This window comes from Mytilus edulis, chromosome 1 (genome assembly GCF_963676685.1).
Source record: "Mytilus edulis chromosome 1, xbMytEdul2.2, whole genome shotgun sequence".
In the NCBI taxonomy this organism is placed as follows: domain Eukaryota; kingdom Metazoa; phylum Mollusca; class Bivalvia; order Mytilida; family Mytilidae; genus Mytilus; species Mytilus edulis.
The window spans coordinates 38,458,776-38,530,864 of record NC_092344.1 but is presented as its reverse complement, the minus strand read 5'-3'; the positions used below and the strand labels follow the sequence as shown (position 1 = coordinate 38,530,864).

The 72,089-nt window shown below is 33.5% G+C and overlaps 3 protein-coding genes and 1 long non-coding RNA gene across 4 annotated transcripts in view; 1 reads left to right on the top strand and 3 right to left on the bottom strand.

Moving 5' to 3' along the window:
• Nucleotides 1–12,348, top strand: part of LOC139482285 (cysteinyl leukotriene receptor 2-like) — a 17,382-nt gene extending 5,034 nt beyond the window's left edge. Inside the window, exon 2 of the mRNA XM_071266085.1 lies at nucleotides 11,089–12,348. Coding sequence (XP_071122186.1) covers nucleotides 11,095–12,231 — 1,137 coding nt within the window. The 5' untranslated portion in view covers nucleotides 11,089–11,094 and the 3' untranslated portion in view covers nucleotides 12,232–12,348. The remainder of the gene's footprint in view (nucleotides 1–11,088) is intronic.
• A 25,878-nt stretch (nucleotides 12,349–38,226) lies between these two features.
• Nucleotides 38,227–41,239, bottom strand: LOC139482276 (uncharacterized). Its single transcript, XM_071266075.1, has 3 exons — nucleotides 41,100–41,239; nucleotides 40,495–40,518; nucleotides 38,227–39,033 (listed from the first exon to the last, which is right to left on the bottom strand). The coding sequence occupies exons 1-3, from the start codon at nucleotides 41,161–41,163 to the stop codon at nucleotides 38,306–38,308; spliced, it is 816 nt and encodes a 271-aa protein (XP_071122176.1). The 5' UTR covers nucleotides 41,164–41,239; the 3' UTR covers nucleotides 38,227–38,305.
• An 8,957-nt stretch (nucleotides 41,240–50,196) lies between these two features.
• On the bottom strand, nucleotides 50,197–53,694 carry LOC139519428 (uncharacterized). The gene is made up of 3 exons (XR_011663588.1): nucleotides 53,582–53,694; nucleotides 52,263–52,466; nucleotides 50,197–50,527 (listed from the first exon to the last, which is right to left on the bottom strand). It is a non-coding gene; the product is annotated as an uncharacterized lncRNA (long non-coding RNA).
• A 6,893-nt stretch (nucleotides 53,695–60,587) lies between these two features.
• On the bottom strand, nucleotides 60,588–64,663 carry LOC139482271 (uncharacterized). The gene is made up of 3 exons (XM_071266064.1): nucleotides 64,530–64,663; nucleotides 62,971–62,997; nucleotides 60,588–61,372 (listed from the first exon to the last, which is right to left on the bottom strand). Exons 1-3 carry the CDS (start codon nucleotides 64,600–64,602, stop codon nucleotides 60,693–60,695), a joined length of 780 nt encoding a protein of 259 aa, XP_071122165.1. The 5' UTR covers nucleotides 64,603–64,663; the 3' UTR covers nucleotides 60,588–60,692.
• Nucleotides 64,664–72,089: the final 7,426 nt, after the last annotated feature.

The following is a 72,089-nucleotide window of genomic DNA, read 5'->3' as shown; positions in this document are numbered from 1 at the left end:
TGATGTGGTACAAAAATGTTTGAGTAGACGACTTCCAGTTTATCAGTACACCAATGTGAAAACATACATGTATGTTGTGTTTGACATACTTTCAAAATCAAACTAAACAAATGATGTTATATTAAATCGAGGCGCATTAACTGTAGTTTACTGCGTTCATTTTGGTGGGTTTGAATATGGCATGGTATTGGTTGCAAAAATCGATATTTTTCATTTAAATGCAATATTTTATGTTTAATTAGTATATTTCTTTATTTAAATGCAATAATTTTTCATTTGAAAGGTATATTTTTTCATTTAGATGCAATATTTTTTATTCAAATGGTATAATTTTTCATTCAAATGGTATAATTTTTCATTCAAATGGTATAATTTTTCATTCAAATTGTATACTTTTCATTCAAATGCAATATTTTTTATTTAATATATAAAAAATCATTTGCATGCAATATCTTTTATTCAATTGGTATAATAGTTTTTTTATTTATATGCAATAATTGCATTATGGGAAATTCTTTGACGTTTTAAGGTCAAATTTGCAACAACGTTTGTGATTGGTCGATAATTGTTTGGATTTCTCCACTTTCTTTCTAAACATGGGTGACCAATAATTAAAAGAACGCTTCAGAATATCGCCCCTCTAACTAAATCTGGCGTTCGCGCGAGTCCTGCACTGGCTGTTTTATTCAATTCTTGTGGTCCTAACTTGTATTTCTATTGCAAAATTTCGGTGGCCACAACGTTCGGGCCACTTTTCAAAAACTTCCATTGTATATGTTAATTTACATACAAGTATACCTTTTTGTTTTTAAATACATTAGACTGAAAATGGGTTTACACTAGTCATTTTGTGGGGCCCTTTATAGCTTTCTGTTTGGTTTGAGTCAAGGCTCCGTGTTGAAGACCGTACTTTGACCTACTTAGTATAATGGTTTACATTTACAAATTATGACTTGGATGAAGAGTTGTCTCACCGGCACTCATACCACATCTTCTTATATCTATATACAACGTAAACTAGACGTTTCTCAGACTGTTTTCTATTCTTTTTTTTTAAATCCTTTGTCGCGCGTTGTGTACTGTTTGATAGCTCAATCTGGAAGAACAAAATTTATTTCAGTTCTAGTTGTTATTAGCTTTGAGCTTTCAGCCAGTATTGCAAATACTCTTTTGTCGGTGCTTTGTGTCTTTTGTCTTAAAATTAGTTTTTTTTGTGTGTGTCTCGTTCCGATCTTTCGAGTTAATCTAATTGCAACTGATTGTACAGGTTGTTATTTTACTGTACTGTTACACCACTGTCCCAGATTCGAGATGGATTGAGTGCTCACACACATGTTGTTGTACTGTTACACCGCTGTCCCAGATTAGTCAGGAGCCTGTAATTCAGTGGTTGTCGTTTGTTGCTTTGTTATACATATTTGTGTTCGTTCATTATTTTGTACATTAATTCAGCTGTTAGTTTTCTCGATTGAATTGTTTCACATTTGTGATTTCGGGGCCTTTTATATAGCTGACTATGCGATGTAGGCTTAGCTTATAGTCGAAGGTCGTACGGTGACTTATAACTGTTTGTTTTCTGTGTCATTTGGTCTCTTGTGGAGAGTTGTCTCATTGTAATCATACAACATCTTCGTTTCTATATCAACCCTGCCATATTCTTTATTTACCTGTCCCAGGTCAGGAGCCTGTAGTTTAGTGGTTGTCGTTGGTTCATGTCTCGACTCATATTTGATAGTTTGTAAATTGTTTTGTTATGTATAATTAGGCTGTTAGTTTCTTCGTTTGAATTGTTTACATTTTCATGTTGGGCCTTTTATAGACGACTTTACAGTATCAGGTTTTTGTCATTGTTGAAGGCCTTACGATTGTCTATAATTGCTTACACCCACTTCATTTTTGAACTCTGGTGGATAGTTGCCTTATTTGCAATCACATTCCATCTTTTCGTTTTTATATTATATACCTGACTTATAAACTCGTGTTTTTGATGAACAAGCATGATTTATTTGTCACTCGGTGTTAAAATTAGCAACATACAAACAATCAATTTAAACTTGTGTTAAATAAGAGCCATTTTATATTTATTTATTTGTTCGGGTGGGGGACAGAAGGATTTCATATATGAATATGGTTGCCTGGTAAGAGCTGAAAAATAGGCATGAGAAGCGACAGATTGAAATGAATAATAATGCTCTCCCTTCCCTTCCCCATCCTTCATTTATAAATTTAAACTGACTACCACGGAATAGCCCAATAGTGTTGAAAGTAGCGTTAAACACTAATCAATCAAAATCCCTTCCCTAAAATATCAAATAATTGTCCCTTTACAGTTATTGTCCGTGTAGTTCTTATATTTATCCAGCTTATCGTCCTACTGTCATACCATAAAAACGTTTATAAAACAGCTCACATTCTAATATATCTGCATTCATAAATTTATTCATTTCATTTATACTAAACAACGCCATGTTTGTTATGTGCCTCTGTCGTCTTAATAACCTATCAAAAAGAAGAGGTGAAAGAGAGCCAGCCCAGAAGATCTTCCAAATGAAAAAAAAAAAAAAAACAGAAATAGACTTCTTATAGCTCACTTCCGAAGACAGAATAAGTTGATTGATTTTCGGTTGTCAATATGTCACGCATGTTTAGGACAAATACAATAGAGATCAAAGGATAAAGAATATAGTGAAATGGTAAAAACTAAAAGATATAGAATTATAGAACCGATCTTTGATCTGAAACCCTTCCCTTACACACACACCATAACCATTACATGTACTGCCAATACTCGTATATATACATCTCTATACAAATATCTAAATTTGAACGTCCCCCACTCCTAAGACACCGAGGTTTTTTATCCGCCCCTGTTATACATGTATGTGTTTTATTATATAAATTGTGTACGGGTCTAGATAATAGCTAAACGTACAATCATATAATTTGTTGGATACCTATTTATATTATATACTGTATCACAAAATAAACTTGTATACCCCCCCCCCTCCCCCCTCCTTTCCCAATGCAGTATTGAAAAGTAAATCATTTAAAAGTCCTGAAGATAAAATATGTTTTGAAATATGCCCCGCATACTTATTTAAGCAATGACATATAGTAATTATTGAACTACTGTGGGGCTTGAAAAAAAAATCTATTTAAGGGATTCGGAGATGAGAACAGTAAAAATAGCTCAGCAACGAATTCTAAATGTAAAATGATGTACGGCATAATACATGAGAACACATATTATAGATAGAATTAAATATGAAGTTCACGCCCCATACAGTGAAGTCCTATGACTTCTTTTTTTTTGTCAAAGGACTTTTGTTGTAACATGGGTTAGAACTGGTTCCAATTTATCCTGAATTGTCTTTATTAAATAACTAGTTCCGGAGTATAACATCTTATGTTTCTACTTGTCACGGGGTCTCTAGTTCTGCTGTTGTAATTAGGTGATTTTTTTTTTTCTTCATGTAGCAAAAAGAGGTGGCTTAGTTCAAATAATTATAACGTCCTGGAAGGCTTTTTATTCTTTTTTCATGTTTGCCCTCCTACAACGTCTCTCAGGATCAAGAAAAGTTAAAAATAATATACTTGTAGCACAAAAATAGGTCATGATAATATGTATCTGGGCTTAGAGGGGGAAAGGGTTATGTATATATTTTTTTATTTCAATGTGTAGACTGTAGGGGAGTTTTTACAGAAAGGGTTTTTATTGGAGATGTTTTTGCAATGCACGCAGGCATCTGTTTCTATCCATGAACAAGTTGTGTGTCAAATTAGTTATTATTACTTGTGACTCGCATTTTTTGCTCGACCTGGCCATTATTGGCATTAATTGCCAGTGCACGAACTCCCACTAGAACGGAAGAAAATCCAAAAATAATACCGACCAATCAAAAACGTTGTTGCAAATTTGACCTCAAGGCGGCAAAGAATTTCCCATGATGCAATTATAGTATATAAATAAAAAAAAATATTATTCCAATTGAATAAAAAATATTGCATTCAAATGACATTTTATACCAATTGTATAAAAAATATTGCATTTGAATGAAAATTATACCAATTGAATGAAAAATTATACCATTTGAATGAAAAATTATACCATTTGAATGAAAAATTATACCATTTGAATAAAAAATATTGCATCTAAATGAAAAAATATACCATTTAAATGAAGAAATATACCAATTAAATATAAAATATTGCATTTAAATGAAAAATATAGAATTTTTGCAACCAATACAATGCCATATTTGAAAGCGCTTCCTGCTATGCCACATACACTAAAAAGATCTATTTTGTATTCATCACGAGTTTCATTATAAAATAAAATTTAATAGACATTTTGCACATGCAGATTTTATCATTTAAGTTGACTTTAATATATTTTTAGATAGAGGAATCTATAATATTTTTCAGTGCAATTTTCTTCAGCTAAGTATAATTATCTTGAAAACGGTTAAAAGTAATGATTCAATTACATGCTATCTAGTGTGAATATTTACTTTGAAGTTACCATATGCTAGAATATACATAAAGTACTGATCTATCAGTTAAACATATTAACATTCAACATTTAGAAGTAATTCCGAAACCTTAAATTAAGGAACGACCATTTATATAAAAGAGGGATGGGTATGTTTTTTCCTTAAATAAATTTGATGAAGCAAAACAAAATCGTGTTCAAGCAGATGACAAACAAAACATTTTGAATACAGAATTTCTCCATACCTCATAGTGCTAAGTTTTTTTTAAATTAGATTTTTATCGTCGACTTAAAAAACTGAAAAATAAAATGTTTTGCGCTAAAAAAAAAATATCTGACTCGGACAAAAACATCCCCCTTAATAAGTTAAATGGTTGTTCCCTTCCATATTTATGTAAAGATTCAAAATATTTGCAAAATAGTTATAACGTTGAGCTCATAGCGAAAGAGGCAGGTAATACATGTAGCAAATAGGATTTTCAAAACTAATGATTGAAGAGAAAACGACAAAATTTTGATAAAAACGAGATAGAAAAACATAATTCAGTGCACTTTATGTTAAATTTTGTAATTTTCACGATTTCTCATTACTGATTTTCAAACTATTGATTGAAGAGAAAACGACAAAATTTTGATAAAGACGAGAGAGAAAAACATAATTCAGTGCACTTTATATTAAATTTTGTTATTTTTCTCTATTTCTTCTTACTCTCGTTGCAAATTGTTAGGTTATTTATGTATTGTTGCTATTTTCCAATGAAATTAGGCAGTAACCATTTGATTTTCTGAAAGGGGGTGGCTATGGATATTTTGGAGAAAAAAAGTTTTTTTTCCAGTTTTTGAAGAAAAAAATAATTTGTTTATGACCCTGAGAAAAAAATAGTTTTTTTTCACCCCAGCCGCCACTATATGTTATGCTAAAATTGAAAGAAAAGAATTGTTTTCAACTTGTCGCCAAAAAAAAATAGATTGTTTTCGCTGAAGGCGAAAAACAAAGTTTGTCCGGAAAAAATACATACCCCCCCCCCCCCCCTCTCTAGAAAATCAAATGGTTAATAGTTGCTGCCTTAGGTCAAAAGAGTTCGTTGACATTTTAATTCCAGGATATCTCATAATGACTCGTCTCTTTTTTTTCTAATTTGAAATCTGTTTTTGATGCTGTATACTTACTAGGTATGTAAATGTGTGTGCTGATAATCACTAAATTACATCAATCCGGTACAAATTAGTCTAGTAAATGACAAAAAATGTAACATTATACAAACTAAACATGCATATAAATGTGTTATGTTTCTTTAAACTTCATATTTAGGTTAACTGCATTTTTATCACAAATCCAGTAAATCAAGTCGTATTATGTAACACGTTGGCGACAGAAGTTTCCATAACTCAATATTTTATAATATGTGCAAATCTTCCCGGTATTTGTTATTTGTTCATCCATTGTTGTTATTGGCTTTCGGTGTACCTGATGCAGGTTAGTTCAGGGGAGCGATACGGACGTTTAAGGTTTTTATATTTTATGTCATTTTGTTTAACTATAATGTATAAACTATCTACGACGACTCCAACGTTAAATTTTTTGTAATCGTCTTTGTTAGGTTTATAATTTTGTTTGTTTGAAATTTAGTCAGCTGTGATGTACGGTTGCGCACATTTGGCTGCAAGGCCCAGCTTTTGTCACGTTGGCCATTTTGTTAGTTTGGGTTGCAATACCTAGTTTAACACACTACTGAGTAGTAGCAAGTAAGGCTTATGATAGTTGTTTTCCATTCGTTCCAGTTGTTGGTATAGTTGATTTTTAAATACTTTTCTTTTTTTGTATTTGCCTTGAAGTTCAATTTTCATCGACGTTGCCATTGAGCCATATGAGAAATAGAAGTCAAGACGTGGTTTGGTTGACAATGAGACACCTACCCACCATATTTGTTAGACAATTTCAACGGTCAACGGACGATAACCGCAATTATAGTTAGACCTACCGGTCAATGTCAAATTCCTTTCCTTTTCCCAATCATTGTTTTGTTTGTATAGTTCCAGTGATTGTTGCTCAGATTCAAAGCGCAAATATTACATGCATAATCAGCTAAAAATAAAAATCTTAAATTTTAAAAAATTTCATCCTGGGCAAAGATCGTGTCCACTTTTATTGCATGCAACTTGAGAGGTACATGTTACTTCTGTAAAGCGTAAAGGTATTTTGAACTGGATCGATTGTGTACAGGAAAATTATTCAACATTGTGGATTATATCTATATATGTTTCAACAGCAGTATCGGCATTGCTTAAATATCTTGGTATTGATAAAACCTGTTGTTAATAGTTTTGCGTAATTACGTTTTTTTAGTATCTAGTAAATATATGTTATAATCGGCAATTTGTACATTTTTTTCCTTTGATCCTACTGCCTAAATTGAATATTGGTTATGCCCGTGTCACACTGTCCCGATTTTTATATACGATGGACAACCGAATGCGAAAATTGTAAGTTCGTACGAATTTGGTCCCGATCTCGTTAAAATACAAAAAAGTGACCGAAGCAGTTACGATGAATAACGAAGTCTATACGATTGTGCCGAAATTATATACGATAACAAAAGATGGACATACGAAGGTTAACCGAAGACGGGTATCTAAGCTTCATATCTCAGCCGAAGCCTACACAATGGATCATGAAGGCTGCACGATGGATTACGAACGCTACACGATGGATAACGATGATGGCGCGATGGCCATACGATGTCTAAAATACGTCGTGTACAGCTTACGATGCATTTAAATTATATGCTGAAAATAAATAGGATAAATAAAGGTAAAGTACATATATGTACATAAACTAGTATACAAACGATCTAAAAATGCGTCCTACCTGTTTTGAACTTTTTTATGATACGAACAGAAATTGGACAACATATTTTTTCTGTACAAGTCTGCCATGCATGGCGGTAAATCTATCTTTTTGTCTAATTCTTATTAAAGTCATATGAAACGAGTGAGTGGTGAAAAATAATGTTTTTCCAATTCTTGAACCAATGCATGTATATATCACAAACTAAGTCCTCTGTGCACGATTTTATCATTATTTACGCAAATATATCGTATAATCGTCAATTTTTTTTTCTCTCTGTCTGTTATGATTTAACAAATATGGCTGCTCATTAAATGCCGTGTTTTGAAGCCGAAGTTTACCGATTGTCACCTTATAGTAAATAAATAACAAAAAGCATGGGTATTGAGCACGTGTTTAACATGTAAAATCAGATAATTGTTTATTTTAATGACAGATTCATGCGTATTGCGATCACCGGATTTTTACGAGGAGGGTTACGCTCAGGTCACTATGCATACGGAAAATATGTCGGCGAATTGCTTCCTGGAAGCAAGCAATTAAAAATAAGTAAACTTCTTCTAAATGTGGACAAATTAAAGAATTTTCCTCAGAAAAAAGTATATGTACAAAAGTTTTATAATGAAAACTATCCATTTAGTTATAAAAAACAGATGCATATTTTTTTTTAATTTGAGGTTTCATATGACTTTAAACATAGTTTATTATCCCCTCGCCTACTACATATAAGTTGCGTGTAGATAAAATTGTTATGGCCACTCTAAAACCAAAATGCTCGTTAAGAATATCTTAAGTGCTATTGACTTTAAAGTTCAAAGGTCAAGGTCACAGTGGCAGTTGTAATACAAGGCAATATCACCCTTTTGGGCACTCTAAAACCAATATGCTTCAAAAGATTTTAACCACATTTGGTATATTGTTCCTCCTTGTAATGATCTGACATTTTTTACGTTCAAGGCCAAAGGTCAAGGTCATGCAGATGGACTTGTTTTTCTCCTTGAAATAGCATAATACACAAGAAATTGGTTGCTCAATTTTTTTACCTGCTGGTTCTAAAGATATTATTAAAGGTATTATCAGTTACTGAATGTTTTGATTGATTTCTAAAAAAAAATAATTTATGTATCAAATATGCATATTCAATACTATTTTCTGCATGTGTCATATACAAATATAGTGTCCATATTTGTCCCCAATATGTTAACATACGAGGGGATGCCACGCTCGGCATTGCCTTGTTTGAACTGTAAAATGTGTGCACTAGTCTGAATAATCACCCATAAATAAGCCCATGTTTACTGATCTATCTTCAAGGTAAGGTAATGGGTTTGTTGATCCCTTTTATTCAGAAAGAGCTCTTTCCAGGAGAATATCATAATAATATAGACAAAAGGAAGGCTGTGGGGAAAGCAACAGATGCGACAAAATATGACATATAGAAAACAAAATGGTTATGGAGTAAACATGCGTGTGAAAACAACTCAGACGATACATAAAAATCAGAATAATGAAGAAAAAGTTGGTTTCCCTATATACGTGTACCTGCAGTGTTGGTGTACGAGACGCGTTTATGATTTTCATTATGTTACTTGATATGAAAAATTGACAAAATATAATATTTTACTTGTAACAGTAAATCCTGAGCCTGTAATAGCTGCTCTTTTTGTTCAATTTGAATTAATAAAAACAACGCTGTCGCCTTTCTTGTACATAGAATCATATGATATGAGCTCCATGTTTTGTGAACGTCTTTCTTAACTGGCGTATTAGACTGACCAGTGCATATCGCGCATGGCACTTTAAATGTATTTTAGCGCGAAAATTAACTTACATTTAGCTAAATCTATTGCCGTCGTAGTTCCATCTTGTTGCCTTCGTACTTTTATTCGATGGCAACACGACGGGATTACGAGGTCTTCACGAAGTCGTGTTGCCATCGGAAAACCTTCGGGTAGCTTCGTGATTCATTCGTGTATGCATCGTAATGTCAAAACTGCCCGATGGAAACGATGGAAACACGAATGCAATACGATGGTCAAAGATGCATTCATGGTGCCATTACGATGGTGAGGATGGTGATACGAACTCAATACGAACCCTCAACACCGGACGCACCTTCGGGGATTTTTTAACATGTTAAAAAATTTAGAACCCTTCCCGAAGTTCTCCTCGAAGGCTAGAAAAAGTGGCCGTTGGTTCTACGATGGTTAAAGATGGCACTGCGAATAGCCCGATCTGGATACGATCAGTCCCGATTTTGAAAATTTCCATAATCGTGTTGCCATCGGCGTAAAAATCGGGACAGTGTGACGCGGGCATTAAGATCGTGAACAGGACTTAATACACCAACATTTTTGACAATGACAGCACGTATCTTTGTAGCAATGTCACGTATTTATTTCAATTCGCGTCAATTTATTAATGAAATGCACGCGACTTCATTATACATCACAACGTGTTTGTACGCGTAAAAGTACCTTTACTAATTGATTCATTTTATGTCATTTCCTCAACACAAAACTTATTGTTTAAATTAATTAACGAGTTTCTTAACTCCTATCAAACAATTTCTTGTTACTTTTTGTGAGAAAAGAAATAAACTTTTTGGAGTATAAAAAATCCTTCGATGTTTGAGATTAATCAGATGTTTTTAGTGGTCCTTTTGATTTGGTTGCCAGTTTTGACTTTTCACTCTTCATACAACACTTCAATACAATCTAATAAATTAAACGTTTTCCTATCTAATGAAATGGTGGTTTGATAAATCACATTGCTATTTTATTTGCTGCAACTCATAAAAACCACCTTTCTCTTATGAGAAAGATAAAAGAGACGCGAAATATACCAAAATTATATTCAAACAAAAAGTAGAAAATAAACTGACAAATCCATGGCTAAAATAGAAAAAAGATCAACTGGAAAACAATTATAGTTAGTACACATAATAGAAATCTAAAAACTGAGCAACACGAACTCTACCAAAATCTAGGGGTGATTTCAATTACTCCGACTGTGTAAGCAGATTCTGCTACACATGTGTCACCCGTCGTGCTTCTCTTGTTAGTACAAACACGGTATTAGTCTTATTTGGTAGGTCACATTCGGGAAAAGGGAATAGAAATAATCTAGATATACTTACTGTAGGTGTGAGGAGGTGATAACATTTAGGTACGGTTCGGAAATAAAGTTTATCGACAGATTGTAGGCATTCTTATGGGCACCAATTGTGCCCTTTTAATAGCATACTTCTTTCTTTACTGTTACTATCACAATGTATGGCCAAGTGCAGTAAATAACCGTCTCGATTCGACTGTATTGATCAATTCAACAACTCTTACCGGTATCTTAATGATATATGTTCGTTGAATAATCACCTAAAAAAAGATTTTTGTAAAAATAAATTTAATATTAAAATAACTGTCCTTTTCTCATTTTAGATATTTCAGTATTTCACCATTAACGTTAACTCTACACAAATATTTACGAGAGTGAAAATGATTTTTCATTCCGTACTGTTTTTTTTATTTTTTATTTTTTAAGTGATGTTCCTTTAGCACCGTCTGACAAATCATATGCAGACACTGAATTATAAGCCGTTGAGTTGGGACACTTTTAAAAAGACTAAGGTGAGGTTCAAATTTGTTGTGCTCAACATGTTTATGAGCACAACAAATATGAAACTAAAATCATTTTCATTTTGTTATTTTTCTGATTTGTTAAATGATTTACTAGTATTCATTTTTTGCAGAAAACCATGAAGGCTGTTACATGCACAACGGAATCCTTATACGAACGCTTACTTATGATGCTAAAAAACGAGACAAACATAACAGAATGTTTACAACTCAATACGTTCCCAAGAGAAGATACCAACAACATTTACACAATGGGAAGAACTTTTTTCGCTTATTTCACTCCAATTATAATAATTATAGGAATAGTAGGTAATCTTTTATCATTACGTGTGTTTTTATCGCAAAATCTGCGGTCGCTATCGGCAAGCACATATTTGGCAGCATTATCCGTATCTGATCTTGTTATTATTATATTTTATGTGTCCGTGGAATGGATAAGAAGAGGATTAACATATCTGTTTCCAACAACAAACGTTAAAATTCTTGACATTGAGGGACTTTGTCAATTCCAGCTTTACATATCCTACGCTTCCAGATTTGTATCAGCATGGCTTGTAGTGTCTTTCACTATAGAAAGATATGTTTCCATTTGCCATCCGTTAGTACGGAGAAACATTTGTACGAATAGAAGCACGCGGAAAGTGATTTCTGGAGTTATTCTAGTTTCATGCACAACTGTGTTATATAAACCTGCATTGAGTGGGATTTACAAGGGAGCAACTGGCACGCTTTATTGCACAAGATTGCCACAATATGGTTTATTATCTTTCTCGTGCGATTCTATTTATGCAGTGTTTATCACCTTTGTTCCTTTTGTTGTGATCACTGTTCTCAATGTGCTGATCATTCGAAACCTTCTGAAACAAAGAAAAAACGAAATATGCAGACAAATCGTAACTGAAGTGAGTGTTATCCGACTAGAATTCACTGTAATTCACCTTGCATTATCAATATGCTTCATACTTTTAAATATTCCATACTTTATATTATGGTTTCGTAACTTTCTTTTATCTAAATATTTGTTCAATTCTGTCGACAGTTCTTCAGTTGTAAATTTAAAATACTGGCAAGGAGTGCTATATTTCGTAAGAACTATATTTTATATGAATTACTGCATCAACATACTTCTATATTTAACCGTTGGAGCGTACTTCCGACACGAAGTAAGAGTCTTACTAACATTTGCACGTTTCCGTCGAAAATCTTTTGTGTTTCCGATTACAGTTCAAACAGACTCGGACCAAACAAGGCTCTAACATTTGCATACTATATTACCTTATTAAATAATTAAACTTAAATGTGTTGAACTTCTAAATAAACTCTTTTTATGTTCATTGATGATGATGCAATTGAACATAAGTAGACATGTATGATTACAGTCTTGTCTTAATACGTCACTGTGTGTAGTGTGCTGTTGTAAAAGGAAGATGTCCGTTGTTATTCTAAGGTTTACATGATAAATATAATATTTTATTTATTTTTGCTTTTCTATGTGCAGAGTACTTTGTTTCGTGTGTATGTTCCAGACCATATGAGTATTTGGACCGTACGCGTACGGTCCGGACCGTATACGTATACTCATACGATCCGACCATACGCGTACGGTCCAGTACGATCTGACAATACATGTTATTTGATCATATGGGTTAAATTGAAACAATCTTTATTTTCAGTTTTACAAATTGTTATTGACAATTTGTTACAATTAGATAGATAAAATGAACAAACGAACAATTGAAATTAGGTGTTTGTTTAATTGTATATATGAATCCTATTTTGGTACTCTCGCCCAAGGTGACACAATTCAAGTAACGTAATATTTTTAGCATTTTCATGTATGCAGTTCATGCATGTTCTTTTGCATTTGGTTTTTTTTTTTGGTAAAGTTGCTAAATATTTTAAAACAATTGAACTCCCACTTTATGTTTACTTCCGATATCTTCAATTTCAGCGTTCATAATACAATTAATGAACTACTGATCGACATGCTTAATACAAGAGATTAGCATATTTAATTAGCGTGAATTAAAAACAAGTTAGAATATAAAGTTTTAGTTTCAAATACAATTGAACTTTTTTATATTAATTTGATAGTTAAGTTATGTTGATCTGCTATATGCATTTGTATCTAATAAACTTGACCAACTTTTTAATAATAGTCAGACCGTATGAGTATTTTGAAAAAGTACGCATACGGTCCAGACCGTACGCGTACGGTCCAAATACTCATACGGTCTGGAACATGTATACTGTATTCCTGTCAAGTAGAGTTGTCATTTGATCGATATTGGTAAAAGTCTTTTAACATTGTCATATGAGTGGGAGGTTCGACTAGCCTTAAAACATGCAGGTTCAACGCATATTTTTTCTTTAAATGTCATGTAACAAGTTGGGAATATGGCAGGTGTTATCAAATAATTCATTTCTATGTGTGTGGGTTTTTTTTTTTATTGTTATTTGTTGTTGCACTTCAGTATTTCTCATGTTCCGTTGTTTTCTCCTCATATAGTTGATGTGTTTTCTCTAGGTTTCAGATTCATTTTGTTACCCGGATACTTTTGTCTTTCGATCGATTTATGGCTTTTGAACAGCGGTATACTATTGTTGTATTTATTTAAATTACCATATTCTAAGCCTATTCGATATGATTTCACACGAGCAAAAATAGTTTTCTCATTTCGAAATATTTTGAGAGATGTATGACTTTCTTGGATTATCCGGCATATTGCAAATGCCGTATAGTAACAAGACACTGGAAGTCCATGAAGTGAATGCGTGTGTGTGTTGATGGGAAATGACAAGGGTTACCCTATTATTTTTTATTTAAACAGAATAATCGATTTCATTGAGGGTCTGTCATTAACAATTAAGGCATCAGTAATCTCAAATTTAGCACTGTAAATCATTGATACCTATTTAAGTAAAACTATATTGTACCTGTTTTATTGCAATATCCTATCTTAAACACTTATTTGCTCCTAACACATAAGCATCACCCGCAATGTATAGAAGAATAACGAATAATATCAACACTTTACAAGATTCTTTTGTAGTTGTGTTACATATTTGAGTTTCCTTCATTTTTAGGACATTAATTATGCCGTTATTCTTCTCGTTTGAATTGTTTTACATTTGTGATTTTGGAGTCTATACGATAGGGACTTTGCTCATTGTTGAAGGCCGTATGGTGACCTTTAGGTAACTTTAATTTCTGTGTCTTTTTTGTCTCTTTGGCAATCATACCACAACTTCTTTGTTTAAATTATGAATAACATCAGGATTTAGTCGGCTGCTGCTATGTGTCCGTTTCTCGACTGATGTGGGATAAATTCTCGATCTTATGTCTAATTACACTGGAATATTTAGTCGTCTAATTTAAAAAAAAATACTTTTTTTTATAATATGAAATACTCTAAACAGTCGGAATATTTATATGGCGTGAATGCATCCATTACAATGGCCCTTTAACTTATCGTTGTGCCCATCCGCACTTGCGTTTAGATTCATGAAATCTCCTCATAGTGTTTTTGTCTTGGTTGACACATTTCAAAAGGGTTTTCGAATAATGGACATCGGCGATGAACTATTTCTTTTGTAGTAACATTAAAAATTATCTGAACACAACCTTTCCGCAAAAAGTGCACATCATGCTGGGTGCCAATATCTCGGCTGAACTACCGATTGAAGGTGAATAAGACGGTAACGACTTCTCTCACTGTGTGATAGCAGCATTAGAGGTTACGCTGGCTTTAGATGATTGAATAAGGTTATTTGGAGCGTTGTGGCTGTTCCGTCTTTTTCCGGTTGGTGTACTACTACCTTGTATGCATATGAACCCGACTGGTACTGGTAGAGCGAACATCGTCTATTTGACTGACCTTACCGACGGCCCGGAGTCTTCTCAGTGGTAGCTTACTTTGTACACTATCTCCGATTAGCCAAAAATAATCCGCCAATAGAGGACGCTCTTCTAGAAGAAGTTATGGTAGCGTCCAATTGCTTCTGTTGACAATATTTGTTCCTCTAAACCTGCCTATCTTTAAATTTGAAGTCATCGTCACGTATCTTAGATCCTGTTTTCCCGTCTGTTTGATTATGAATATGTGTTGGTGATTTTTCTCACAAAAATCTTGCACACTATGCACTTAAATCCATACAGACTGTGGAATTCCATCAAGTGCTTCTCGATCAGTCATTAAAGGTAACCTTTCTTTCAACACAACAACTACAAACGAGCATATGCTTTACCTTCATTCATTTAGTTGAATTCATTTCTGCTTGTATCTAACTTCAAAACTTAACTGAATTGACATTCTTGTTAACGTTTAGTTTGTAGTCATACTTCAGTCAGTAGCCTTGAAATTACCTTCATCACGTTTTTGATTATGAGTGATTTTAAAGAAGGATAACGCGAGGGCGGAATTAGGAGAATACAAGCTAAATGTGCATTTATGCTTTCGTCCTTCGATCAACCAAAGAATTCACAAGTTGACACACTCTGTGTATGTTCGACTTAAGTCCGTATTCAGAGACAAAGAGGGCACGCTGTGAATTGTCTGAGGTCTGCCCGTCAAAAATATTATTTATGCGACCAAAGCTGCAAACAATATTTTTTTTTATGTGAATCCTGTTACTACGAATGTCTTATCAACGAACAAATGAGCTCGCGAGTAATCCCACGTACAAGAACGTAACCTTCGATAAAGCCCAGATATAAGCAAACGACAAGACGTCATAGCCTAATTGAAAATTTCAATGAACCACAAATCTGAGGAATTCCGTTGATTGCATAGGAAACATAAACTTCACTAAACTCATCTGCATGTTCTACAAAGAAATTATTCGTAAGAAGAACCGTAATTTTATTTGCAGCCATAAGAGGGACTACAGAAATACTGTGACATTAACCATATGTTAAAGGACAATTTTAGAAAATCAACAATTTATTCTTTCTCGTTTAATTCGGTATTTAGTAACATAAAAAGGAACGAAGAAAATTTCCCGTCTGCATACTGGTACCTAAACTTCATAAAAATCCGTATCAATAAAGATAAATAGATCATTCGATGGTCCAATTGAAACGTTGAAATATATAAAATTAAAAGTGTTTTGTTCCTCTTGTATATTCTTAACAACTATAAACACAGTGTTGCTAATTTTTTTTACATAATAATAAACTCATCATAGATACTAGGATTACATACATTTTAATACTATATTTTAACAAAACAATATACCAATTTACCATTTATAATGCATGTAGATGAATGTATTTTCTAAATATTTCACCATTTAGTTGGTTTTCATGAGACATCATATACCTATATTGATATCAGGGGGTTAAATATGTTTCAAAGTACCCTCTTATCAAGTGACAGTTTAAATTATCGCCCATAATCCTGGTCGACCTTCAAACAGATCCTAAATATTTTATCGATTGTAAATATGTTTTCGTCCTGGTAAAACATCGACTAATCCAGCAAGAGGTGCCATTTTTAGTAGGACACGACTCGTTATTATCAAAAGAAACTATAGATATAAGTCACAGATGTCGACGGATATGTTTCAATTGTCGAATAAAGTTAAATAACAATCATCATTAAGACATCTAGTTAAAAATGGGCAGATAACCCTGCCTACCAACCACCAAGGCTGACATCGTTAAAAATAGAACATAGGGGTGAAAAGCAAGTTTTGTTTAATATATTTTTAATCGTTATATATAGAGAAAATCTAAAAGGAAACAATTATGTTCATAATTACACCTTATGTAAGAATCCGGGGTTTTGATTGGTTAATAGCCAGTGTATTTTTCACCAATTTGCTGTTATCAAATGAATATCGTTCATTTTTAACGCCGCCGGGGTATTTGCTAAAAGGATATGCCTTTTTTACCCTCTCTGCCGTGGTATTTGCCAAAAAATACTCTATCCGACTGGACGCTTGTAACGTCACGATCATCAATGCGTTTTAGTACATTAGCATTCGGTGTAATTAAACAGATATATCATGTTATTGAGGGGTATTTGCGAAAAATACCAGTCTTGAGAATGAATTTCCCTCGCCTTACGGCTCGTGAAATTTAACATTCTCTCGACTGGTATTTTTCGCAAATACCCCTCCTTAACATGATATATCTGTTCAGAATTATTAGCTTTATCAATTGTCCATATATATGTCAAAACTGTCAGACAAATTGTTATTGCCTATTAGTCAGGTTCACAGAAAAAAAGGTATCCCTTGTTATTTTACTTTTTTCGTAATCTTCATGCTGGAAACTTGTGCTTGTTAGTATGAAATCTTTTAAATTAGACATAATAATTAGATACAATTAATATCTGATTCAGTAGCTTATTCAAGCGTGTGAATGACTTGTTTTGTTAACTTTATACAAGTGTGTATTCTTTTTGCAAATAATAAATACCTAGCCAAAATTCCTTTTTCAAGTTACCAAAACCTTCTTTGTACTCCTTCCAGTTCTTATAAAAGTCAAGGTTGCCATTATATCTTTTCTGGAATACCTACAACATATATCACATGTCAATACTTTTGGCATTTTACTTTGAAATGAGTACAAAAAGGGACACATTTTAATATATGCAGCCTCCTCCATTATTAACTTCTATTTCATGTGAATTTTCAATAAGAAATAAGATAAAACAAATGTTTTCGAAATAACTTTTTGATTCCAACTGTGCATGTAAATCCCTTGTTTTTTTGGCAATCAAGAAATACATTCGGATGAAAAAAGCGAATTATTTATCAGCTTTCAATATGTTAAAAATATCACTATATTTTATAGTTATACAAACCAATTAGTACAAGTATATGAAAAAGTACGGAGAACGATACATTTATAGTTTATCTTACTAAAATTGCAGTGAGTCAACACGACTACACCTAAATAATTTGAACTTCGTTTTCAAAATATAATTTACGAGTCAAATAAGAATTCAGTTCCATGAAAAAAATGCAAGTCTTTATGATAAAGATTCGAAAGATTAAACAAGAATACAACAAATCACATTAAAACTTCTAGTCTTAAATCAGAAATCGTAAATGTTGATATTTATGATAAAAACAACTTAATGTCACCATGAATGTAACAAAAACTGTTACCATAACATGTAAAATGTCTCAAATCTGATTATGAAAAGACACTTTTAACTCAGCATTTTTTATCTTATCCAACTAATAGTGCGGTGACGGAATAGTAAAAAGGCGATTATTAAGGTAGCACAATACAAAGATTTTTCATCCCCAATCAGACATAATTATTACATAATTATTTGTTATGTAATTAGTTGCTATATTGTGATGTCCATACTTGAATGAATTTAGCTTCTTTGTTATTTATAGCATCCCAAAATATTTTATAGATTCTTGCACAACACAGTTTGACCTCCAAAACTGTGTCTCAGATTTTTCCTATTGTATTTCATTCTCTCATAAATCTTCAATGAAGTTTGCAACATCAATTCATAAGAGATCACTAAATTCAATTGGGTATAAAATTTGTTCTATTGATGTTTTTGGAAATCTGAGACAGTTTTAGAGGTCAAGCTGTGTTTTACAAGAATCTATAAAATATTTTGGGATGCTATGAAAAACAAAGACACTAAATTCATTCAAGTGTGGACATCACAATTTAGCAACTAATTACATAACAATTGATTATGTAATAATTATATCATAATGAAATTATCACAATTTGAAAGATTAATCTTTCTTCTTTCTTTTGGTACCTCATTTATAAAATATAAAGAAGGATGAAATGAATTACATCAGTTTAAAGTTGTCTGATTGGGAGTGAACAAATCTTTGTATTGTGCTACCTTAACAGAGTTTAATTTCACTTTAGGGTATACGGCTAAAAATTGGTATACATCTAGAGAAATGATTTTACTTTAATTTAAGACTGGTCGTCAAAAAGTCGTACGATACAGATTTATTTGATTTTGTTTTGTTAGCAAAAATGACATGAAATGGGGACTCGACGAGGCATGCATGTATTTCGGCCATTTTATTTTTTTAATCGTTGCCAAATATATGTATTTCGTATAGGATTTAAATAGCACATATAATATGTTATTCCTTAAGCAATAACACTAACATCATAAGTCTTTTGTTAAAAAAAAATATGAAATACAAAGCTATAAAACTTTGGACATTTTGCCGCTTCATCGGATTTCAATACTTTGCAAGAACGCACTTATCTTTAAATTATGAACTAATTTATACAACGTGAAAATTCAGCAAATACTCTTTTCAGTGACATAAATTTTGATCATAACAAACTTCAAAAAAGATTTAAAATAGCATTCAAAATATTCACTATTAAAACACAATCTTATATAATTTTCCGGAAAGTCGTGTCAGGTACCGTACCGGCTGATCTAATATAATTATTAACCTTATTGATTTTGAACTTCGGGCGCACCATATGTTCAATTAAAATATATAGCAATCATCCCTTGATATAACTTGTATTTGTTCAAAGTTTTTGGTTTCTTAGATATTTTTTTTGTTGTTTGATTTATTTTGAGGTTGTGTTGATTATGTTTTATTTATTTATGAGGAAAATAAATTATTTAGTTGAAAGTTATTTAGGACATTTTTTTTTTAATCGTTGCCAAATATATGTATTTCGTAAAGAATTTAAATAGAACATATAATATGTTATTCCTTAAGCAATAAAACTAACATCATAAGTCTTTTGTTAAAAAAAATATGAAGATACAAAGCTATAAAACTTTGAAGATTTTTTTTAGAAATTGAGGTCTGGCCTAATCCCAAAAGATGGCACAACAGGGAAGTCCGTTGAAACTTGGCCCTAATACTGCAAAGCGGCTCAAACCAAGTTTAATCTTAGAAAAATGTGTAATTTGCCAGAAAAGTAGTAATGAAACAGTTGTTTTATTTACTCATAACAGTAAATCGCTGTTTTTTGCTGCAGCTGGTAAGCGTAAATGGATGATATTTACTTGAAATTGATTAGTGATTATGATTCATTCGGTGATATACCGAATGACAGTTTGGAAATGGTTTATCGTAAAAGTTGCTACAAGTCTTATACAAGTGAATGCAACATAACGGTGTTTACTAAGAGACAAGATGACGAAGAAGCGTACTGTTCAATACAGGACAGTCCAGTCACGAGTATCTTAACTCGATCTATGTCTTCTCCTACCAATTGGAGAGTGCTTGTATATTTTGTAATAAGAAAAGCTACAAGCAAGACAAAAAACTTTTGTAAATTGAATCAGATGAAAGGGTTAGTAGTATAACAAACGCTATTAACCATAACGGTGATTCAAACTTGCTACATAAAATTAGTCAAGACAATTTTAAAGAACAAGCTTTTTACCTTTACCAGTGCATAACAAAATGTCTAACGTATTTTAAAAAAAAGATATTGAGGTCGTTCTTAACTCAACTTCAGAAGGTGAATCCATAAATGCAGCTACTTTTTCCAAATTAATCTCTAGCATAAATGATGATTTATTAAGGAATACAAAGGCATTTCTATTATCCACTTTAATTGAGAAGTTTGTTTCATACCTACCAGAAAATATGCCTACAAGCTTTACAACAAGGAAACTGCAGCAATATTTGGAAAACCTTTACGGTGATTCTGTTGTCATTCAATCACAACAAGGTCAGGGCAAGTCCAACATGATAATGAGTAGCAATATAACACTAGGGGACGCAATCAAGGCAGCCAGTAATTTGAAAGCTGAGTTAAAATGGTCAAATGAAAAACAAACGAGACGTATGTATAGCGAACAAACGGATGACCAACTACTTTATTCAGTAGCAAGTATAATTCAGAGAGGCATTGACAAAGTAAGAATTTTTAAAGAACACTACCCAACTTCAATGGAGGTATCATTCGAAAATTCGTTACAGTCAATGCCCGTTTCTTTGGTCAAACTACTAGTATTTAGTTGGATTACGGACGAAAAGGCGTTTAGCACTTGCACTGTTCCTTCTAATATCAAAACAGAAAGTGTGAGGAAAAGTTTGGCTTTAACGGAATGTATTGCTGCAACTATATATAGCTAGTCGCAGTATCCTTACACCTTTTCATCTTGGTCTTGCAGTTTAAATTTACCACGAGTTTGGGTCGAAGCGCCTTATTGAAATTCTGAACGCGCATGGGTTTTGCGTTACATATAGTGAATTGCGGAGATACCTTACCAGTGTTGCAAACCATGAGATTAGTCGTATCAGTGGCGATAGATACATCCCAGGAGGTATTCGTCCCATTTCAGAAGGAGGTCGATTGATTTAAGAGGGTTCTGATAATATTGTATGGACATAAACGCCGAGACAATAGATGGAAAAACACCTTCCATTCTCTTGCTAAGACTGTATTTCAAACTAAATCAGCTGGCGTTTATGGCTATGGTTCTGAACGAAAAAACTAGAAAAAGAGAGATCTTTGGTTATAGATGATAAAACAGCATCATTGACCGATACCATTTCTTACCTTAAACCAAAATGTAGTTCAGAACCTCCACGACGGTCGGGTGCTTTCGATAAACTTCAATTATGGGATTATAATAAGAATAATGATGTTGATCAGATATGGCTTTTCTCCATACTTTTGTCAAGGCATGTTATAGAGTTCCCAATGGAAATAAAAGTGAATGAACTAAAGATTTCGTTTTGGACAGGGTACAATTGTCTTTTGTCTAAAAAGGGCGCCGATGTTACAGTTGTAGCATATCCTGAAATTCTAGATTCTAAACCGAATGATATGGCCGCAGTGTATACTTTGACATGTCTAATGATGCTGGACAGGATTACGCTATTCAAACATTTGACCAGCAACTCTGTGCAATCGCAAAACAAGTCAAATGGCCGAAGCCTGACATTTTTAATCGCCATATTCTTAGGCTTGGTGGTTTCTGCAGTTTGTCGTGTTTCTTTGCCTCTATCGGGAAACTTTGTGCCGATGGCGGTCTTCGCGATTTGTTGGTAGATTCTGGTGTGTATGCTGGACATACAGCCGAACTTATTTTGAATAGTAAAGAGTTTAACAGGACTTTCAGAGGGTTCACGCTTGTGTTTGAAGCCTTACAAGTTCTTTTTATCTCAGTATTTATACAATGGGTACCTTTGATTACTTCGATCAGATACCATCTGCGTTCTGGAATGTGTTGTTAGAGTTCCATTCAAGTATATGTGATCAAACGGACCAAGCCTCAGACACTAAAACTAGACTGGGAAAGTTGTTTAAAGACCATGTACAGCTTCTTATCGGTATGTTCAAAGAATGGGGACACGATACAACTCCTACTTTCGAATATTGGGACATGTTCCTCCTTGCCGTTCAAATTGTGTTGTCAAATGTACGAGCAGAACGAGAAGGTAATTGGTCTGCACATGTAATGTCTTCATCCAAAATGCTACATCCTATTTTTACATTACCAATCGTGCAAATTACTCTAGATGGATACCTGTATATATTCTTGATACTCGAACTACCAGCAGAGATCGAATAAGCTTTTAAACTAGGAGAGTTTTCTATCAGACAAAAGCAAGGCACGTACAGTCAATGGTATTTGGAGTGATATGAGCACTGAAAAAAGCATCATAAAAGATTCAAAGGGTTCAGGTGGTATCGTTGGAATCACTAATCAGAAATCTGCTCTGATAAGGTGGACTCTGACTTGTCATTTATTAGCGTCCTTTAGTAATGTAATGAATGACAGAGCAGGTATTACATGCAAAAGTGACGATTCGCATGAGAAAATCAAACAAACAGCTTTGAAGCGAGATGAAGAACAAGTACAAGCAAAACTTACCCATTTTAACCAAACAATGACTGATCCCTTTGATATATAGATGCCCACCCTCCTTGTCTCATTAATATATCTACAGGCATGCATGCTACTGAAGTTCAGGGTTCTTTGCTTTCTGCAGTAGATGAAGGAGAAATTATGTACAAAAAAATTGTTTAGAGTGCGCTTTCTTTATACCAATCTGGAAGCTTCTATAGTCCTATTACAAAGTCCAAATTGAAAATATTTGAACATATAAACGCTAAGACAACCATTAAGTGTAAATCTGGCGAAATTATAACCGGCCATATCAATCCAGAAATTGTTTTCAGAAATGCTCTGGTTTTGGCTAACAGCAGAGACGATGTTACTATTGAAAGTATTCTCTCACTTCCTTTCACTTGGGCCTATCCCGGTTTCTTTGTTCCATGAAGATGGAACAATGAGAAAATCTTGTAAATCAGATCTAGTAAAACAGTTTGAAAATGAAGTCTCGCCGGTTCTTTCTTTGCCAAATTTTGATTCTTCGTTGACAACTTACATTAGAGACCAGTAGGTATGGCTATAGTTCAATGCATGGATGCAAAGAAACATAAAGCACACACATTAGCCGATGTTTTTGGTCGGTATGATTTAAAACACTCCATTAAGTCAGCTGAAAGAGAGCGTCGTACCAAAGTCACTGCTCATGCAAAGGTGTTGCAAGTAATTGAAGGAAGAAATGTCCCCGACTGGAAGAAATATCTTTCTGTTAAAGAAAACAAGCAGGCTCTCATTAAATTTTTTGATGACTTCCTGGTCAAGTTCATTAAAAGCAATCCTCTATTAGTGCTCCCTGGACATACTTATTATATGGCAGGTTCCTTTGAAGATACAGAAATTTCTTAAGTTATTTCTGACCAGGAAGTCGTTGAATGTCATGAATTGTTCAGTACTCAGGAAGAGGCAGACACCCGCATGAACCTTCAGGTTTTACATGCAGACAAAAGATTGAAAGAGATGGGAAAGAAAGGCAGGATCATTATATAATCATCTGATACAGATGTCATTGTTCTCTGTATTAATTTGTTCAAGCCGTGTGTTTGTGTCGACCAAAACCTTGCATGTACCGACTTATGTTCCTGTCAAGGATCAGAATCATGCAAGAACTTTCATACACATGCCCTTACAGAAGAGGTTTGAGAACTAAATTTTATTTGTTTATAAGGCTTTTGGTGCGATTTGCAAATTGAATATGCATTTCTGATATTGTATCACTAAGACCTTCATTAAAAATCTAAAGTTTTCACACAGTTAAATGCAGTTCAAGTAATCCAAAATACTTTTTACAATTGTGTATACGTTCTGCGCTGACTTGTATTCCTTTTAATGCATCGTATAACATACAAAAAGTTTTTTTAAAGCCACATATCAGTATGTGTTTAGAGAGTTTATTGTCAATTTGGCGTGTACCAACCCTACCCTTAGTGTACAAAACTTTTTTGTTTAACTGATATTGGTTAATAAAAGATATTTATTTTAAAGCAGGCATGTTTTTTTCGTATTTTATACTCATTTATTATGGTTTGGATGCTTGTAAATCACCCCCCTTTTAAAAAAAAATGTTTCAATTTATCGAAACAGTTTTATTTATGATGATTTTTATCTTTTTTGGATGGAAAATTGAATGAAAAAACAGAATCCATGCTGTTTTGCTAAAAAAATATGCGATAAGGTATTTTAGTTGTTATCTAATATTCATTGCAATTATGTATGGAAAATGGTGGTTGACCTTTGATCTCGATTTCTAAAAAAATGCACCATATTTAGTTTTGACGACCAAATTAATTTTAAAGTATATATATGATACAGCCGTGTACCATTTTTGAGGATTAGATTTTTAAAATGTTCACTCTGGTCACCGTACTATAAGACACCATATACATGTACATATGTAGGACTCGGAGGTGCAATGGGGACGCTGAAGTGCGATGGTCACGCTGAAGTGCGATGGTCCACGCCAAAGTACGATAGTCCTTTCGCTAAAGTGCGATGGTTTTGTGTATGACGTTTGAAAAATATAACGTTTTCAAAATACAACATGGATTCGCAGGCAGGCGAATAGGGTTTTGTAGATGAAGGTTTCATGCTAACAAAGAAAAGTAAGAAAATAAGAAAGAAACAAACAATTCAAGTCCCGAACAGTTTTAAGCATTACATGTTGAGGTTGAAAAAATATGTTAAAACATTTTAGGCAGCAAAGCGGCTGAAAGATGAACTTTGTCACCAAATGGGCTAACTAGTATTTTGACTGATTAGGCTGCACACTTTTTGTACGATAAATACAGTATACTAATTTAAATATTAATCTTAATTTATCTTACGGTAAGCGTCACATGATTTTATGTGGGCAATTTAAAAAATTTAAAAAATATGATAGTATTAGCAATGTTTCAATGATTTTGCTATATCAAGTTCATATAATGTTGTTTTATTCCCGAGATATTTTTGTTTTGTTTTGAAGGAACACCGTCGCTCTTTATTTTTTATGGTTTCAGTCTAAAACATGTCAGACAGAACTTAACCTGACTAAACCCTACGTGTACTTCCCAATTTATCATCCTCATCTTTGTTTTTTCGTGAAAAAATTGACAAGCTTCGCTATTAATAAAGCATAAATTTACTTGTCGGTATTTTTACTTCGTGGATACTGTTCCGACATTCAAGGTACAACATGTCTATATAAATTGAAAAAGAATGTGAGCAATTACTAAATTTTATCATAATATTTAAGTAAATGAGATGGACACTTCTTAGTACTATTATAAAGACCTACACGCTGATTTTTTTTTTTTATTTCTCCTTTGAACACCTTATTCCATACTCTTGCGTGCTAAAAGAATAATTGGAGACTTGGAAAATTAGATTTAAACAAAAATTAAAGTCTTTGGTTTGATCTAAACAGAAGTTAAAACATCTTCCAAATAAGAGGCTAGCAGCCAAATATTAATGGTTTTATTTTATTACAACAGCCCATGTGCAATTTGCTTTTACTCAAAGTCTTAAGTTGGCCATCGCACTACAGCGTAACCACCATCGCACTTCAGCGTAAATATCAACAAGTTAACGTCACAATGTTACCATCGCACTTTAAATAGCGTGTTAACCATCGCACTTCAGCGTGTTAACCATCGCACTTCAGCGTAGACCATCGCACTTCAGCGTGACCATCGCACTTCAGCGTAGACCATCGCACTTCAGCGTGACCATCGCGGTTCGGAGTACCATCGCGGTTCCGAGTCCTACATATAGCAAACGGTATAAGGGGTAAAACCATCATACATTGTAAAGACATCATAGGGGTATCATGGTGGATCGTAATGCCTACAAGTTAATATAATGCATACAATTTGTAAATACAAGTTATAAAACATATAAAAGGCGAACGGATAAACCATTGTACTTGTTGTTGAAAAGATGAATAACAGTACTACCCCAAGTTTTCACTTAACGCTTCTGCCGTACCGTACGCTGTTATCCATGTGTGTAGTAGACGGACGGATACGGGAACTTGACAATAGAACTAATGTGTGTAAAAAATTCTCACCGTCCACCCTCCACCATCTGTTTCCATATCACAATAGACTTTATAACCGCAGTTTTCTCCAGCAGGATTTATAGTGTATACACCACTTTGGCCTTTTATATCTCCGCAATCTTTTGGGTAATCACTTGGAAATGTAATTAATTAAGTTCAAATGTGTCAATAGAGACTAACACAAAATAACAAAAACAACTTGGGTTACATGTCTTTATTATATATTGAATGATCTGAAAGGAATACGTTTTATTCAGTTAAACAGTTACAATCAGTAAGTTTGGTCAAATTCATTTGATGGAATGAAGGGACGACAAGCTAATAAAGGGTCAAATTTGGAAACTTCTTTTTTCAATTTACGAAGAATTAATGGTCAAATTAGTTTTAACAAGAATATGTCCTCAGTACACGAATGCCCCACTCGCACTTTTATTTTCTATGTTCAGTGGACCGTGACATTGGGATAAAAACTCTAATTTGGCATTAAAATTAGAAAGATCATATCATAGGGAACATGTGTACTAAGTTTGAAGTTGATTGGACTTCAACTTCATCAAAAACTACCTTGACCAAAAACTTTAACCTGAAGCGGGACAGACGGACGAACGGGCGAACGGACGGACGGACGAACGGACGCACAGACCAGAAAACATAATGCCCCTCTACTATCGTAGGTGGGGCATAATAAAATAGATATCACATGTCACAACTTTATATCAACTTGCTAAAATTGCACCAGGAAAGTCAAAAATTAAAAACCAGATGGCCGAATGTATAAATGCCTTGTTACATCAATAGTCAGACGACCAAACAAAACTTAAAAGCACGAAGACAAATCACAGGATAATTTAAGTAAATTCATGTTTGAAGCAGAAAGATTTTGATGTTTACTATTTTGCAACTTCTTTTAGACCCTTAAATAAATGAGACATTCTGAGAGACATACAATCGAACAAATATAATTATATTCACAAGTGTCATAGGTTATTAGTCATTTCTTTTATCCTGTTGCAAATGAAAAGAGATAGTGCAATTTAACTGCATGTGATATAATTTAGTTGATTAAAAATCTAAGTTATTCAATATCTTTATCATACATGGTCACTTTTTGGCAATCCACTTTCATGTTGTCGATTTCTCATTTTCAATAGAAACAAATCAATAAGAAATAATTGTTCATTTTTTAATTGCTTATTTTGAATTTCTAATATAGTATAGATATTTTACTCTTTTTCAAAATACTTTTCTTAAATAAAACATAATAAATATTAGGCATTAGAGTATTTGTTAAGACAAAGAACAATGCATGAGCTTTCCCAATGGTCGTCCTCTAGGAACATAATGCCGATTTTCCTTAGTCGTTGTGAACTTTAGCGTAAAACTGTTGTGGACTTTAGCGGTGTTGTGGACTTTAGAGGAATTGTGGACTTTAGAGGAATTGTGGACTTTAACGGTGCCTATTAATCTGAGAATAAGTTTTGGATACAAGAATTGATGCACTGACCAACTCAAATATAAAAATGAAATCTAAGAGGATCAACATAAAAAAAAAAAGGGTGGGTTATTAAATTGCAAACCTGACTGGGATCAATCTATAACAGTGAATGGGACAGTCGGAATCCTTCCTCAGCATAACCAAAGAATTTTAAATCATGTAAGGAAACATCTCGATCACAAATGATATCTGATTTATACAGCAAAAACAATTATATTTAACCCATGCCATACTATTAATATCACTTTAAACATCTTATATAACTAAACTACATTTGTCGGTTTATGTACTGACCGAATAAAACGGACGTGTAACGAATGCATAAGGGACACACACCGGATATGCAACGTACGAGAAACAAAAACGTACCAGATAGAACGGATGTCGAACGTATATCCAACGGAAGAATACCGCATAAAACGGACACCTAACGGAAGCGTACCGGATAAAACGGATGAACAAAATATACGGAAAAATTAAAGGCGACAATAATAATACATGTAACTCCCATAAATATTCAAAATGTTTCTGTGTAACTGGTTTTCGTTTGTTCTTTAAAATACCGCCAAAGGGTAGTGTCTGGTCTGAATAAGAGCTGCTTGATTGTGAAGACGTGCCTTTACTCTAAGATCGATTAATATGAATAAGAATTCATGAACCTTAAGACATCTGACATACCAATAATTGGCATTTCTGACGCGAAATTTTCAATTGGCATTTATCCGTTTCAGATCCGTTCATCATCCGTTTTATTCGTTATACGTCCGATAGAAGTCTGTTTCTCATTCGTTCAACATCCGTTTTCTCCGTTAAACGTGCGATAGAAATCCGTTGGTGAATTTATCTTCCAGACCCCATCGGATGTATAACGGACACGTAACGGATACAAAACGGAAACGAAACGTACGAGTACCGTACAAAACGGACGCCTAACGGACGTTCAACGGACATTTTATCCGTTGGACGTCCGTTCAAAGCTTTGAGCATGCTCAAAATTTTCCACCGGACAGAACGGACGTCGACGGATAAAACGTACGCTTAACGGACATGCAACGGATATGGACGGACGTCTCACGGATAAGATTGGATGTCTAACGGACATGAACGGATTGAACAAAAGTCATCCGTTAGTCGTCCGTTCGAGCTATCCGGTAAGGTGTGACCGAGGCTTCAATGTTAAATGATTATGTAAGAAGGAAAACCACACCTCAAAATATACATTATAAACAGTTTTACCAGTATTTAAGTTTCTAATGAACACAACAGATAAATTGTTCTTAAATCAGGCAATGTTGTTTTTTTTTATGAATAAATATATTTAGTTGTTTTATATCGTTTTTGAGGAAAGGAGGGGAACACATTTTCGACATGAAATTGAAACAATTGCCAGAATGTAGTCAAGTATAAGAGAGATAAAAACACTGTACGCCTGTTGCTAAGTTACAGTGCTTGTATAATGACTGCTCGCGTGTTCGCGTGTTCTTTCTTCTTAACCTATTTCGAAAGAGACTAGATTATTATACATAAAGAACACGTAAAGCCTCCCATTTTCGTCATATAGAATCTGATGCGTTTAATGCAGTTTTAATTCGAAATGTAAATTGTAGATGATAATTATGCAACGAAATCAAATAAATTTCGTTTGTGAGTTAAAAATCAGAAATTCGACAGTGGAACACCAGGCTCAAACCAGCAGCCACTCGCTAGCAGCCACTTTACTAGCAGACAGTTTTCAGATATGTCAAAAAACCAAAAAGTGCATAAGATTCAAACGTACTTAAAATGCTTTTACACCATGGAGAAATGGCGGAATTGAGGCTACTTCAAATGAACATATTAACCTTTGTTATTTGAGACGAAGAAATCTTGATGCTTGTAGCGTAGTATTTGTAGGAAAACATGTCAAATCTCCTTAAAATTGAAACTTAATTTTAGAAAGTCTTTTTAGTACCTTAAACTTGGAAAAAGTGCTGCATAAAAAAACTGATAAAGATGTCCACAGATAAATTAACATGGGTATTTCAAGACAACATAATATAAAACCTAAGGAAGGAAATACGCTGATACGGTAGGTCGATGTTCAAATTTAAACCAAAAAGTCAATGTTCTATGACTGTATTTTCAAACATTCATCTTTGTTAATGTGTAGTAATTCATACTGACCTATTCGGATGAGAAGTGCATTTTGCCATGTTTCTGTCGTAGGGGTACAGTCGGAATCCAATAGACATTGTTTTAATAAGTTATCATAGCTTGCTGTGACACAATCTGCCTTGCTTGTACACCGTCTGGAGCAAGCTATAATAGAAGAATCTGTTTTAGTTGTAATTGTAGAAAGACTTGAGACAATTCTCTTTCCCGATTCTACTGTAAATTTCTTTGTATTTTCCGATATTCCATAGCATACTTGGTTCATCATAACGGCACCATAAATTAGAAAGGTGAGAAACATGCCAACCATCTCCATCAGTAGACGAGGCAGAATGAGTTTCTTTTTGTATATTTTGCAGCATGTGCAGTGCATGCATCTATTTTGTGTCATTGATGCAAACCCCATATCCTCTTTTTTTCTATTACAATTATTTCAGGCAATTAAACTATAATTGCCAAATAAAAAGCAGGATAAGTAATTGTATATTTATTTAAATAAAAGATTTTCAAAAGCCTTAGAATATTTTGTAGATTATTTGAATATGGAAATTGACAAATTAAATCGGTTTAAGACGCAAAAAATGCTACAATATATAATTGCATAGCTAACAGTACATTGAAAATAGTGTGTAATTAGCAACTTGAACAATGCCTCTTATTTAATTGATTAAGAATAATGATTATTTTTTATGCACATAGTGCATACAGATAAAAGTACCTGATAATTATTTATGAAAACAGAAACAGTAGTTAGGTAATAACAAATGTGGATTCGGAAAATGACATCTGTAACAAACAAACTTTTAGCCACCTCTTTACAAGCAGAACCAAATACAATGAAAGTTACCACTATGTACTATCTTTTGAATTTGCACAGAACTCCTTACAAATATAGATTTATTTCGTCTTCAAGCCATTGTTCCATTACTTAACCATCTATACAACTTACAAGTACATTTGGTACAACTAAATAATAAATGTTAATAATTTGTTAGAATAAGGTCTTTGAAAATAGTGGAATTAATGACTTTTGGAGTGTCAAACAATCGTTTGAAGTGCTTGATAAATTGAATGCTTATATTGATGATTTCGGATCTGTTCCAACTTTTTTATTTTTACAGCGGATGACCGTTAGGACATTTAGGTGTTTTTTTATCGCCTAGATTTCCATTACGTAATGTTCGTTTTGGGTTTTTAACCGATCTATAAAAATGATGACTACGTCGACCCAATCAAGTGCAAACTAACATTCCTTATCACTTGTTATAAATTCATTTCTTCAATGAATACTCGTCAAATACTTTTTAAAAAAGATAAATTTATAATATTAACATGTTTTGTTATATGTATATACATATAAGTGAAAAATCATTAATATATATCACACGCATGCGGAGGAATATCTCAAGAACGTTTGCAATCTTAAGGAACGATAACTCTGCACGGATGATTAAACATTGTTTGCGGGGAAAATACGAATGCTTACTCAAATCCATTCTATTAGAAAAATCGAATTATTACAGAAGAGTGACGTGTTCACCATGCAATTGCACTGCACTATTATTAATATAGTAGAATATAATGATATACAAATGCATGAAAATCATATTTAGTACATGTAACTGTAATATACAAGTATTGATATAATATATATATATATAACAATAAACCAGAGTAAACTGATTTGTAACACTACAATATAATGGTCATTACGGTGAGGATGAATTCCCGGTCTTTAATTTATCATCCACGCACGAACTTTTCCCAGAATTTTTTTTATATCTGTACATTAACCTCACTTTCAGGTATAAAAACGTGATTTTTTTTATTACAAGTGCTTGTCGAACCATCCACAAGAACTTGCGGTCATCCGATGTTCAGTACTTCAGTACTTTGATTTTCTACACTATAAACCACTTTGCCCCATAATCTTATCAAGAAAAAATTCACGCAACTCATTAAATGGGTATTTAAAAAGTCAGGATTGAAATATATATGTTCAAACTCTTTAAGATAATTTTTTAGTAACAACAAACAAAAAAACTATGTCAAAATGACCTAATTAAAATTGATACTATAAATGCACTTTAATTTTAACTTGATAACATTTTTGTTTGCGATGGAGATTCTGTCGGGCCGCAATCCTATTACACTCCGCTGAATCGCATTGCACACGGCTATGTCTGGACTCAGTCGTAATGTGTTCTGTTATTATCGGGACTCTGACGTTGGTTTCATTGCCGAATTTCGTATTAATAACGGAACTATTCCTGAACGGTTTCGGCAAAGACGGGTCGCTTTCGGCAAAATCTGTATTCAATCCGGACTCATTCGGCAAAAAAATAAAAATGACAAATTTAATAATATCGTGGACGTGCCAGAGGATAACGTCCAGAAAACACAGAACATTGTTACGATGTTAAGTTTATCCGATACATCAGAATCTGTCACGACATATTCACGATTCTAATCCGACTAGACAAAGTCGGCGGAGTTTCACCGATTGTGACGGGACCAGGCTTGGGGCGAACTACATAGCAATGTAAAGCATTATATTACAATTACTTTGACAAAAGCATGCATTAAATTACAAATTCAATTACATGCATTGATCAAAGAAATGCATTATATTACAATTATTTTTGCAAAGTAATACATTAAATAATACATTACATTTGGAAATGTTATTATTAAAAGAGGGACGAAAGATACCAAAGGGACAGTCAAACTCATAAATCTAAAACAAACTGACAACGCCATGGCTAAAAATGAAAAAGACAAACAAAAAAACAATAGTACACACGACACAACATAGAAAACTAAAGAATTATTATAAACAACACGAACCCCACCAAAAACTAGGGGTGATCTCAGGTGCTCCGGAAGGGTAAGCAAATCCTGCTCCACATGTGGCACCCGTCGTGTTGCTTATGTGATTACAAATCCGGTAAATAGTCTAATTCGGTAGGTCATATTCATGAAAGGGAAGGGGATTGTAGTTACGACGTAAGGAACATATCCGATATCATTTGTGAAACGGTTATTCCATAACGGTCAACCAACTCGTGATGGCGTCCGTAAAATTTACGAAGGGATGATTTCAACTTCACCATTTGGAACTCTTGGTTTAATAGCTTCCTTGTGAGCAGCAAACCTCTATCAAGAAAATCATGATAGGAAATGCAAGCACGGGAATATCGTATCAATTGGGAGATATATACCCCGTATGCAGGTGCTGCTGGAATGTTGCTACTTAGAAATGGAAAGTTCACAATTGGAAAGCTGAAATCATCTCTTTTGTCGTAAAGTTTTGTTTTCAACCGACCCTCATTGTCAATTTCTAGATGTAAGTCAAGATATGAAGCCGACTTAACTGTATCTGTAGTATCCTTTATCTCTAGTTCGATTGGATAGATGCGTTCCACATAGTCACCAAATTTTGAATTGTTTAGTGAAAGAACATCATCTATATAGCGGAAAGTAGAGTTAAAGGATATTGCTAACTTCTTATCTTTCTCCCTAAGAAGTTCCTGCATGAAGTCAGCCTCATAATAATAAAGAAACAAGTCGGCGAGTGGAGGGGCACAGTTTGTTCCCATTGGAATGCCGACAGTTTGTTGAATAACACGTCCTCCGAACGTAACAAATATGTTGTCAATCAAGAAATCAAGCATCTTGATAATATCAGTTTCAGAGAATTTTTTGTTTGAATCAGAGTGATTCTTTACAAAGTAGGATTTATCCCTCCCTAAGACAAGATACTTGTATCTACGTTGGCCATTCTTTTTTATGAAGCAAAGTAATACCAACTCTTTCAATTTGTCTTTTAGTTTGGAATGTGGAATACTTGTGTACAGAGTAGAAAAGTCAAATGTTTTAATACTGTTACAAGATGAAAGAGAGTTAGATTGTATGTACTCTTAAAGATCTTTTGAATTTTTAAGTATCCACATCTGATTCACGCCACCTCTAGAATAGGCAGTTTCACAATAACTTTGAAGCCCGTCTTTGATTGCTGATAAAATAGATGTTAATAATTTAGAAAGAGGTTTCGTGGAGCACTTGGAAGACCCAGCAATATACCGTTGTTTGTAAGGACACTTATGTAGTTTAGGTATCCAATACAGTGATGGAAGATCCAGTTCTTCATCTTTGGTTGAAATTCCAAAGGAACATAGAACAGACCTATGATTATCCAGGATTTCCTCTTTGGTAAGTGTTGTGAGGGTATATGTTGAGTTTCCAAGTGAATTGTCAATACCTAATTCGTTTATCAAGCAGTTGATGTAGTGACTTTTACACACAAAAACGATGTTATTTGGGGCTTTATCTGCGGGGACAACAACATATTTGTCATGGAGGTCGGATAGGTGTTTTGCAACATTTGGGTCTTTAAAGATTGACGTAGCATGGGCATCGATGGACCCATTCAGTTTCTTAATTCTGATTTGTATCAACGACCTCACTGCCTTAATCCATTCGGAAAGAGTGTCTACGTCTTCCTTCTCGCTTTAAAGTATGTTCACATTGCCGATCAGATCAACTCGATGATCCCAATTGTCCAAATTTCCACGACCAAGCGTAACCAAATTCTTGATCGGGCCTATTTACGACTTCTACCCGACTGTTTTCCGACTGTACACGGAACTTAACTCGACCATTCATGACTTCTTGATGACTCCATCACGACTCCAACCATAGATATAGGAAGATGTGGTGTGAGTGCCAATGAGACAACTCTCCATACAAATAAAAATTTAAAAAGTAAACCATTATAGGTTAAAGTACGGCCTTCAACACGGAGCCTTGGCTCACACCGAACAACAAGCTATAAAGGGCCCCAAAATTACTAGTGTAAAACCATTCAAACGGGAAAACCAACGGTCTAATAGACCACTAATGTAATACATATTCGATGATTCCGACCAATTCACGATCTCTACCCGATCTTTACTCGACTAGCTAAACCAAATCAAATATCCTCGATCTCAGCCTGATCTAGGCCAGACCAGATCGACTTGATCGTATAGGGGTCGTAGGGATAGCCGGACATTGGTCGGGTATGTACAATTTCAGTATAAAAACATCTGATTTTTTTTATATCGCCCGCTACAGCGTATGGGGCATCAAGTGTTACCCTTGTCCGTCAGTAATTACGTCTACGTACGTCCCAACAATTAGTGTCCGTTCTCTAACTTTATTTTGCCTCAATCAAATTCTATGAAACGTATACACAATGCTTAATACCATTAAACACAGATCAAGTGCGAATTTGGTTGGCGTCACTGTTATCGTTCTTGGGTAATGACTCTTTATAGCGTTATTTGCGGGGGTATTATCTGTGTCCCATATGGATACATTCACGGTTTGGATTCAGTTGTTCACAGAATGTCTGGGAATATTATCTACATGGGAATATAGGAGTTCTAATATTTGGCAAGGTGGTTAGTGCTCAGATAGACAGGTTAATAGCCGTGACGCAGCTTGAAGAGAGCGTAGAAGACGAACAAAAGGGATAGACAGCAAAGGGTGCCGAGAATCTAGATGATGCAGTAGCTGACACGGCGACCACTATGTGGGCATCATATATTGTAATCACAAAAATACTGAACTCCGAGAAAAATTCAAAACGGGAAAATCCCAAATGAAATGGCAAAATAAAAATGTATGAGAGATTGCAGGAGCTCAACAACAGGACCCTAATGGTTATAAAAACATCCTGAAAGTAAAGTAGGACGCTGATTTGTTATGGGAGTTTTACTGCTCTTTTCTTGAAAAGGGCACAAGGAAATCAGATTTGTCACTCGATAAATAATGATGTTTGATAGCAATATATATAAATTTTACCATCCCCTTTTTTGCTTCCTCACAAATTAAGCCTACTGTTTGTGTCATATATTTGCATATGTATGTAATCAGTATTTGTCCATAGATCTGATATCCAGTAGTTGAATAGTTCCATATATTTCTTTTTGGTTTATACAACCTGCTTGTTTTTACTAATAATATTGCAAAAAGGGGGTAAAGATGTTAGAATTTCAATCCCCTGGAGGATACCTTTTCTGAAACTGTTTACACATATCTATCACTGTATGACGAATTCAAATAAAAATCATTTGTCTTGCGTCACATTTTCGTTTATAAAATTGCGTCAAAAACCATACGAAAAAAGTGTTTGTAAACATTCAACCGTAAGGTGACATATAGTTGTTAACTTCTGTGTCATTTGTTCTCCTGTGGAGAGTTGTCTCATTGACATCTTCTTATTTTTATATTTTTATTTCTGGACATACGGAAAGTACGGACAGTCAAACAAAAATAGCATATTAAACAGATAAAATATAATATGGATGTTCTTAAAAACTATTACTTTGAAGGCTAAATTAGTCATCAGCTGTCTAATAATGAGTTTTTATGCACAATTACTTTCATATTTGAAAAATCCTCTGGGCCAAAATGCAGGATTTAAATCGCATCCGGAACACCTGAGATCATTCAAGGTTTTATTGGGTTTCGTGTTGTTACTATGTTGTGTTTTGTAGACTGCTGTTTGTCTTCTCGTCGGCTTTCGTTTTTCGCTATGGCTGTGTCGGTTTGCTTTCGACCTTTGAATTTGATTGTTTCTTTGGTATGTGTTGTCTCTCTTAAAATGTTACACCTCTTTGCAAAAATACAGACGCATACTGTACACGGAGGTATTTGTGTATAGTTAAAAAATAAATAATGACGATATAATTTTGCAGAAGAAAAGTGATGAGAGTTAATTAGAACTGGACACATTTTTTAGAGAATCGTGTATGACCGAGTAGAGATCGAATAGTGGTCCAGTTTGGTCGCGTAGAGATCGGGTATTGGTCGAGTTGTTCTGGGATGAAAAAAATACAGAAGTCGCAGAGATTCTGAAGCGATCGGGCATTGGTCGAGTTAATCTGGACCACATATCTAACATATATATATTCCTGTTTAGATTAAACAAACGCTATCTAATTTTAACGGTCAAACATAGAGTAGAGTGGGTGGCGCATATTCGCCCTGGACACATTTTCGCTGTTTTGCTATTTTTTCTGTTAAATTTGTGTCCCTTTACCCAATACTTGCCTAAATAGATGGTATAGGTTGTTTGTAATGTTCGAACTGTTGATATTCCTCTTTACCCAATTTCCAAGGTTATTCGCACATATATAATGCAGGTGTTTTTAAACGATTTTGGCAATTATGTAAGATTTATATGACAATCGTGCGCAGTCTTAAAGTAAATATTTGTGAGAAAAATCGTATAGGAATGATCTCTCAAGCTAATTCATGTAATTGCAAAAATTCGTTTTTATAATATACCAGGATAATGAGGATGGTCATATCATACATTGCGGCGAAAATGTGTCCCCTATGGTACACAAACACCTTGATTTTCTCTTGAGTTTGCGTTAATTTTTAGAACAATTAACCAATGTTTTGAAGATAATTCCTTTGTCAAACATTTGTTTCATATATAAAATAAAATTTCTGAAACCTACATAAAAAGTTCCAAATATTCGAATGTAGGTCGGATGTAAGTGGAAATGAACGAATTATGCGGCGAATATGGGTCACTCACTCTAGCCTCATTAAAGTCTAGATGTCAGCAGTGTTTTAGGTAATAAACCGGGTTTGGATCAAAAACTATTAAAGTAGGGTGGGGGTAAAGCAAGACAACAATACTATAAAATAGGTTATGTGTTTACCATATTTGAAGTTCTTTAAAAGGGGCGTGCTTCCTGTCCCCTCCACCCCCTAAAAACTAACCCGCCTTGCCAAACGGTTAGATGTGATTCATGTAAATGTAGCTATACAGTGGAGCCTATAGAAAGTTAACCATATAATAACCGAAAATCAACATATTTTTAAACTTTATTTGTTTGTTCTGGGAGCGAATCTTGGTTCATTTAAAAGATTGGACAACAGAGTTGGTGTATGTGGGTTCGATTCCCTCCCTAAGCATTCATTTATTTCAGCGGGTGCAAAGCGGGCAGTTTAGCTTGAAGGACCCACAGTGACTTTGTTGTTTCTAAAATTCAGGCGGCCGCGACCAGGTCTTGACATTTTTTTCTTTTGAATACCTTATACAACAAAACCATGGTAAAATTGTGAAAATTATACCATGGATACCTATGGTATAATTTTCGGTTATTGATATTTATACTCGGGTTGCACTCCCATAGGTTCCATTGTACAGCTATAGGTTAAATACAATGTACACAACTTTACATTTTATATTCTTTTAATTATTTAAAAATAATCTATAAAAAAGCGTTATTAAGTTAAAGATGAGTCTTACAGTTTTAACCAACCAGATTTCCGTTTGGTCCAATTTTAACGTATGGAGATGAACATGTTTTAGCTGTATCATTCCAAATAAGATTTGTTGGACAGTTGTTGACAAAAACATCTCCCCAAAGATCGCATTGATAAAACTTGTGTGGATCTGGATGTGGGTGGAATAAATCATCTAAGCTGTTTGCGTTTACTCTACATAGACTACCTGGATTTACGGTACCAGTGCCAGTACCAGTTCCGGTTCCGGTGCCTGTTCCGGGTCCGCTCGTTACTGGAGCCATGGTGGTGGTGATAACACCTCCTGGTTTCAAGTCATACACGCATGATAATCTTTGTTGATTCCATACTAGACCGACGTTACATTGTAAAATCATTGCCTTTCCGAGCAGATCGCATTCGATAAATTTAGTAGTATCAAGTGGATAAGAAAAATATATAAGTCCTTGTGCGAGGTTTGCATTTGAGCATGGATTTGTAGCTCCTGTTTGTGGTGCTCTTGTGGTGGTGGTTGCTTGGGTTGTGACAACTGGCTGTATAACAACAGTTGGTGCTACATTGCCACGTGTACAGGATGCAGTGGATCTGTCATAGGATTCTCCTTTTGGACACTGAATAATGTACATTCTCCCGAACAGGTCGCATTGTATAAATTTAGTACCGTCTGTTGGATGAGGTAGATAGATTGCTTTCTGTGGATTGTTTTGGCATGGATTAGGGATATTTATCCATTGATCTGCAAAACAAAACATGAGCAATTAGAATATACATTCCATATCTTTTGTTCTTTTATTAAAATGTAAGTTGTCGTTTGGTTTGCGTTCAAGTTCAGCTGAACTTATTAAAATGTTTTAACAATAATGCCATAATTTATTACGAATATAAGATTAACAAGTGGGTGTTCATAAAAGAGCCATCGACAATTTAACATTAAGACATCTGGAGGTCACCACAAATCGCCTTTCAACATCTGACAAGCATAAACAAAAGAATATTTGGTGGTATGCCAATCGACATCAAAAATAAACTTGCAAAAGAGAAATAACAACAACTGGTCTTCAAAAGTTGAAGACAAATGTATATACAATATAGCAAACACAATAACGCCTCAACGTTAAGGGAAGAGGCGGATATACGATAGATCTAACATAAAACAAATTTCATAAGTTGCAAACATACAAAAAAACACATAAAGAGACAACCACTGTCATCGTGTGTTTCGTTTATAGTTTTGAACATTGGGTTTCTCTTTTGAATTGTTTAACATTTTGTCAAGCGAGGGCTCTTTATAACCTTGACAATAGCAAATCTTAAGTAAAACTTAGAAGCAGGAACCTTAAAAGTATTGTATGACTTTTTCTCATTGTTGAATGACGTGCGATAACCTTTAGTTGTTTACATCTTCGTTAGTTGAGTTTTGTTTGATAGTTGTCTCATTGAAAATTATACTACAACACGTTTAGTTTATGCTGACGCGTTTCTTGTTACTAGTACCTCTTTTTCCGTAGGGGCATTTCAAAGACGAGCCCCACCAAGATCGACTCACTTTGATGATATAAAAAGAAGATGTAGTTAATTGCCAATGAGACAATTCTCCACAGGAGACCAAATGACCCAGAAATTAACATCTATATGTCACCGTACGGCCTTCAACAATGAGATGAGCATTCTTCATTGTTATATTCTTGCTCGCCTATGAAATACTTGCCACTGAACGTTAAGCTAACAGTCAATTAGGAATCATTCATTTATTCTTTGCAATCACGAATTTAAATATAGTTAGCATCATAGATTATTTCGTAGTATTCTAGGCAACGAACAGAAAGTAGGACTTAGTTAGATTAATTATCTTAAGGATAAGACAAGAGTCTGAGAATTGAACTTCAGACAGTGGATATTCCAATAATTTTAGACATTTGGAAAACTATCTGAAAGACAAGTTTGTAGTTCTCCTTCATAAATTATTTTATTTATGTTGCAGTTTGATATTTTTGATGAAGAATATTTTAAACGGCAAAAACATGGAGGATCATACTAGTGTTATATTTCCTATTTTGCAAATTACTATCGTAAACTTTTCTTCAATAGAAGAGTGAGGCATATGATACCCGTACGCAAAGCTTACAAGCAACATATCAGAGAAAATTCCCTTTTCTAGATTTACTATTAAGAAATATAGATATAATGATTCACTTACCAATGCAGTTTACCTGTCTTTTAGCTAAAATAAAACAAAAAAAAGGTACAGTTAGAGAATAATTTAATTTCCATCAGTCAGATATACCGATTTGTAAAAAACAGTTGCCATATTAAAGAACCGTTACTCCACGGCAGTTTTAAATCTTAAAGATGGCAAATGGTATACATATTATTTAATCAATAATATATATCGGAATAAATTGCTTGGTATTGTATCATATTTTTGCTAGTTTAAACGAACATATGCAAAGACAAAGCAATGTTTTAAAATATTTTTTTATTCCATATATTGCATGCAAACTCTTTGAAATATCCAGAGGTACGTATTTTTTCCCCCATTAAATGTATTCGTTATGTTTGAGTTAAATATCAAGACGTTCTAGCATTTATAGTTAATTTTGATATCAAATGTGTTATGATTGTATAATACAAAAGCAATTTTAACAAAATGTTTTGAAATTAAAACTGAATGTAGTTTGCAAAACTACAAACACATAATTGCACTCTTAATTAAAAAAAAATTTTTGTTTTTTATTTGATAAGTTTGATTTTGTTTTGTTTTTTTGCATCTGCGACTTATTATTAGTATTAAACAAAGCCTACCTCTGATTGCTAGAGATCCTGCAACAAGTCCAAACAGGAGGACTGCAACCTTGAGTGAAATCATATCGATGTGAGCCGTTCAGGAGATGAGCCTAGTGGACAGACGAAAGGAGAATACCCAGTATTTAACGGGGCATCGTGACAGTTCGGGAGATTGCTTATCAGGTAGCTTTCGCTGCAACACGTCATACAATGGACAGACGGATATAGGAAACAAACTTATCTTGTTTCAATGTTAGCATAGTTAAAATTGTTAGCTGTTGTCATTACCACCCTGTAGATATAAAGTGAGTGGTAAATAAATTAAGATAAAATTTGATGTAATTGGTAAATTTTTGATACGATTAAAGTTAAAATTATCTTAAATAAGTCGAATAACAGGTGCGGTAACCTTAAATTTCTCATTCTTTAAACTTTAAAACCCTCCCGGAGCTCGGTTGTCAACTATCGCTATTATTTTTCATTAACATGTACAATTATACAACAAATAATTGATATACAAATGTCTATCTTTTTCGCGAAATCGTTTTTTGATGCATTGTTTTCATTTCAAAAACAAACATAGGTCATACGGAGTTACGATTATTTCGTTTACTAACATGTAAATGGGTCTATCACTATGTTTTTAGAATTGAACTTTTAGAGTTAGGTTAAGAATTTTATTGATGTTGTAATATTTTTAATCAATTTATATTTCCCCAATAAAAAACTGTTCAACTAAAAAAATTGACGTATTACTAGTAGTGGTATTGAAATTTTCATTACTTGATATAAGTTTTAATTTTTTTATCGTAGAATTTTATTTTTCAAACTCAAAGAAATATCTGTTAAGTATAGCTGATAATGCTATTCTACTTCAAATTTCCTGTAAAAATATTTCAAATAAAAACAGTATACAATCAGTTGAATTGTATTATATGTCTCTGGTTGAATGTTGTTGTTTTTTTGTTTGTTGATTTTTCTAAATATATAAATATATCTAGGAATACTTTTAAATCTCTTAGTACCGTACTTGTCATTTAAAAACTTTGTGACAAATTCTTCTGAACCACAATTATTGTTTCCGGGGGAAGACCATCGTTGCCGTTATTTCTTCAACTATAGCCTTTAAAAAGAACTTAATTATGGTACTTTATCTTGATTTAATCCCCATATGAACAATAACGACAACTCTTCAAAATCGTTACTTCATTTTCTTCTCTTAGAGTGTTGCGGAATCTAGTTCGAGTCATTAATGAATTTTTTTGCACTTTCATAGCACTTTCATAGCGTATTAAAGTTGACTGGTCAGCATAAACTGCAAAGTTAAAGTTCGGAATGTCAACATCCTTTTATAAATATATCTGCTAAAGTTACAATAACGACACCAGTTTATTGCAGTGGGCGCATTACATTGCGCCATTTTACAAAAAAAAAAACCTTCTTCCATTTACGCCATCAGGTTATATTTCATTTGCACCAAAAGATTAAAAAAAACTTCATTTGGCATGCGCTGTTTTACAGGTAATGCAGGTAATATATAACGAAATAGTTACACACTCATATTAACTTATATTATATGAAAATAAACAATTTTGAGAATGTTATTGGTATCTTTTAATCTACTCGGTCCTGCTTTTTTTTTTAAAGTTTATCCTGAGGTGTTTTTTTTTGGCAAAGTGTCTCATCCTGGTTTTTGCGAATGTTGCCGGGTTCGAAGATCGAATTTTGTATATTTCATCTTAGACAAAACTTGCATCTATACTATTAAACGAGAAGACCTCATTTTGTGTGTCGCTTCTCTTCTTTCCACAATAAATTTATTAACACGCCTCTGTGTCATATAGGTACAGTGCATAGTCGCATTTGTCATCTTTTCATATGATTATTTAGATTGAGTTATTTTGGGAGAAAATCGAGAAAAAAGGCGTCCGGATATTGTCCCGTCATTGGACGAAACTTTAAGTCAGATTAGACTTCCGGTTTGCGTTTTTCTGTATACTTTGAACATACATATATACTACGAGTAAAGTATCTGCTATCATTTTCAAGTTTACTATCCACGACGGTCACAGAGTTTATTAAATAGAGGGTCTGTATACTATATCAATGACCACCATGGATCGATTAGTAAACTTAGAATTGAAAGTAATTGCACTTTATTTATACAATAATGAATGTTCATAATATACAGATAAGCGCCAAAATTATTCATGTGAACTTTAAATTTGATACCTTTTCTGAAATTCTCCAGTCATTAAAGATCATTAAATCTTTTACAAAGTTCATTGATTACAAAAAAAAAGTATGATTGCCATGTTGAGACAACTCTCCACAAGAGACCCGACACAGAAATTAACAACTATAGGTCAACGTAAGGACTTCAACAACGAGTAAAGCCAATACCGCATACACAGCTTTAAAAGGCCCCGAAATGACGATGTAAAACAATTCAAACGAGAAAACTAGCGGCCTTATTTATGTACAAAAATTGCCGGAACGAAAAACAAATATATAACACGTAAACAAACAACAACCACTGAATTACAGGCTCCTTACTTAAATGTTCATAACATACTAAAGGTATGTTCATATTGAAATTGATAGAAAACTAAAAATTAGTAACTTTGGAAATAAAGGAGGAGGGATAAAAAAAAAAAACATTTTCCTATCCCCAATAACCTATGACTTATGATACTTTTGCTGAAATTCTCCAGTCATTCAATATTTTACAAAATTCTTCCAACAACACTTTACATACTTTAAACTACGCTCTGAATGCCCGCGATTTCGCGGGTGTGTTCTAGTATTTATAAAGTTTGCTGATTATGTTTTGAAAAAATATATAAAACCCAAATCTAGAAATCCACCCAAGATAACCAACAATGGACCGGAATCATTTCATGCACCTTTTAATGAGCAGAAATGTCTAGACACGAAAACATCAGGACCGTCGCTTACAAGTTTTTGTGTAAGAACAGACTTAACTTTACTATATGTATAGTGCTTATAACTCGTCTGTCTCGCAATTTTAGTCCTGTATATAGTGCTTTCTTTTAGGTTTTATGATCACGTTGATTTATTTTTAAATAACTGAGTTTTAACCAGGTGGTTTGGGCTTTGCTCATTGCTGAAAGCCGTACGGTGACCTATAGAAGAAATTCTCTAAAAATGTCTTTAAAATTTTAAGTTCAGAACGATTTGAAAATTTAGTTTTATATAAGGAAGATTGATAATTTATTAATTGTTTTTTTTTTTATCCGTGATAAAAAGTTTATGCGTTTCAGGACATGAACGATTTAACAAATTTGAAAAGATCCAATATATAGGTCGACAAGAATAGAGGGCGAAAATCAAAACTGCAACTGAAAAAAAGAAGGTATTAAAACTGAATGTTTGATAAAAAAATATTCGCCTTGGAAAAAATTACTACGGAACACATATGAAACCTCAAATCTTTAAAAAAATGATGCATATGTTTTTATAACTAAATGGATAGTTTCCATTATAAAACCTATGTACATATACTTGTTTCTGAAGAAAATTCTTTGATTTGTCCACATTTAGATTAAGTTTTCTTTTTTTAATGGCTTGCTTTTAGGAAGCAATTCGCCGACATATTTTTCCGTATGCGAAGTGACCTTAGCGTCAGGGGCCTGTAATTCAGTGGTTGTCGTTTGTTTATGTGTTACATATTTGTTTTTCGTTCATTTTTTTTTATATAAATAAGGCCGGTAGTTTTCTCGTTTGAATTGTTTTACATTTTCATATCGGGGTCTTTTATAGCTGACTATGCGGTATGGGCTTTGCTCTGGTCATTGTTGAAGGCCGTACGGTGACCAATAGTTGTTAATGTACAAATGTGTATGTGTCATTTTGGTCTCTTGTGGACAGTTGTCGGAAAAGGGAAAAAATTGACGATTTTACGATATTTTGCGTAAAAAATGATAAAATCGTGCACAGAAGACTAAGTTTATGATAAATACATGCATTGGTTCAATAATTGAATAAAGATTGTTTTTCACCAGTCTGACACTCGTTCCATATGACTTTAACGCAAAGAGATACATGTAGAAACTGTCTCTCTATGCGATGCATTTGAGTTAACCCGGTTTTGACTGCGCATTTATAATATAATAGCACAAAATGAATCCGTTATTGCAAATTTTATCGAAAAGGTTACATTGAAAAGTCTCAAACCAAAAGTAATATTTTGTATTCGAAAGACAATCATGCATAACTTTACATATATCCTGCCGAACTAGAGATAAAGGAAACAACAGATACAGTTAAGTCTGTCACATATCTTGACATCTAGAAATTGACAATGAGGGTCGGTTGAAAACAAAACTTTACGACAAAAGAGATTATTTCAGCTTCCCAATTGTGAACTTTCTATTAATATGTCGCAACATTACAGCAGCGCCTGCATACGGAGTATATACCTCCCAATTGATACGATATCCCCGGGCTTGTATTTCCTATCATGATTTCCTTGATAGAGAGTTGCTGCTCACAAGAAAGCTATTAAATAAAGAGTTCCAAATGCTAAAAAATGTTAATAATCAGACCTTCTTAAATTTTACGGACTCTATCACGAGTTGGTTGACCGTTATTGAATATCCGTTTCACAGATATATCGGATATATTTCTTATGTCGTAACTGAAATCTGTTCCCTTTTCACGAATATGACCTACAGAATAAGACTATCTACCGGGTTTGTAATAACATGAGCAACACGACGGGTGCCACATGTGGAGCAGGATCTGCTAACCCTTCCGGAACACATGATATTACCCCCAGAAAAAATAGGAAAATATGATGTTATATCAAAGATTCTTTTGGATCTAATTACCATACCTATTTGTTATTACTGTCATCATGTATACACGTACATGCTGTACGATCAATAAGGCATTACGAAAATGAGAATTCGTTATTGAGGCTCTTTACGTTCTCATCTTTATAAAACTTAAAAAGTGGATAGTCTGGCAGTTCACGAGGTTAAGAAGAAATTTGGCGAGTCAGGATAAAAATTCCACTGATGTAGCTTAGGGTTTAGGCATTTGGTATTCGAAAAATATATAAGCTTTTATTTACTATAAAATAAAAAGCAGTTGAAAATCAGTATTCCATCGAGAGAAAAAAAAACTGTGGTCCAATGGTTAACCGTTGCTATGTCTTTTTTTCTTCATATTTTATTGTCTTAAGTATTAATTGACTGGGCTTAGTCCTAATACCTTTTTTCTGAAGAACGTGACGAATTTATCTTTGAAATTATTATAATTTATTTTTCTTATATCAAAAGCAATATACCGTGTTTAATCTGCATACATAGTATATATGTCACGAGTGTACATGTATGTGTAACGAACTTATTACATTTTATAATAAAGTATATGTTAATATTGGAACAATACTCTTTCACACGCTGGTTTATTGAATAACAGGCTTAGCTTGTAATTCGTTGAAAGTTTTGAATTGTCTACTCTCTACGCTTCGATATCATTCCATCTTATCAAACAGGAGTTTTATTATATATCTAATAAGTTAGTCCAAATGTTGCAACTAATATAAAGCCTTCATGTATAAAAATAATAAAAAAAAGAAGAATATCTCAGATATGCTTTCTTGAACTGTGGTAATATGATTTAAGCTTCACATTTTTTCCTTTGTATCATCTTTTTGTGGCAATAAATATCCAAAAGTTGAAGATAATTTCAGACTTGTTCCTGTATACTGTTATGAAGCTAAATTGAGTTTCGATGTCCCTTTTAGTTTAGCATCTTTCGCCAAACTTTATGGCAAAAGTTTGTAAAGATTCTCCTTAATTCAATTAACAGTGACTTGCATGGTATTATTTCTAACCACCTATTGCACTAAATTCCACACACCCTCCAAAAAAAAACATAATTGCTAACTATTTCATCAAATCATCCCAAGGTATTTGTTTAATCAATCAGTCTGAATGGCAATTTTTTTTCATCAAATCAACTCAAATTGCTAAATGTGTTTTAAACCCTTAACGGGAGTGATTGTACTTGATTTTCATATGATGAAGACATACACTATTTCAATTAGTTTAATTGAGGTCTGGAGCTGGCATGGCAGTAACTGCTAAAAGTTCTTTGTTTATTTTATGTATCATTGTCGTTTTGCTTAGTTTCTTTTGTTACATATTCTAACATCGGACTCGGACTTATTTTAAAGTGAGTTTTACTTTGCGTATTGTTATGTGTTTCCTTATTCTATTTTGGCTAGAAGTATAGGGGTGGGTTGAAATCTCACAACACATGTTTAACGTTAACCCTGCCGCATGTTTGCGCCTGCCCCAAGTCAAGAGCCTCTGGCCTTTGTTAGTCTTGAATGTTATTTAATTCTATGTTATTTATATGTTTTTGAGTTTAGCGTTAGGACCATTTTCACTGAACTAGTACACAACTTTATTAAGGAGCCAGCTGAGGACCATCTCTGGGTGTGGGATTTTCTCACTGCGCTGAAGACCCATTTGTGGCCTTCGGCTGTTGTCTGCTCTTTAGTCCGGTTGTTGTCTCTTTGACATATTCTCAATTTCCATTCTCAATTCTATCATCAAATCGTTTTTCAACTGGTCGTTAATTTTTAAAAACTGCTGTAAACAGCAAAAAGGTGACAGTCCTTGCTTTTGTTATTTGTAAGCAATCTTCCATCGCTAGTCCATACCTCGAATCTTTCATAATAGGCAGACAAACCATCAACAAAGCGCATTCTTTTTGTAGAGAACTAAATTGACGACAAAAGATATTTTTCATTCGTTATTGTTAATATTCCTTTTTGGACACTGATTTTCTTCTACGTTGTGTTTATATTTAGGTACGTATTTTTATTTTATTAATTGATTTTTTGTTAACTATAATTCATAACTAAACATGTTGATAACACTATAGTACTAATGGTCTTAAATACATGTACTATCAATACTTTCATGTTTGCATCACACAAGGTTATATGTTCTCCAAGTAACGAAGTTGTCTTTACAACAAATCCGTTGTAGCGTTGTAGATGTACAAATAATTGATAAATTTTATCTGTTTAAATTGGGCTTGGAACTAACTTTCAGAATATGTGAATACTCTTAAATGGGAACTAAAAGTACATTTCGTTATATTTTGTTTTAATATGCTCTTTCTAGTTATGTTTTTGTTCTATATTATTACATGATCTCATGCACTTTTAAAAGTAAAGGGCAGGGTTAAGAGCTTGCTTTTTTTTTTTTAAGAATTATCATTAAGGTATAAATCAGGCTGTCGGTTTTTTCTTTAGAATTATTCCTCACTTTATCATACAGAGACCTTTACTAGCTTTGGTTGATATGTGGTATTGGTTTTACTCATTGTCAAAGGCCGTGCGATGACCTGTCATTTTTCACACGTGTGCATTTTAGTCTTTGGTGGATTTCTTTCTCATTGGCAAACATACCACATCTCCTTATTGTTATGTCCATATATAAAAAAAAAACGTATGCTAAAGCTTACAGTCATTAGGCAGACTTATACATGTATATACTCCTTTCAAAGGTGCAAAATCAAGAGTTTGTCTCATTATATTTATGAAAATTTATGACCAAATCGGTTGTTTTGAGTTGTTTACTTGTTTACTTATCATACAATTGTATATCAATATGACATTTGATTTTAATCCCGTCATATAATCGTGTTGGAAATCCACAAAATAGCTTCTTCACCAAGCTCATGTATATTTTAACCAAATATTGAACCATAAATGATACTATCAAATGGTAATTTCGAGTTTTTTTCTACTAATATTGAACCAAGACGGATGTAACTGTGGCAAACAGTATAGCATAGAACTCTTAAAAAAATACAATCTCTTTTTTTCAGGACACCGCCAGACATTAATATTTTACTCTCTACATATAGGGGGAAAAAGTAGAATACTTAAATTATCAAAAAATCATGATTATACACACTGATCGGTGTTCACACTTATTAATGTTAAAAAAGATAAAATTGCATAGATATGTACATTATATTACTATTTGTTTTTCTTTAAAGGTGAAATGCAAAGGTTTTTAAAAATTTTGTTTGTTTTATATTTTAATCAATTGATTGAAATAAATACTAAAAAAAATATTGGAAGTGATTTGTGTGTCCTCGTATTACTGATAAAACTGGTAACTTTTTGTTGACCGGGAAAAGTGCAACATGATTATCTCCCTTTGTAAAAAGTTGCATTGGGTGAGTTTTTGGTATAAAGACTTGCATGGCCAACATTATTGGCGACTCTCAAATTGTTCAGTAGTTGTAGTTTGTTGAAGTATTTCATAACTGTTTCTCGTTCCTTGTATAGATTACACCGTTGGGTTTCCCCAATTGGATGGTTTTACACTGATATTTTTTGGGGGCCTTTTTAGCTTGCTATTCTCCATGAGCCAATGTTCCATGTTAAAGACCATACTTTGACCTACATGTATAATGGGTTTACTTTTATAAATTGTGACTTGAATGGAGAGTTGTCTCATTGGCACTCATACCCGTCATCTTCTTATATCTTCTTCTATTTTCTCGTACTGATATCAAAATTTTAATGTTTTTAGGTCCGTCAATTGGTTAATGACGTTATTTACACTGATTCGCCTGGGCTCAACTGTATTTCACTTATGAACAAATTGGAATTTGGAATTGGTGTACAATGTATATGCGTAGATGAAGAACATGATCAGTGCAAAAGACACTTCAGGTCTTAACGTAAACTATACCAATCAAAGCTGACCTTGGATTATTACAAATTGTTTTAAGCCAGTTATTATTTTTCGGGTGACTCTTATTGTCTTTTGGTTTTATTTGTTATTAAGATTGTTTGTGGTTGTTTTGGTTTTTTTGGTACTAAAAACGAATTAGTTTATCCCAAAACTACTAATTATACTTAATTTTAAGGAAATGTGTTTTATTGTTGCAAAATTAAGCGAAATCTTTACACCACAAAATGTAATTGTACATGATATATATACATGTAGTATGTTTAACTTACATGTACTACAGAAATTACAGAACATTGATGTACATTAACAGCAAAGAAATGATAAGCAAATGATTATATCATAAAACATAAATCGCCTTATTATTTTAAAGTTTTATTTCACTGCTACTGGTAATAATATTTCAAGAACACCTGTACTTCACTTCCAGGTATTTCACGCCTGTACATATATTAGAAAAAGTTGCATCGTTTGCATTCAGTGTGCACTTATTATTTCCATTGCATGATGTTATCACTTGGGTGTTTGCCGTGCTAGATGAACATGGTTGTACCAAATTGACGGTAGGGGACGACACACATAGGTTAGCTTCTCTTAATCCATAAAATCCTTCGGATATGATTAAAGTTGAGGGGGAGGTGCATCTTATTGTTGCTGTCGTATCTTCACAAATGATCATGCTTGACAATGCTAAAACAGAAGTACATGTTTTGTATTATATCTATTGATACATTCATTAATCATAATCTATAGCAAAACACTGGTACTTGCAAAAGCAGAATATAAATATTTTTCGAATCATCGTCAGCATTTATTTTTTAATTAATTTTACCTTTTTTCTCCTTAAGTTACATTGTATGCTTCACCCCTAGTTTTTGGTGGGGTTCGTGTTGTTTATTCTTTAGTTTTCTATGTTGTGTCGTGTGTACTATTGTTTTTCTGTTTGTCTTTTTCATTTTTAGCCATGGCGTTGTCAGTTTGTTTTGGATTTATGAGTTTGACTGTCCCTTTGGTATCTTTCGTCCCTCTTTTCAACACTTTCAGTTATGCATTGCTCATTCAAATTAATGGCTGAATTTCAATTAATAATCACCTTCGGAACCCCTCAAATGAATACCACGTGGTAACATTTAAGAAATAATTCCTTCATATCATGCTCTATGCTCATTTTAACATGGGTGTAGGCATTATATTTGTCGATATTTTACACTGAGCGTTAGCGAGGTGTAAAATGTGGTCAAATATAATGCCTACCCATGTTAAAATGAGCATAGAGCATGACATGAAGGAACTATTTCGATTCTAATAGGACAAATACTGTATTTTTATAGGTTGAACGCGTACGAAAATACCGTTAAAAACTTTGGCTATTCCCGTTTCCTCCCCGAGAAGTCTGTACATTACATTTCAAATTTGATAAGTTTAAAAACTACGTGCAGGGAAAATATATGTTGTTTTATGAAAATATACAATACAAGTTTATGTTAGCTGCTTAAATGTATATATACTGCAACTGTGCTATTTGAGCAGTCAAATTGCATTGACCGTATATTCATATGTGATATACAGTCACTGACCGTATATCACCTTGTTTATGACGTTGACAATGTGTTTCCGTAGAGTTTTATTTATGACGTCAATAAAACATACAGGTTCGCGGAAATTTTGCGTCTTTCGCACAGCCTCGCTTTCTACCTGTTTCTAAGCCTTGTACAAATAACATTGATATTTCGAGACAATGTATGGTTATTCTATATATATTTTAAAGGATAACGATTGAAATAACGTTGATATAAACAGTAAGTTCGTGCGCGTGTGTCAAACATATTTTGTGCTCATTAGAACACGGCTTTGTTTACAAAGCGTAATATTAAGGACGTCATTTTAGAAGCTACTACGCATTAGGCTAGTTCTCTCCCTTGCAACATACGGGTTTCACAGATAGTCACTTGCATCATGTTCGTTCCAATTGTATGTTTTTAAATTAATTTGGTAATTTCAAAGAAACCAATCTTACTGGAGTTATAGCATCTGTATCCCACCAACATTACTTTATAAACTAAACACCAATACAATCAAAGGTACAAAATCACTTTTATAATCGATTATTCCCTAAAGTTTTGAACCTTGTGTTTGTCGATCCCGTGCAAATTCGTTCATAAACCCAGAAGAGTATTAAGAGGGGGCAGGGGTCCTGGGTCCCCCCTTTTCTGGGCTAAAAATTGGTTGATTCTATAGGAAATCACTGAAGCATGACTGTAGCGGGGCCCCTCTTAGGTTGTCAGTGGGCCCGACTTATAAAAATGTATAAACAGAGTGGACACTGCTTATAACCAAAATCTCTGAACTTCAATATGGTCAATAGAGAGGCAGGGAACAGAAATATATATTTGTATTAACCGATCTATATTTCCAATTTACTCACGATAAACAACCGGGGTTACTGTGACAGTTGAAGCCGTTGTTGTTGCTGTTGTTGTTGATTCAGTGGTTGTTGGGGCAGCAGTCGTCATCATCATTCCACCCATCATACCGGAAGTCATATCTATTCCCATCATGTTTCCAAAAGATGACGTGAATGATCCAGATAAAATGGCTAGTAAGAAACCAGCTGTAAATGCTTCAGTCTCTATAAAAACGGAAAATACGATTTCTACACTACTTAAAAAAATATATAAAGAATAACCAAACAACCCGTGGAAAGTGACAAAGACGCAAAATTAAAATGTTTCTCTTTTTTGTCATTCAACCTAGGTACATATGTACATGGTAATGTTGATCAGTAGCAGTACTGCTAGCCATACTTTTTCACTCGACATAAAACATGAAACATTCAGAGAAGCAAAATCGATATTATTCAAATCTTTTTCGGCATGTATGAAAAATATCATGTATGCCATGCAGAGATACAGTTTTAACATTTTTTACATGACATAAGAAGGCTGAATGTACATTTAAACCAAGCTACCGTCCTTAATTTCTTCCCATTTTCAATAGAGCAAAAATAATCTTTGGTTGAAAATGTATTTGCATCCTGTGAAAAATTATTAGCTCATAAAAATCAGATTTGGATATGTGCTGTGTCAGTTTTAGTCTTCATATCGAGTGTTGTCATTCGCGCTGTTATCGGTTTAGCCGGCTTTGTCCCATTTTTGGAATTTATATTTAGGTCCTAATGCTAGGTTTCAGCGGGTATTTCCAGATAATCATGTATACATATAAGACATAATTTCTAGCACCGTTATAGGCTTCTTACTTAGACATAATGAAACGAGAAAATTTAGTTTTTAAACAGTAAATTAAAGAAAGATACAGTTTACTTTCAGTCGAAGATTACTGATCCATTATTGTCATATAGTTTATATCGTTCAAACGGCGGGAACATTTCTTTAGTTTTTCGACCCTATCAATCAAATTATTATTTTTGTATAGGGAAAATCTGGATTCAAAATATTTGCCTGATAACAATATTTTTTGTCATCAAATTGGAGATGGGGATTTTTTTTAAAGAAAAAAACATACCCCCTCCCTTGAAGTTAAAGCATCATTCCCTAAGAAGTAAGCGAGACCAGATGTGTTGAAAGAATATTAACCGTCTCTTGCAAAGCATGCATCAACGACGTGATAATTCATACTCAGTCGAAAAGTCATATTTCGAATTAGGACACGAATTAGGACAGAATCAATTTCAGAAGTCAGGTGACCCATGGAACAAAGGCAACTTTATTTTTTAAAAACAAATACCTCTTTCTGTGCAGTCATCATCACACACGATAATTGTCGCTTGACCGTTAACATTCAAAACAACCAGGACTAATACCACAAATATGATCTGAAATGCAATTAAGATTTCAAAGAGATATTATTCTGTTTTATATGCATTATATTCAATGTATATGTATCTGCTTGTATATTGATGTGTGTTACCCTTTCGTACGATTTCAAATTAATAAAAGCTTTTCAATCCAAACCAGTATTGGGTTAACATCATATATTAGTATGGGAATATCAATCTTCTTAATTTGGAAAGAGCAAAAACAATGTTATCATAAAAGAATGTCAATTAATGTAGAATCAGGACTTGCATTAATCATTAAATTTATTGAACACCCGAAGGAATTTAATGGGTCTCCTATGTCTGTTTTTTCAAAGCTCTTTTTATATGAAAAATTGTCTTTTGACAAACTTTAGAAAGACCAATTTTCAATACTGTCTGACTAGAGACACTGAAATAACATATAATTTCACCCAAAAGCAAGAGCGGAGGTTTATTAGTGAGCAGAGCTCATTTGACATCTGGGTTTTCCGTTTTTCCTTTTAACCTCTTATAATGACAAGTTCAAACCTGTATGCTCGAGGATATACATTTACTACGTTGGTGCAAAATGTTAAAAGGTGACCTTAAGCAAAATGTCCAAATGTTTATTAATCACAGAGTATGGAAAAAATAATCTTCAAGGTGATAGAGGTGTCATAAGTTCACACTAACATCAGAAGGTAAATAGCCATAGGATAGAATCGGAAAGTAAAATAATCTATAGCGTTATAATGGAGAGACAAAAGATACCATAGGGATAGTCAAACTCATAAGTCGAAAACGAACTGACAATGCCATGACAAAAAGAAAAAGAAACCATCAAAAGACAGACAACAGCATAAAAACCACAATATATAGGTGTTTTTAATTCATAATTTTTTTTTGTCATTATTTACACATAAATAACAGATGTTATCACAAAGGAGTCCAATATCTTAGCAATTAATGTGAATACATTTGCAATCAATATTTTTGAAGAAAAAAAATTATTTAGAGAGTACGAAGAAAATGTTATCTGAACCCTAATCAACCAAAGAAAAATAAACATTCAGATATAACTAAAAATTGACGAGGTCTTGCTAGGAAAAGGCACTAATAAACACGTGGCGGGGTTCAAGTTTAATCTTGTTTTTAAAAGGATACTTTATTAAACGCAATAAGTGAAACAACAAAAGTACATTGAAAACGTATGATAAAAATACACAGACGGTGTGAGCAATTATAAAAATGGCTGAACTATGTTAAGAGACAGCCATATCGCTTGCACGTAAAAAATACCCTTGCAGATTTCGAAAAAGAGCAGACTAATGCCGCTACAAGGCAGCACTCGCACCCAAAAAGTGGAAAGGGATTAATAGAAGAAAAAAAATACATGCACAGCAAGAAACAAAACACACAAAAAACAAAGAAACAGCACTTTTTATTAGGACATTAGTTTTTATCGTTTGCATTTTCTCACACTTTTTCATCATGTCGGGGACTTTTATAGCGGACTTAACAATATGATTTAGTCTCTTTGTTGGAAGGCCGTACGGTGACCTGTAACTGTTAACATACACACCATTTGAACTCTGATGAGTAGTTGTCTAATTGGCAGTTATATCTTTTATTTTCATATCAAAACGGAGGCAGCAGTCCTTTTGCGCCAATTACTGTTTTTCAGGGGTATCATTTGCGCCAAATTTTGTTTTCCAAATGTATCAATTGCGCCAATATTCGGAGTTCATTTGCGCCAATTTGCCTGTACACATCATGCACATATCTATCATAAATATATATTTATTTTCATTTTTGGCTTAAAAAGTATCATATGTTCGGAGATATTTCACCATGTAGATGAGCATCTGGAGAGAAAAGACTTAAAATGCATTAGACAGTCCATGTACAGAGGGAGAAGAAAACTTATTGCTTTGCTGAATATTTAAAGCAAGATATGCCAAAAGAGAACATAGAAGCATTTGCTGATTATGTTTCAGTCATATATGTTGATGACACCATGCGTATGGACTGAAACTATCTACCGCAAGACGTATCAGTGAAAGAGCAGAAGCATTCCACAAGAATTACATTGAACTGTTTTATGCATTTCATCCTTCTATTTTTGTGTTTTTTTAGACAATAAAGTGAAGTTACAAGCTACTACATACAATAATTTTAGAAGTATACCCAAGCAGCAGCAGTAAGAAGAAGATATGTTTCAGAAAAGGAAACATATGCCATGTAAACTGCCGATTCTAAGTCAGAATAAAGGTGGAGGGAAGTCATTTTTCTTCTAATTGGCACAATCGTATGTTTTATTTTTGGCGCAAATGATACCATGTAATTTTAAAACAGGTGGCGCAAACGTAGCATTGGAGAAAAAAGTTGTGGCGCAGAAGGACGCATTTTTGGCGCAAACGGATTTCTCCAAAAACGGACTTAGTGGTGGATAGCAGATACCAATTATAAAGTCCATGTACTGTGATTAAAATCAATTGCGGAGCTAGACACGAGCCAAACACGCTACAAAGAAACTACTTTAAGCCCCTATCAAAAACTACAACATGTATGTACCATCTGAGATTTTCTATGCTAGCAGTTTTCAGACAATTAAAAATGTATAACGTATAGCTCATTATTTAAAGGTTTCATTGATTTTCAATGAAATAAATAATAAGCATTTTTATTCCTTGAGAGACTAAAGATACACAGTTTTCAAAGGGCCACAGTAATTTTAGAATAGAAATATGGGGAATTTCTCTCTACATTGAAGACCTGTTGGTGACCTTCTGCTGTTGTTTTTTTCTATGGTCGGGTTGTTGTCTCTTTGGCACATTCCCCATTTCCATTCTCAATTTTACATGGAAAAATCTCTTCCTATAATCGATGCTGTGAAGGAGTCCAATTTGCAGTGCAAATGTCCGTTTTTCTGTGCGAGATGTATTTGAATACGTGGTCAAGTCTAGTTAAAATAAGGTGTTACAACCGATACCTGTATTGATGAATTGCCACGCTACGGTTTATCAGTGTAATTCATATAATTTGATATACCAAAGTTGCCTTGGGTCTCTTTTATTCAAAAGTTTACTTGACAATACACCAATCTTAAAATATAAACAAATCTTTCAATTCAGATATAACTGTAAATCCTAATGCGGTTAGGTAATTTTTTTATGTAGACGTAAAAGTACATAAACAAATCTTATTTTAATTATCAGCTTTAATTATAAGCTTCAATTCCTTAGCTATTAGCCTTAAAAGCAGGAAATTTTGTTTAAACAGAGGAATAAGTCAGATACCAATGCTATAGAAACGAACTTACTATAATTCCATGACAAAAAGACAAACAGTTTACAAAACACACATTAATCATTCTCTTTGGCTATATTCACTGTCGCTGAGGCATCATTACAATTCCCTGCTACATGTATGTATACTAAATAAATGCATTTAAAAATTTAAACACATCTCTTTGTGCAGTTTAAATGACAAAATTTGGTATTTAAATAAAAAGGGTACCGTAGTCAACTTGGTAAATAAAAAAAAGTAATAACAAGTTATACGAAGAAATGAAATCGAACTGATTTGTGTTAAATTTTACCTTTGCGTATCGTTCCATGACCTCCAAGTGAAGTGTAAAAAAATGTGATGATTTATTGTAGAAAAGGATATCATGTAACTCCACCCTAACGTTATCATTTTTTATGATTGATGGTATTTCCTTAAGTTAACCTATAACCAAATTATTTCATGTTTTAATAAAGAAATGTGTCTAGAATATCCGGGAAGTTTAACCTTTCAGACACGGTACTAACAGAGTTAGATGGAATTCATTAGTAAAATAAATTAGTGTGTAAACTCACAGGCACTCGTCTCAGGATTTTCCCCCCTATATACCTTTATATAACGGTATATGGGAAATTTTTTTCTGAGACAAGTGCCTGTGTGTAAACTCTGGAATGTCACGCCTGTTTTATTTAAAGCGACTGAATTTATGTTGAAATCCCGTGTAATGTAAAGTTCTTAGCTTGCTGCTTTTAGTATCTGAGTAACAGACCCAATTACGTAAGATGAATACTGACTAATGAACCAAGGGCATATGTACCCTACCAGACATTATGTAAACAATGCAAGTATACAATACGGCAAATATAGTACGTTGACCTTTTACATGTATAAATACTAGCATCCGAGAAACACACATAACCATGGAAACTTAACATTGACTTATGGAAATGGGGTTAACGTTCAGATAATAATCAGACAGACATGTACACCCAACAGTAATTCCATGCATCAAATTTAGTTGACATGTTGCCTATAGAACCCGATAAACAGACAAAAGAAATATGAAAACTTAACGCTGACCAACTGAACCATGAAAATGAGGTCACATTTATTTAAAATCTGCCAGACAGATATGTACAACTTGCAGTTATCAGTACACCAAATGCGGTGATCACATTGCTTAAAGTATCTGAGAAACAGATCATACATAAAACAAATGGCATTCTCTAATAACCTTCGAAAAAAGCAAAAGATCAGATGAAACATGCCAGACAGAATATACACATTATAATCATTCCATACACCAAATCACAGGCACGTGTCTCAGAAATTATTTTTACTATATACCTTATTGTGTTATATAAAGGTATATAGTTAATAAAATTCTGAGACAAGTGCCTGTGCACCAAATACATCTGGTCCAAGGACACAGTTATTCCAATGGGAACCAATTATGCCCCTCTTCTTGCCGACTTGTTTTTAATTATTATGAGGCTAACTTCATACAGAACCGTCTTAGGAAGAAAGATAAGAAGTTAACAATATCCTTTAACTCTACTTTCCGCTATATATAGATGATGTTCTTTCACTATATAATTCAAAATTTGGTGACTATTGAACGCTTTATCCCATCGAACTAGAGATAAAGGATACAACAGATACAGTTAAGTCGGCCTCATAGCTTGACTTATATCTAGAAATTGACAATGAGGGTCGGTTGAAAACAAAACTTTACGACAAAAGAGATGATTTTAGCTTTCCAATTGTGAACTTTTCATTTTTAAGTAGTAATATTCCAGCAACACCTGCACACGGGGTAAATATCTCCCAGTTGATACACTATTCCCGTGCTTGCATTTCCTATCATGATTTTCTTGATAGAGGGTTGCTGCTCACAAGAAAGCTATCAAACCAAGAGTTCAAAGTGGTGAAGTTGAAATCATCCCTTCGTAAATTTTACGGACGCCATCACGAGTTGGTTGACCGTTATGGAATAACCGTTTCACAAATTATATCGTATATGTTCCTTACGTCGTAACTACAATCCCCACCCCTTCATGAATGTGACCTCCCGAATTACTATTTACCGGATTTTTTAATTACATGAGCAACACGACGGGTGCCACATGTGGAGCATGATCTGCTTACCCTTCCGAAGCACCTGGGATCACCCATAGTTTTTGGTGGGGTTCGTGTTGCTTATTCTTTAGTTTTCTATGTTGTGTCATGTGAACTATTGTTTGTTTTTTTTTCATTTTTAGCCATGGCGTTGTCCGTTTATTTTCGATTATGAGTTTGACTGTCCCTCTGGTATCTTTCGTCCCTCTTTTATCGTTCTTTGGTTTTCGTCGTCTAAGTATATGTTGCCTAGTGTAGACAGTGTATAATTTGCATTTTTTTTTATACACTTTCCCAATTTATTTCTTAATACATGAAATATCAAGTAAGGGGTTGAAATAACATGTTAAAAAATGTGTGCTAAATCTTTATGTTAAGTATACTTTAATTTGGTCGTCTTAAAAAAATCAAAAATGAGTATGACTGCAACTGTCAAACTGAATTTTAGACAACTCAACATAAACTTGGCCATATTAGAGCGTGAGCTGGTAGAAGTTTCTATAATTTTGATATTATTGTCCGCCGATATTCTTTCCGAATCCAAGCATGAAAGGAACTTCCTCAGAATCTGCACCTCATATTTTGATTTTTAGTCCAATTATTTTTGAAATTTACAAAGCAAAATTAGGGTACCAATTTTATATTGGTAGCTCCTTAAACTATCATTTGAATTTTTCGTATTTTTTTTTTAGAATCTTCACGATATTCGATCTGTACTGAACAACCTCCAATTTCGTTTTTTATCATAACTTTTCTTTTTGTTGTTTCTCTTAAAAAATAATTGACTTCTGAAGAATCATTCTGTGAGTAGTATTCGCAGAATCTCTAGTTTTAAAAAATAAGTTGTCAAAATATTGTGAGACAGTTGATCGCCGTTATCCAGAGAACTTATTCAAAAGCAAAACTATTATAATGTAGCATATGTCGCTTCGGAAGATTTTGTGTGTTTATCAAGAGGTAAGTTCATCCATATTTACGTACATGTAATTTGAAAGATTATGTTACTTGAAAACTTCAAGTTGATGACTTTTTAATGTTTTTTTAGGGGTAAAATTTAGGTACTGCCTTTTAATGAATTTAAAATTAGTGCGTGTTTGAAGTAATACCAAAAATACGATATAATAAACATCGGAAGGTCCCATTCATATATTCAAGACATCTTCCTAAATAACTCTTAACTACTACTTCGCAGTATTTTTACAATTCCGGATATGGTTCATATATAGTATGGATAGTATGGACCATATGGGTTATCTTACGTTGTTGTCTTCGTCGCATATATATATATATATACTCGCATCTACTTTTATTCACGCATGAAATATTTGCGACTGGACGTTTAGCAAAAACAATCAATAAATAGACCTATTCTTTAGCTATATTTTCAAATTTGCTCTTGACCTTTGACACACAAACTTCTATAAATTCAAATACTTGTGCGTGTTTTTATCATCCGAAAACTAGCAGATATGCGCGATTCAAGAAATGCAACAGCAAAATATTTTGTTAAAAATAATCAGTACTGAAATTATGAATGATCAAACCTGATACTGTCACATGTTTCTAATTAATAAAAAAATATAATAATTTCTGAATTTACAGTTTATCAATTCTAATTAATTTCAAGATGTTTATTCCGTTTTCAAAACTGAATTAACCAACAACAAAAGGTGCAGAGCACGTCTTCACGGCATCATTCCATATAAGACTTGTGGGACAATCATTTTCATAGACATCTCCCCAAACATCGCACTGGTAAAATTTGTGTGGATTAGGATGTGGATGAAACAGCTGGTCAGCGGTAACAGCATTCAAATGACATGGATTCGTCTGTAGTGAGTTACTACTGGTAGTCCCAATTGTGAATGGTGTTGTCGTGGTGCTTTGACCTACTCCGGGTTGTAGGTTATAAACGCAAGCCAATCTTTGTTGGTTCCATACCAAACTGTCATTACAGGAATCCACTAAAGCATTCCCAGACTGTTCACACTGGATGAATTTATGAGGGTCTTCAGGGTGTGGAAAATACATCAGTCCTTTAGCCATGTTAGCGTTTGTACAAGGATTTTGAATTCGTGTGTTGATATTTGTCGGTGGAGTAGCATCAGGTGCAGTGTTGATAGCTTGCATTCTGGTCACTATAGGTGGTCTGGCACCATTTTCCGCCTTACAAGATGCTTTGAAGTCGTATTTTTCGCCTGATGGACACTGTATGATGTACATTCTCCCAAGCATGTCACATTGTATGAACTTCCTTATGTCACCAGGGTGAGGAAAGTAAATTGTATTGTTTGGATTGCTTAAACATGGATTTGGAATGTTGGACCATGTGTCTGAAAAGATAAATTAACCTTCAAGAAACACAAATGCGTTTTGGTATCTCGAAAAACCTGCCAATTATTTCTTACTAAACTTAGGTTTTATTTGGGTTCTAAACATGCTTTATTGTTTGTTTTTTATTACACTTTTTACAATTTTTTTTTAAAGATGAGACAAAAGAAAGATGCAATAACACCTGATTTCCCGTTGGAGTCTTTGCATTGATACCTCTAGCTAGATATATTCGCAAAGCTTAATTAATTAAATTTCATATCTTTAACTTATCCCCACAACAAACGTATGATTTAAATGGATTAAAAGCATAATTAAACTATTATAGTATTATAATACATATGCAGACTTAGATAAAATCCGAAATATGAAAACTAGTATGGAAAATGAAATTAATAAAAATCGAATGAGCAATATGTAACCAAAACAGATAAAAATAGCTGGTTGTTGTCTCTTTTGATTTTTTTCACATTTGAACATGGTGTGGTCTTTTAAAGCTTTACAATTTAGTTCTTTATATATATGAAAATAAGAGTGGTATAATTGCCAATGAGACAACCATATACAAGAGACTAAATAACACAAAAATTAACAACTATAGGTCACCGTACGGCCTTCAACAATGAGCAAAGTCTATACCGCAAAGTCAGCTACAAAAGACCCCGAAATGACAAATGTAAAACAATTCAAACGATAAAACTAACGGCCTAATTTATGTACAAAAATGAACGAAAAACAAATATGAAACACATCAACAAACGACAACCACTGAATAACAGACTCGTGACTTAGGACAGACACATACATACAGAATGTGGCGGGGTTAAACATGTTAGCGGAATCCTAACCCTCCCCTAGCCTGGGGCAGTGGTGTTGAATAACAACTGATATATAAAAGGGAGTTCGGTAACCCCATGAACATTACATATCAAAAGAAAGGAAAATTATACCTTAAAAACATTTGATTTTTATACAAAAATCATAGGATTGATTTAAACTGCAGAAGATATTACATTTTCTCGGAAATTAGATCGGTGACCACCTTTAAATTTTTCGATTTTTCATTATCTTTTTATAAGTTCTACGTGTATATAATTTCTTTTGAAAATCACCGAACAAGCCATTTACGTACCTGTTACCTTAAGAAAGAACTATAAAATCAGTTGAAAAAGTTTAACTCAAATACAAAATACAAATAGTCATACTGCACAGAGGGGACTTGGCCGGTTACTTGTATATCCCAACAACAACAAAAACACTTAGTACAGGTCTGAGAGTACTCACAGTTACTGACAGCTAGTCCAAAGCCACCGACAACTAAAACAAAAAATCATGCATCTAAGACTAAATAGTCTCTTTCGGAGAGAACTCTCCGCATTGGCAATTTGAAATCATACCACATCAGATCCACTATTATAAAGTATTATAAAAGAAACATGCAGACATGAAATACAATCAAAGTATTCGACTTACACAGGGAAGACATCGCCTGTGTTGATGACCTTCTGTTGTTTTCTGCTGTATTGTCGGGTTGTTGTCTCTTTGGCACATTCCCTATTTTTATTCTCAATTTTAGCAAAGTTTTGAAGTATGTACTCACCAATGCAAATTCCTCTTCTTCTTCTTTCTGAAATTTAATCAATAAGTATTGTTGTATATTAAATAGTCCATAAATAAAATACCAAAAAGGAGCCAAAAATAGAGACTAAATAAGAACCAAATGTTGACGGTTCTATTTCAAAAACCATTCAAAGGTTTGAGTTAATATGTCCTTCTGTTTCCTCAAAAGAAAATCAAACTTATGAATATGCCATCAAAAACACTATAAGTCTATCTCGTACATGATAACAATTATTTCAGGACCAATCGTACTAAAATGCATACTGGCATTTTAAATATGACAAATTTATTTAACAAATAAATTGAAGGAAAAAAGGTTTTACTGCAGTATATCATTTGTCGTGTTCACACCACAATTTACATTCAAAATTTCCATCAGGTACGCTCAATACATAAAAAAATCCTTTTTTATATAACTTTCACTCCGAAAAACAATGAAACCCTTTTTGAACCACGCATAATCAAAATATACCCGAGCTCAGTACCAGCTAGTAAATAACTGTACGCCACATGAAGCGTTATTGTTGGCTTTACAGGAAAACAAGAAAGAAAAAGATTAGTAAGCAACCATGTTTTCAGATTTTTTTTTCGAATTAACAGCCTCTTCGTATATATTTTCCATTTTATTAAATAGAAAAAAATAACTTTCCTTTTTCACATAACTCTTTCTTTAAAACTTTGAACTATCAAATTGAGCTGATATATCAAATCACATTTAATGTTATATCATCAGAAAAAAATTGTCCATTACGAATAAGAATTCATATCAACCAAGTGTTTAAGTGCACATTTCGCTAAACAGATAAGCATATAGACTTATTGGAAGCTACAAATATACACGTATAACTTATAGAAATTTATCTACAAGTAGTGCAGTTTGATCTTCCAGGAAACGTGAAAAATAATCTAAACTTTATTTTATTTAATTGTGATAGGTCTTTTAATAATTTGTTTTGCTCAACCGTGCTGGGGAGTTTTTGGTTAATCAGTTGTCTTGTATATGTTAGGAATAAAATACATACATAAAAGACATTTGTGGATACAAGAACATCATTTTCACAATACAGATTCGAAAAAAATAAGAGAAGTGTATAATATATATGACTATACATATACAAGGACATCAAAATTAGACTATTATGTGTCTGTTTTATTCCAAAAAGCAGCATGAATATCAAATTCTATTCTGTTTTCACTTCTGTTATTAGGTTAGAATTCAGCGTATGAAATGAAACTCTAAAATAAACCTGCACTCTGCGAGATTTTCATTAGTTTCCTTCTCAAATAATTTGGATAAGCATCTCTGCGAGTTTTTACAACCTCAGTTGCCATATTTGTTACACCATGTGCAGTTACCATGCGTCACACCTTACGCAGTTACCACGCCGCCACGCACTCGTAACACTTATATCAAAATCGCACATATATGGTTGAATACATTTCCTTTACGAGTTTATTGTCAACTCAATGAAAACTGTTAGTTATAAATAATAAACGGAAAAACATACTTTTAAATCGTTCTTATTACATCCTAATTACCTTTTAATCCAGATGAACACACTAAAACATATAACAGAACAGTTAAAACTTGCACCATGTTTATTGACGCCATATTGCCAAACCCGAAATGCAAACTAAAATAAAATGCTTTACACACGTCAGCCCTTATCTTTTTATCTCTTATAACATACGTTTAATCTCTAATGTGCATATGAATGAAAATAACTGTTCATAGGTGACATTTTCGTTCACTTGTCTAGTACATTTATCTATTTATTGTAATGTCGTTTCCACCTTTAACAGAGGGCCATATTGACTTAAATCTTTAGCACAGAAAAATTAGTAGCTAGTAAATAAATAAAAATTAGTCATCATCACTTGAAAGCATCATCGCAAATAACTTTTTACTGAAGAAGGAATGTAAATCGAAGGTAGCTACAAAATAAGAACACCACCAAAGAAAACATGAAAAAAACATGAAGCATTCATCGTAACAGTAAGTCTACACAGAATTGTAAATATTTGCTTCGCATCACGGTTCGGAGATATTAGGTTTCATTCGAAATACACGCCATCTTGAATAAATTACTTATCACGTGTAGATTCTGATTGGTGCATTATGATGAGGCTGAGATATAGCAACAGCTATTGGCTTAAATGAAATAAAGAATTACAGACTTTTCTCGTCCAGGATAAGACATCAAATGCCCGAAAATTAACTATGTGTTTTTCAGTTCCGATCAACTGTCATTAATTCATGTTCATTTTATTATGCATACATTTCACAGATAAATTCAATATTGAAATATTAATTATTAATACGTATAAAAAGAAAATGTGGTATGACTGCCAATGGGACAACTATCAACAAAAGACCAAAATGACACAGACATTAACAACTTGATTATTTGATTTGTTACTCTGCAATTTGCACGATTTTCTATGCTAAACAATGTTCCTTAGACTATCAGTAAAATGTTTACAAACATCTTTATCTGTATTTTATAACTTTTGACAATCTAGGCACACCTCCAGAAAGGCACACATCAAGAGTCCCGTCTATTTATAATTGTTTTAATTTTCAAACAGATTTTGTTTTAAAGCATGGGTGTATATAGTTATCAAAGGTACCAGGATTATAATTTAATACGCCAGACGCGCGTTTCGTCTACATAAGACTCATCAGTGACGCTCATATCAAAATATTTATAAAGCCAAATTAGTACAAAGTTGAAGAACATTGTGGATCCAAAATTCCAAAAAGTTGTGCTAAATACGGCTAAGGTAGTCTATGTCTGGGATAAGAAAATCCTTAGTTTTTCGACAAATTCAAAGTTTTGTAAACAGGAAATTTATGAAAAAAAATAAATGACCACATAATTGATATTCATGTCAACACCGGAGTGTTGGCTACTGGGCTGGTGATATCTTCGGAGACGAAACGTCCACCAGCAGTGGCATCGACCCAGTGGTGTAAATAGTAATCAAAGGTACCAGGACGCACACTCTTAAAATACATCCATTTCATATCAATCAAGATTTAAAAATACCACATTTCCGATACTAATTCAACAACCAGATGCACATGCACACATATTACCTTAAATTAGGGTATAGTGAAGCAGTCCATAGCTTTTTAGAAAGCTAAAACTTGTTAGAAATAAGAATCACAAATAAAAACCCGAGGCTAATCTCCGTTTTTCCGAATGGATAAGCTGAAATTGATTTAGTTCCGTTAGTTACCGAACTCCTACATTATCATAATAAGCGAATTAAAATTTTAAGGCGAGACGCATGAACAATTTAAAATTAAAATATGTCTTATTTTAGCACAGAAAAGTAAAGTAAAAAAGATACATGTTAATCATTTTAAACACAGTAAAAGTCAGATTCTGCGTTAGGGAATGCACTTCCTGCATGCTTCTAATTATCGTCTCCTAGGAGACGATCGATATTAAGAATTGAACGATGGACAGTCAGTGCGTGAATGCTTCTTACTACCTGATTGGAAGATATTACGAGACGTGAATAATCAAAGTTTATTGATTGGTTAGGACAATCCAAACCTAGTAAATGTCCTTCAATCCCGTAGAGTATCGGATTTGTCCTCTCTATTTTAGCAATTAGATTTTCCCTGGTCATTAATCATGCATATTCATGATAGGAATGTTTTGGTATTTCAAAATGTTTGCTTGGTATATATAACATAGTTTGCTGTTTAACATAGTTTGCTGTTGTTGCGGTTAAAAAACGGAACAGAAATTGATACGAGAAAAAATATTATAAAATATTCCTTTCATTTATAGGTTAAAAACCAAGCAGTTAACAACATCCACCAACCAGCTTCAACTATAGTAGACACTGCCTATGTGCAACATGCTGACCCAGAATTGCCAGAAGGTAGCCGTCCAAAAGTGACTAACCTGCTTCGTACATGTAACAGAGTCAGACAGAAGCTTAGACCAGAAGAACCCCACGACTTAGATTTTGAGGTAAGTTTTGTATAGTTATATTTTGAACCAAGAGAGCAGCATTCATATACTAGAATATGATAAAAAAAAAAAATGCAAAAGACTAACTTAACAAAAGATATATACATGACATAGGAAGGCAGTCATAAGAATTTGCATTTTAATTAAATATAGTAAATTTATCTTGTTCATCCGTCTGTCCCGTTTCAGGTGAAAGTTTTTGTTCAAGGTAGTTTTTGATAAAGTTGTTAAGTCAAATGAAGTTATAAAAAAATAATCCTGTTTTTTCCTTTCAGCTTGCCTACAACTTCGTTCCTCCAGGGTTTTACCGCAAAAGACATCCACGTAGACTTCTACAGACACTTGGTGTTCTTCACTGACCAGCAGTTAAAAGTTCTGTCAACAGCGAGGTCCTGGTATTTAGACGGCACGTTCAAGGTGGTCCGTAACCCCTTTGTACAGATGTTTTCCATCCACGCCTTCCTGACCAGTGGTGGTAGCACCAAGCAGGTTCCTTTGGCATTCTGCATGATGAGCCGTAGGCTAACCAGAGATTATAAAGCAATAAGTTTAAATTATTTTTATTATTTAGATTATTATTCGTTTAATTCATGTAAATAATAATTATTATTTAAAAATATATTATTTTAATAATCATGTATTTGTTTAATGATAATAATCATGTATTTGTTTAATGATAATAATCATGTATTTGTTTAATGATAATAATCATGTATTTGTTTAATGATAATAATCATGTATTTGTTTAATAATTAATAATCATGTATAAATAATTTGTTTAATAATAATAATCATGTATTTGTTTAATAATAATAATCATGTATTTGTTTAATGGTAATCATGTATTTGTTTAATGGTAATCATGTATTGGTTTAATACTAATCATGTATTTGTTTAATAATAATAATAATAATAATAATAATAATAATGTATTTGTTTAATAATAATCATGTTTTTGTTTTTTTATATTACTATATTAAATGAATTGTTTCCTTTTGTTAGGTACTATCAGCTGTAGTTTCCTCTATGCCACGACGTCCAGCTGTGCAGGTTGCAGTAGTCGATTTCGAGAAGGGTATGTGGAAAGGTATTCGTCTGGTGTTACCCGGTGTTACGATAAAGGGGTGCGTCTTCCACTTCAACCAAGCTTTGTGGCGTCGGATACAGAAACTTGGACTTGCAGTAAGTGTGCATTTATATATTTTAATTCATTACACATGTTTCAATAATTAAAAACTTTTATATACATATAAAGCAATGAGACAAAAAGCAATGTGGTATAATTGTCAATGAGATCAAAAGCAAATGTGGTATAATTGTCAATGAGATCAAAAGCAAATGTGGTATAATTGTCTATGAGAATTCATGTATTCATGTCTTCATGTTCTTGTTTCTCATGTTTCTAGTGCTGACACTTAATCTAGTACTTCTTTGATGTTATCATGCCAGTGCTTGTCATAATTGATCTAATGAATGTTTGTTTAAAATATTATTGTTATGCATACTTATGTAGATGTGCAAACATCTGAGAATAAAATTATGTAAACACACATGATTCTTGACTTATTTTATAGAAAATTGCATATATTTACCATGACAAACACGTCACAAAAATGCTGTTCCTAACCTTGTATCTGTTTTATTTCAACTATGCAGAAGAAAAGAACAAAAAAAAAAGTAAGCCTTTCAAACATTCTCATAAGTGGGACCAATTGGAAAGCCAACACACATTTCAGTTTAATTATTTTATTCGTAAGTGGGGCTAGTTTGTAGCCTTTAACTCTATTCATACTTGTACTATTCATAAGTGGGGCTAGTTGACATTCACGTTACCGATATATTAATACTCACTTCTTACTGCTATATTAAAAAAAAGGAATAATATAAGAAGTTTCTATAAGGTTTTCAATGGGATAGCAAATAAGTGAGGCGAGTTGGCAGGAGTAATATTTACGGAATTTAACTTATATACAACGGGATAACATCTTTTTCCATAAGTGGGGCGAGTTGGCAGGAGTAATATTTACGGAATTTAACTTATATACAACGGGATAACATCTTTTTCCATAAGTGGGGCGAGTTGGCAGGAGTAATATTTACGGAATTTAACTTATATACAACGGGATAACATCTTTTTCCATAAGTGGGGCGAGTTGGCATTACTACATTCATCCTGGTTAATAATATAATATAAATCTAGATATTATCGTTTTCTTTCAAGTGGGGCGAGTTGGCAGGAGTAATATTCACGTAATAACATCTTTTTCCATAAGTGGGGCGAGTTGGCATTAATACATTCATCCTGGTTAATAATATATTAATCTAGATATTATCGTTTTCTATAAGTGGGGCGAGTTGGCAGGAGTAATGTTTACGGAATTTAAGTTATATACAACGGGATAACATCTTTTTCCATGAGTGGGGCGAGTTGGCTTTACTACATTCATCCTGGTTAATAATATGTTAATCTAGATTTTATCGTTTTCCATTCAGTGGGGCGAGTTTTCAGGAGTAATATTAACGGGATTTAACACATTTCACAAGTGGGGCGATTTTTTAAAAAGTGGGGCGAGTTGGTGATCCAGGTTGGGGCATTTTTTTTTTAAGTGGGGCGAGTTGGTGAAAAAGTGGGGCGACTAGGAGTGGGGCGACTTGCCAGTGGGGCGACTTGTCATGGATTCTCATGATACTGGTACACAGGTAACTTTAATTTTATCTATAAATAGCCGAATCTTCTGGAGTTTCGCAAACAACAACGTTAAACGATATACTACTTCATAACGTGTGACCTCGTGTGTGGTAAAATTTGTTGATTGATGCACGTGGCTATTCTAGCAAATGAATTAATCTACAAAGCGAGAGCACTTTTCATTTTCATCAGCTAAGAGACGACTAGCCCTTTTTGAAAGGCTAATACTTGTCGAGTTGCTAGTGTCAAATCTGAACCCAGTGATATATCAAAGAAGCAATGACGGGATTACTGCGTAACGGTAAATCGGAAAATCCATGTCTGTAGAATATAACCCTACTTTGAAATAGACCCACGCATTGACCCGGATATTTAACAAGATAGATCCCGTATTACCAATACATAAGAAGACATGTTACTTAAGTTTAATCTTAAAGTTGTTTTCCCCGTATTTGGTAATTTACACCATTTATATGATATTATATTTTCTTTACTTTGTTTTAGGTAAAGTGCGCCGTTTTTTTTTTTATTCTTCATAAATATTAATTTTGTTTGACACAATCACAATAAATCAACAAGCTTTTTCACTGACAAAACTTTTTTCCAAACATTTTGCTCTATTTCTCTCTTTTACATTCTCATACAGTTTCGTTGAATCACGATAAAAAGCAAACTCACAACCTATAACGAATTGGCCTTTTGACTTTAATTTCGCCGTCATAAGTCACTGATATCAACTGAATCGAAAGTCCATACCTCAAATAACCTCCATTTGAAATTGGGAAATGCCAATACTTATGAAACTTCATACCGAATACCTTTGATTTACCATACGTTGTTAAACTAAACACACATTTGTAAACTATGCAACGGTGTCAATGATTGTCGGTCTCATATAACCTCCATAGAAATGAGACATGCAAATGGTTATGCAACTGCATACCAAATATCATTTATTTAAAATTAGTGATTTAATTAAACTAGCATAAGTATTAACTTCAACATGTAAAATATGCAAAGTTTCATAGTCAAAAGACCATGACTGAGAGAGCGGTGCCAAATCATGTTCATGCTATGAGATGTATTAATGCTCATAGATCTGGATACAAATTAACACCTCTGTGCCATGTAAGGAGAAAGTTAAGCGCTCACAAACATGTTTAATCCCGCCACATTATATATGTGCCTGTCCCCAGTCAGGAGCATGTAGTTCAGTGGTTGTCGTTGGTTCATGTCTTTTATATTTTTTTTCGTAAATTGTTTTGTTAGACCGTTATTTTTTCAATTGAATTGTTTGGGTTTTCTTAAATTTTCGCCAGAGCCTTTTATTTTCGACAATACATTATAGTTTTTTCCCTCATTATTGAAGGCTGTATGCTTGCCTAAAACTTCTAACACCTACTTCATTTGAACTTTGATGGATAATTTCCATGTAAATGAGATGTGACAATACTTATAAATCTGCGAGTGATTCCCCATAAACTGACCTAATTACAAACTAATACAATCATGTAAACGTATAAAAGAGACTGGGGTGCATTCTTGGCGCCGCCGCAGTCGGAAACAGCACGCTCAAGTCTCGTTCAGTTTGGACTTTGTCACGAAACATCAAAACGTATTCAAGTCTATTTTAAGAATGAGCATCACGTCTTTAATATATGCACATAACAATTATTGGTGTTATTAATCACATATAGCATTCAGTTACTAAAATGACTTCAAAAAAGTAAAAGTTCTTCACTTGGGAAATCGTCATTCACATAATAATATAAAAACTTGGAGATGCATACTTTCAAATCTGTGTGTAAATACTTCACAAAGACTGAAATATTGTTGGTAAATTGAGTTACTAATGGAATTCACCAGGTTGCTTCACAAAGACTGAAATATTGTTGGTAAATTGAGTTACTAATGGAATTCACCAGGTTGCCCCATTAGCATTCATTTACAAACATACAATACATAGAAAACATGAAGAAAAAAAATGAATCCTACAAATGTGCCCAAAATAAGAAGTATTCTAAGTTTGAAACATGATGAATGGATTCGGTGTATACCTTCTAATGTGTCGAAAGTAGCGACGGAAAAGATTAGCCATAATATACTCTAAACTCGACTCCAATGATACGTGATTTTAAAGATAATAGAAAATTAGGATTTTCAGACTTCTAGATGTTTGATAAGCTTTGGAACATTGGAAAAGTAACTGCATGCTACTGCTCACTATTTTTATCAATGATGTATTAAGCAATGACAACAAGAAGATAAACAGAGGCTTTACTTTAACAATATTCAAACATGGCACAAATGTTCACAAAGCTATGATGTATACTTTTGTAGAACAAAATCAAGTGAACATTTATTTTAGCGCTTCAATGTAAAGAAAATACAAACATACTACCTTTTTTTCCTACTCAA

Excerpts from the sequence above, each read along its gene's own strand:
- LOC139482271 (XM_071266064.1), bottom strand. The coding sequence starts at position 64,602 with ATGGCGTCAATAAACATGGTGCAAGTTTTAACTGTTCTGTTATATGTT. Across the intron at positions 62,998-64,529 it reads GTGTTCATCTGGATTAAAAG|AAAGAAGAAGAAGAGGAATT; the intron begins GTAATTAGGATG and ends ATTAAATTTCAG. Across the intron at positions 61,373-62,970 it reads AAGAAGAGGAATTTGCATTG|ACACATGGTCCAACATTCCA; the intron begins GTGAGTACATAC and ends TTATCTTTTCAG.
- LOC139482276 (XM_071266075.1), bottom strand. The coding sequence starts at position 41,163 with ATGATTTCACTCAAGGTTGCAGTCCTCCTGTTTGGACTTGTTGCAGGA. Across the intron at positions 40,519-41,099 it reads AGGATCTCTAGCAATCAGAG|CTAAAAGACAGGTAAACTGC; the intron begins GTAGGCTTTGTT and ends GTTTTATTTTAG. Across the intron at positions 39,034-40,494 it reads AAGACAGGTAAACTGCATTG|ATCAATGGATAAATATCCCT; the intron begins GTAAGTGAATCA and ends TTTGTTTTGCAG.